Raw genomic sequence first — 72,089 nt, forward strand, 5'->3', positions numbered from 1 at the left:
GCTCCAACACTGGCAGTTTTAAAGAAGAGATTGGATAACAATTTGTGTAGGTTTAGGGTCTTCTAAGGGGCACGATGGCTCAGGGGCTAAGACGCTGAGCTTGTCGATCGAAAGGTCGGCAGTTCAGCGGTTCGAATCCCTAGTGCCGCATAATGGGACGAGCTCCTGTTACTTGTTATTTTATTTTTTTTAATTTGATTTATATGCCGCCCTTCTCCGGAGACTCAGGGCGGCTTACAATGCGTTAAGCAATAGCCTTCATACTTTTGTATATTTATACAAAGTCAGCTTATTGTCCCCACAAACTGGGTCCTCATTTTACTTACCTTAGAAAGGATGGAAGGCTGAGTCAACCTTGAGCCTAGTGAGATTCGAACTTACACTAATTGCAGACAGCTGGTGTTAATTTGTCTCAGCTTCTGCCAACCTAGCAGTTCGAAAGCACGTAAAAAATGCAAGTAGAAAAATAGGGACCACCTTTGGTGGGAAGGTAACAGTGTTCCATGCACCTTTGGCGTTTAGTCATACTGGCCACATGACCACGGAGACGTCTTCAGACAGCGCTGGCTCTTCGGCTTTGAAACAGAGATGAGCACTGCCCCATAGAGTCGGGAACGACTAGCACATATGTGCGAGGGGAACCTTTACCTTTAGGGTCTTCTGCTTGGGTGTGTCTGTGGGGGGAGGCTTGGACTACAAGACCTACAAGGTCCCTTCCAACTCTTGTTATTCTATTAATATTGACTTTCTGCACTTATTTGCCAATAAGAACAATAGATACAGGAATAAAGGCAGAGTAAAGTCACCTTTATTCATCATGTCTGTATCAGAGGTGGGTTCTACTTACCTTTACTATCGGTTTGCATCGGGAGTGCACGCACTTCTACATATGCACAGAAGCTTTTGCGCATGCGCAGATCACCTTTGATGACATCCTGGTCAGTGGGCAGAACTTCCCGCTCTTTTACTACCAGTTCTTGCGAACCGGTCTGAACCGGGGGCAACCCACCCCTGGTCTGTATGTAATATATGTCCTGTTGATTAAATGGGTCTTCTCAGAGCTATCTTCATATCCATTTTCTCCTTCCTATATCCTGAGCTCATCCATAGGGCCTCCTTTCACTAGGTGGGAGATGGCGTACTTTCTATTTGTTGAGCCAATTTCCACACGCAAGTGAAATTTTGGTGTCAGCTCATTATGGTGGCAAACTGAAGTGGTGTGTGCTTCATCGCAAGGTGGAACAACATCCCTTAGGTAGTCATCTGTGTCTTGGGAAGGAGTGCTTGAATGGCGAGTGACCTGCTGTCCTTCAAATGGCTTAGTATAAGAATGCTGCCTCCTCCTCCTCCTATCTGGAGGTGGAGCACTGTGCCTCCATGGCTAATGTGTGGTCTGTCAAAAACAGCTGAGCCTTGTGGGTGAAGCTTGTTCCTTTTCAAACTTTTGTGGTTTGGTAATGAGAATACTGATCTTGTGGATTTCCTTCCTTCCTTCCTTCCTTCCTTCCTTCCTTCCTTCCTTCCTTCCTTCCTTCCTTCCTTCCTTTCTTCCTTCCTTCCTTTCTTCCTTCCTTCCTTCTTTCCTTCCTTCCTTCCTTCCTCACCCATCTTCCTTCCTTCCCATTGCCTACCCCTCCTTTCCATTCATTTTTTCTTTCCTCCCTCCCTCCCTCCCTTCCTCTTCATCCATCTTCTTCCTTCCCATTGCCTACCCTTCCTTTCCACTAATTTCCTTCCTTCCTTCCTTCCTTCCTTCCTCCCTCCCTCCCTCCCTCATTCACTCACTCACTCACTCACTCACTTTTCTTCTTTCCAATATTTTTATATTTTCACAACATAGGCAACCAGTCACAAATTACTATGGTATTTCATCTTGAATAAAAGCAATGCAACTAGGAATAAGGCATAAAATGCTAAATGTACTAAATGTTGGCCAGGCAGGAGCAATGTGCCCCAACAGGAATGTATCAATGACCCCCCCCCTCTTTCTCTCTCTTTCTCTACCACCAATAATGGAATTTGAACAGTGACGACTCTAAACGAGGTAACTTAGACTTTACTTCTGAATAAGGATTATACTTTGTTATTTTTTCACGCAACTGAATTTCAAAGTTTACTCAATCAATATAATTCCAATAACTATATTGCTTCTCCCAACGTGCAGTCTTTCTGCTTTGCAAAGCTACCTATTTGAACATTAACCCTAATAACAATGGCAACAGGGAAATGCCATTTTAGTGCCTAAATTTGTCACTGAGCTTGTTGAAGGACCACAATATAGTAACAGAAGGCAAAAAACCAGCTTTCGATGTCTCTGGGTGGATGGTGTAGAAGCTTTTAAATAAAAAACCAGAGAAACAGATCGGGGTGAAATGCTTTGAAGTCTGCTACCGGTTCGCTTCCCTACCAGTTTGCTTTGTGCGCGCATGTGCGGAGCTCACCAAACGCACACTTCACGCACATGCACACCGCAGGCGCTACCGTGCAGTGCTGAAAAAGGAGGATTAAGAAGCCTTTTCTGAGTCTTCAAAGGTAAGTAGAAGAGCAAGTGGGGGGAACAGCTGTGCCACGCAATTTAGGTTCGCTAGAAAGCAGGATTTCCTGCTTTCTAGCGAATATAAATCATGTGGCACAGCTGATCGTCAGAAATACCAGTTCGCCTGGACCAGTAGGATTTTTTTACTACCGGTTCACCTAAACCGGTAGCATTTATTACTACCGGTTTGGGCGAACCGTCTGAATAGATAGCATTTCACCCCTGAAATAGATGACCATTTAATCAGTCTCTATAAGGTCTCCATGTATCCAGAGCTAAACTTGCTTTGTTGACAAGTATTTTTGATCTATCAGACTGTATCACACATATAGGAATTCTAATTTTGAATCTAGTACATTCTGGAAGAAAGCTTTCAAGGGCCAGGGAAATCTGGCGATTCCAGGCAATTCAAATCACTATAAAGATTTATTGCAAGCTTAAGCTCTCTACAAGAATCTGAATTACTAACGGCCAAAGCAAACTGGAGATATATAAGAGTCAATAGAATTCAAGGTGGGCTGGACTTAGATTTCTTGTGGGCACGAAGGGGCTCGAGACTAATGACCCATTTGATCCCACCCTCGGGCTCAGCCTGGTCATCTCCTACAAAAACCGATCTTGCAAAAGAGACAACAAAGCCAGGGTGCTCTAAATCAGGGGTCTCCAACCTTGGCCACTTTAAGCCTGGTGGACTTCAACTCCCTGGCTGGGGAATTCTGGGAGTTGAAGTCCTCCAGGCTTAAAGTGGCCAAGGTTGGAGAGCCCTGCTCTAAATCATTTCCAGAATGAAACTGGTTGCTTTGAATAATTCTGAACATTTGTTCAGCTTTTCATAATACTTTCTTATAATAGTGCTAGCCTAGAAACCAGGAAACTGTGAATTCTAGTCCCTGTTTAGGCATGAAAGTCCGTTGGGTGACTTTGGGCCAATCATCAGGAGACTGTGAGTTCTAGTTCCACCTTAAGCACAAAAGCCAGCTGGGTGAATTTAAGCCAGTCACTCTTTTTTCAGTCCAACCCACCTCACAGGGTTGTTGTTTTGAGGAAAATAAGGCGAGGAAGGAGAATTAGGTAAGTTCACTGCTTTGAGTTATTTATAAAGCAATGAAGGCAGGATAAAAATCTACTATATAAATTAATTAATTAAATAAATAATCAGGAACTTTCTAGTTATGCTAAGACAATCACTTTCAGAATAACAGAACAGAATAACAGAATTGGAAGGGACCTTGGAGGTCTTGTAGTCCAACTCCCTGCTCTGGCAGAAAACCCTACACCATTTCCGACAAATGGTTATCCAATCTCTTCTTAAAAACTTCCAGTGTTGGAGCATTCACAACTTCTGGAGGCAAATTGTTCCCCTGATTAATTGTTCTTACAGTCAGGAAATTTCTCCTTAGTTCTAGGTTGCTTCTCTCCTTGATTGGCTTCCATTCATTGTTTCTTGTCTTGCCTTCTGATGCTTTGGAGAATATCTTGACTCCCTCTTCTTTGTGGCAGCCCCTTAAATTTTATTTATTTATTTATTTATTTATTTATTTATTTATTTATTTATTTATTTATTTATTTATTTATTTATTTATTTATTTATAATGCAATTTATATGCCGCCCTATCTCCAAGGACTCCGGGTGGCTCACAATGGTAAAATGCACAGTTCCTCATAAACGACAATATAAAATTAAAATTCCAATTTAAAACAATTTAAAATTCATTAAGAAACCCCCCATCAGTCCAGGCTGCAGAACAACCAGGTCTTCAAATCGCGGCGGAACGAGCGAAGGTCAGGGGCCATCCGGAGCTCTAAAGGAAGTTGGTTCCAGAGGGTGGGTGCGCCCTCTGGAAAGCTCTCCCCCTGGGGGACGCCAGCCGACACTGTCTGGCCGACGGCACCCTGAGGAGGCCCTGTCTGTGGGAACGCACCGGGCGATTGGGAATTGTCGCTGGCTGCAGGGGGTCCAACAAATATCCCGGGCCTAGGCCATGAAGGGCTTTATAGGTAATAACCAGCACCTTGAACCTCACCCGAAGGGCAACCGGTAACCAATGCAAGTCGCGCAGGAGGGGTGTAACATGGGAGTGTCGGGACTCATTGTTCCAACATTGGAACAATGCTATCAAATGGCTCTTAGTCCTTCTTTTGATTAAACTAGACATATCCAATTCCAACAACCATTCTTTATACGCTTTAGTTTCCAGTCCACTAATCATCTTTCTTGCACTTCTCTGCATTCTTTCTAGAGTCTCAACATCTTTTTTACATTGTGGTGACCAAAACTGGATACAATATTTCAAGTATGGTCTTACCAGGGCATTTTAATCCAAGTCAGCCTGATTGTGTAGCTGAGAAAGGCCAGGATATTGTATTGTATTGTATTATATTGTTTATATTTATATACCGCCCTTCTCCCGAAGGACTCGGGGCGGTGAACAGCCAACAGATAAAACACAAGAAATACAAAATTTAAAAACAGTATTAAAATCCAATTAAATTAATTTGGCCCACAATTAAAAACACCCCTGTATTAAGACCCATAATTAAACAATTTAAAAATTAAAACAATTTAAAAGAGTTAGGCCAGCCCGGCTTGCTGGAATAAAAACATCTTTAGGGTACGGCGAAAGGTGAGAAGATCTGGGATCCGCCGTATCTCCGGGGGCAGCTCATTCCAGAGGGTAGGTGCCCCCACAGAGAAGGCTCTCCCCCTGGGGGCTGCCAGTCAACATTGTTTGACCGATGGCACCCTGAGGAGCCCCTCTCTGTGGGAGCGTACTGGTCGGTGGGAGGCTATCGGTGGCAGAAGGTGGTCTCATAAATACCCGGGTCCTAAGCCATGGAGCGCTCTAAAGGTGGTAACCAATACCTTGAAGCGCACCTGGAAGACCACTGGGAGCCAGTGCAGCTCACGCAGGAGAGGTGTTACATGGGAGCGCCAAGTCGCCCCCATAACCACCCGCGCGGCCACATTCTGGACCAGTTGGAGCCTCTGGGTGCTCCTCAAGGGGAGCCCCATGTAGAGAGCATTACACTACTGATGATATTTTTGTATTCTTATGTACAGTATATATATAAAAAAAGCATTCTGCATACAGCATTTAAGATTTATTCCCCCCCTCTTCATTCTCTGAAGGTTTTAATTAACATCTTAAATACACTGCAATGGAGCACTTAAGCAAAAGGCAACTCTGTTTATGTTGTCAGTTGATATAACTGGATAGCAATCCAGCTCTATTCAAATAGTGGGGATTTTTATCCTTACTTCTGTATGCTTAATCTAGAGCATCACAATATTTCTGCCCTCCATTGCTGTCCGTGACACCTAAGTTGTCAAACCTGAGCAAAAACACACAACATAAGAAAATAGGAAACGATAATGATAATGTTGGGAGTACAGGTAGTTCTTTGACTTATGACTGCAATTGAGCTCATCATTTCTGTTGCTAAGTGAGACATTTCTCAAATGAGTTTTGCCCCATTTTACAACTTTTCCTGCCACAGTTGTTAGATGAATCACTGCAGTTGTTAAGTTAGTAACATGGTTGTTGAGGGAATCCGGCTTCCCTATTGACTTTGCCGCCCAGGAGGTCACAAAAGGGGATCACATGACCCCAGGAACATTTCAACCATCATACGTACGAGTCAGTTACCAAGCGTCTGAATTTTGGTCACATGACCATGGGATGCAGCAATGGCTGTCAGTGTGAAAAATGGGCATACTTGTAATCACTCCTTTCAGCGCCGTTGTAACTTTGATCAGTCACTAAATGAATTGTTGTTAGTCGAAGATTGCTGTAGGAACAGCAATATTTATTCTGACTTTCTCCTAGAGGGCACTCCAGCAGCTAACAATTAGAATAGAATAGAATAACAGAGTTGGAAGGGACCTTGGAGGTCTTCTAGTCCAACCCACTGCCCAGGCAGGAAACCCTACACCACTTCAGATAAATGGTTATCCAACATCTTCTTGAAAATTTCCAGTGTTGGAGCATTCACAACTTCTGCAGGCAAGTTGTTCCACTGATTAATTGTTCTCACTGTCAGGAAATTTCTCCTTAGTTTTAAAATGCTTCTCTTCTTGATTAGTTTCCACCCATTGCTTCTTGTTCTACCCTCAGGTGCTTTGGCGAATAGCTTGACTCCCTCTTCTTTGTGGCAGCCCCTGAGATATTGGAAGACTGCTATCATGTCTCCTCTAGTCCTTCTCTTCATTAAACTAGACATACCCAGTTCCCGCAACCGTTCTTCATATGTTTTAACCTCCAGTCCTCTAATCATCTTTGTTGCTCTTCTCTGCACTCTTTCTAGAGTCTCCACATCTTTTTTACATCGGGGCAACCAAAACTGAATGCAATATTCCAAGTGTGGCCTTACCAAGGCCTTATAAAGTGGTATTAACACTTCACGTGATCTTGATTCTAGCCCTCTGTTTAGGCAGCCCAGAACTGTGTTGGCTTTTTTGGCAGCTGCAGCACACTGCTGGCTCATATTTAAATGGTTGTCCACTAGGACTTCACAAGTTTAATTCCTGTTGAATTTACAAGTTTAATTCCTGCTTAGCCTTCTCTCAAGTACATATAGGCAGTTCACATGTTCTTTTGCTTGCTTAGAATGTTTGGAGATCGCAGTAAGATTTTCAGGTCATAATAAAGCAAAGCATGAATGATGGGAAGAGATGAGTCTGCAGAGGTGGTATTCAGCCGGTTCGGACCAGTTCACCTGAACCGGTAGTGGAAATCGCAGGTAGCAGAAATCGCGGGTGGGCCAACCCATCGCCTGCCTGCCCGCCCACCCACCTGCCTGCCCCAGCTCTATGCCATCCTATTTAGGCATGTTTTTGAGGCCGGGTGCATTTGCGGAAGGCACACGTGCCAGCAAAGAACATGCACAAAAGTCCGGGCACATGCGTGGACGGGGTCGTATAAGCGCACATTTGCGAACCGGTAGTGAAAGTAAGCGAATACCACCCCTGGTCTGCAGGTGCTGTCCTTCAACTGTGGGTGTTGATTTGATAGCTTGAAGGAAGCCGAGGAAGGCAGCCAAATTTGAGGAATTCAGAACACTGAAATTCTAACATGGTTTGCAGGTATCCGATTGTGGAAACATTTTTTTTCCCCCATGTTTTCAAGTTGTCATGAATAATTGCAGATGAGGAGCAATAATGTTAGTCAAGTCCAGCAGCCTTCCCAAGTTTGAATAAAATTCTTGGTTTTCCTACCAACTTCCCTTCAACTTGGAGAACAGGTGACTGGACCAAGGTAGTATGAAGAATTGGGTAGTGTGGTTAAACAAGTTAATTCAGCTTCAAAATGTCAGGGAAAAGAAGCCCATTGACTTAAAACTTTATGTATAAAAGGATGAATCTATCACAATCCTCGGATTGCTCTTTTAACTCACTGTATTTGGTATGCATCAGATTTTTTTTTTAAAAAAAATCAAATCAGAATAGATCTGAAAGGGACCTTAGAGATCTTCTAGTCCAGCCCTCTGCTCAAGCAGGGGAACCTATACCTTCTCAGACAAGTGACTGTCCAGTCTCTTCTTAAAAACCTCCAGTGATGGAGCATTCACAACTTCTGAAGGCAACTTCTGTTCCACTGGTTAATTGTCCTCACTGTTAGGAAGTTTCTCCTCAATTCCAGGTTGCTTCTCTCCTTCATTAATTTCCATCCATTGTTTCTTGTCTTGCCTTCAGGTGTTTTGGAAAATAAGTTGACCTCCTCTTCTTTCTTTCTTTCTTTCTTTCTTTCTTTCTTTCTTTCTTTCTTTCTTTCTTTCTTCCTTCCTTCCTTCCTTCCTTCCTTCCTTATTTATCTATCTATCTATCTATCTATCTATCTATCTATCTATTTATTTATTTATTTATTTATTTATTTATTTATTTATTATATCCTGCCTTTATTATTTTTACAAATAACTCAAGGCATCAACATATCCAAAACACTTTCCTCCTCCTAATTTCCCCACAACAACAACCCTTTGAGAGAGAGAGAGAGAGAGAGAGAGAGAGAGTGACTGGACCAAAGTCTCCCAGCCAGCTTTTATGCCTAAAATGGAACTAGAACTCTCAGTCTCCCAGCTTTCCAGCCTGTCACCTAAACCACTAGGCCAAACTACAGTAGTTATAATGATTTAGGAAACCAATCAACTGCCTTCATAAAGTAATTAGGGAGCAATGTGAGGACGGAAGGATTAACGCTCTGGAAATACGCTGGACAGGTTGGTAGCAAAGAAAGAAGGACAGTCAGAACATGGTTTCTGATCGGTAGACAATTTTCGAAGCTTTCTGGAACATCTTTCATTGTTATCCTATGAAAGCAAGCTTGGCTGATGAGTGTTACGAGGTCTTCCCATCCCCTTTGACTCCTACTCTCCCCCTAAACTCTTAGCAACTCCACCCCTGCGTTCCGATGCACTGAAGTCAGCCTCCGAAATGAGTTTGCCCAGATTAGAGAGGTGCTATTCACCCCCTTTTCCACTTCAGAGAGCTGAGCTTTGGACATGCTGAAAAAGCACCATTTAGAATTAATTAAAGCGGAGCAGTTTTCATTGGTTTTGCCACTGCTGACCATTGCGTATTTTTTTAATGAGGTGAGCTGAGAGCAGAGGGTCCTTTGTTGACATTTTTAACATGGGAGCAATGCATATTATGTCATATTAATGAAACAGGAAACTTAAGGGGAATTCGTTAGGGGGTAAAATGGAGAATTCAGATGAATATAAATCATGCTTCAGTGATGCCTTTGGTATCTTTTAAAAGAAGTACCAGAATACTCTAGTCTTGGCTAACTTACATCAAATGATAACATCTATTCATATATTTTAACATGCAGATTTTTTAAAAAATAGTAGTAATTGTGAGATTTTTGCTCAACCTGTCACTTGACATATGGCTTAAAACTGTCCCGTGTAAGAGCTTTAAAACAGTTTGATGGAGTTTTAATTAAAAACCTATCCGTATGTAATTTATGAATAATTCTCTGCTGACATTTATAGGTAGAGCAAGTATGAAGCAATGATTTAACCAAATATTTGGGAAGTTGATTACACAATACGAGGGGAAAAAAACCGGTTTCAAAATATCAGGTGAGCAACAGAAAGCACTGAAACTCTCAGTTTTATTCATTTTCTTATTTTCCCATTGTAAAGTTGTTTCCTTGTGTTCCTGTGCTATTTTTTTTTGTAAAAAATTTTAAAAAATTCTATCTATGCTTATGTACATTTCCTTCATGCATGACAATTTTGTTTGTATTTTTGCTAATTTATATAGCTTTTTTGGGGGAAATCGTTTTATATCATGCATATGATATATTATTTTCTTAAATCTATACATTTTCCTATTTTTATTTTTGATTGGCAACCTGCATGGCAAAATTGAGACCACTGTTTTGGTGCGTGCGCTGTTTCAAAATTTTCATTAAGTTGGCATTCAGATTAAAACTAAATAAATTTCTCCTTGAACTCTTGTGAGTGAGGTGATTTTAAAATGGCCACTGTCCACTCCAAAGCTCTTAGCCAGAGCTAATGGAAAGAACTGTTATTCCATTGCTTTTATTGCTTCTTCTAATGTTTTAATAAACGTTAGAAAGAACACCCCCGCCCACACTGCAATTGAAACTCTGGTAGAGAAAAGAAATTACAGCTAGTTTTCAATTTACGACCGAAATTGAGCCCAAAATTTCCACTGTTAAGCAAGAAAGTTAAGTGAGTTTTTTTGACTTTCCTTGCCACAGCTGTTAATTGAATCCTTGCAGTTGTTAAGTTAGCAACACGGTTGTTAAGTGAATCTGGTTCAGGGGTGGGTTCTAAATTTTTTTACTACCGGTTCTGTGGGCATGGCTTATTTTGTGGACGTGGTTTGATGGTCATGTGACAATTCTTTAGGATTTAGCAGAGGTCTACCAGGCTTTTAACTGCTTGCAGAGCTGTACCGGTCTACCCATCTATTCTTGGAGCGTTCCGGTCTACCCATTTGTTTTTGGAGTGCACCGGTCTACCACCACGCTGCTTTTTAACACTGATCAGCTGTGGGGTGGCCCTTTGAAGCCCCGCGGCAAGAGTTTAAACAGTTTTTTTCCTTCTAGCCGATCAGCTGGGACTTGGGAGGCAGCGAATAGATTGGGGGCGGGGCCAAATAAAAGGTAAGAATAATGTGGGGGGTGGGAGGGGGTGGGAGGGGGTGGGAGGGGGTGGGAGGGGGAGGGCCCTCCCATCCCCCGAACAAAGAGAACTGGTTCGGTGACATCATATTGTCACTTACCGGCTTGGCTGAACCGGGCTGAACCAGGAGGAACCCACCACTGATTTGGCTTCCTCATTGACTTTGCTTGTCAGAAGGTCGCAAAAGGGGATCACGTGACCCCCCCCCCCAGGACAATCCAACCGTCATAAATAGGAGTCATTTGCCAAGCATCTGAATTTTGTTCATGTATCCATGGGGAAGAATCAACCTATTTTCCAAAGCACCGAAGCATTGATTGATTGGACCCTGAGGTTGTCATAAATGTCATAAGTCACTTTTTCCAGTGCCGTTGGAACTTTGAACAGTCACTAAATGAATGGTTGTAAATCAAGGATTACCTGTATGCAATTATTAAAGTGGAAAACTTTATCAGGTGGCACAGCTTTACAGTGAAATAGGCAGTAGTGAAGGCATCGGATTAAGCTAGGAGACTACCAGTTTTGTCCTGCCTTAAACACAAATTTGGGTGGGTAACCTTGGACCAGTCACTCTTTCTCAGCCCTAGGAAAGAAGCAAGGTCTCTCTCTCTCTCTTTCTTTCTCTGATACATAAATAAATAATAAAGATTTTATCACAAATGATGATGGTTCTTGAGGACTACAATGTTGCAATGCGATAAAAGGTTTTTTTTTAAAAAAAAAACCAGAGGAAATATTGCTTACTCCAACTTCATATTTAGAATAAAATGGAATAACAGAGTTGGAAGGGACCTTGGAGGTCTTCTAGTCCAACCCACTGCTTAGGAAGTGGAAAACCCTACATCACTTCAGACAAATAGTTATCCAACCTCTTCTTAAAAGCTTCCAGTGTTGGAGCATTCACAACTTCTGGAGGCAAGTTGTTCCACTGATTAATTGTTCTCACTGTCAGGAAATTCCCCCTTAGTTCTAGGTTGCTTCTCTCCTTGATTAGTTTCCACCCATTGCTTCTTGTCCTGCCCCCAGGTGCTTTGGAGAATAGCTTGACTCCCTCTTCTTTGTGGCAGCCCCTCAAACACTGGAAGACTGTTATCTCATCCCTAGTCCTTCTTTCCATCAAACTAGACATACCCAGTTCCTGCAACCGTTCTTCATATCTTTTTAGAGGTTATATTTTTTCCTATGGATGGTTGGTAAGTCACATCCCTTAGAGTCTGGCATTACAGTTTTTCAGGATCATGAAATGTAGCTAAAAGTCAATAGGCTTGACCATCTAATGACATTCTAAATATGCTGGAAAATTTAAATCCCCACAATAGTTATTGAGATTTATTCAGACAAACAAAGGTAACAAAAGTCTTTTGTGCATTTGTCACTCATTTTCAGTGCTCTGTTGTTGCAGTGTCAAATAATGCCAGTGATTTCAGGACAATTACTGTAATTTTAAACTCTCAACAAATTAAATGATAAAGACTAAATCGTCCAAAGAGGACACTGTCCCATTTCCCCCTCCCTACTTTACAAGTAAATTTTAATTGGTGGAGGATGAATTTCAAATCCTGACTGATTAGAAAATTGACCCGTTTCACCACTAACAAATTTGATTTCTTACAAATAAAAGCTGCTCCTTGTAAGTATATTTTTTTTAATTAGGTTTCCTGCCACCTCAGATTGCAATGAAGATGTAAAGATACATAAGGATTGCTTTTCCTGCTTGCTTGTTTGTTTGTTTTATATTGACTGCAGATGGCTTAAGCAACAAACTTAATTCCTAACGCTAAATTAATGATAAGGGAAAAATTATCCCAATCTGGTACCTTTCACCAATCTTAGTACAAGGAATGAAAATAAACATGGGTAGAGAGATGGCCCCAGGACAAAGAGGCATCCGTGTCAATAAAACAAATTCTGGTTATTCAGATCCCTTTATTCTGATGATCATCAACTTAGCAGCAAGTAAATTACACCACACTGTAACTTCTCAAAGCTCAGTTAGTGTGGCCCTTCTTCAGTGGTGGGTTCCACTTACCTTTGCTACCGGTTCGCAACTGTGACCACCTGCGTGCGCATGTGTGCTTTGTGTGCGCCCAGCGCTTCTGCGCATGCACAGACCGTCCATGATGACGTCTGTGGGTGGGTGGGCAGAGCCTCCCACTGCCGCCGCTACCAGTTTGTGGGAACTGGGGTGAACCGGTAGTGTTGTGGCCCGTCAGCAGCCTGTGCAGATTGTAGCTGATTCCAACAATGAGGAGGCTGGTGTGGTGCTGCGCCAGCAGCCTGTGCAGCTGGTGCTCGAGTCAGACAGTGAGGAGGCTGGAGAAGATGTGGTGCCAGAGGCAGGGATTCAGCCAGGGCCTTCAGAACCTCCAGAAGCTCCTTTAAATGAAGAGGACGAAGAGGAGGAGCCTCTTCTCAATGCACGGGCGTGCAGAGCTGTCAAAAGGCAGGAGTGGCTCCTCAGGAGGAGGTCTCCTTGAGAGGAAGGCTTGGGGCTTATTGGCCACTCCCTTAGCCTATTTAAGGAGGAACACCACTTGCAGCAAGCTGTAGGGAACAACTTTAGTTCAATCTCCTTCGCATCTGGATTCTCTGCAAAATTGTTTCTGGGCTTTCTGCCAACTCTAGTAAGACTGTGATTACCTTATTTTAGAATTCTGGTAGGCTGTTAAGACAGTTTATTAACAGCTTTTGGTTGATAAGACTAAGTTATTTAAGTAAAATAAGCTTTGTATTGAGTGCTGTGTTCTTTGGGGTCCGTAACTGGGGCAGAACAGGTAGAAACTCACCACTGCCCTTCTTCCTTGTTGAGTATAGCACTTAACACTTAGACTTATATACCACTCCACAGTGCTTCACAGCCCTCCCTGAGTGGTTTACAAATATCAGCATACTGCCCCCAACAATCTGGGTCTTCATTTTACCAACTTTGGAAGGATGGAAGGCTGAGTCAACCTTGGGTCGGTCAGGATCACACTCCTGACTGTGGGCAGAGTTAGCCTCGTTACTGCACTCTAACCAACCAAGAAACACAGACAATCATGTAAGAGGCAAGATAGAATGATGGCGTAGATAAATACCTAGAAGGATGTCTAGAAAGTTATATAAATGTAGTTGATATTTTCATAAAAAAGAAACCTTGGATATGTATAAATGTCTAAATAAGTAAACATTTAAAATAGATATGTATAGATAAAAATAGACGAAATAGAAAACAACCACCGATGCAACAGCTTTCAGAAGTCAGTCAGTGGACTGAGTTAGTGTTGGTCTGTTTTTTCTTTTGTATTGTCTTAATGTATCCATGTCTGTATGTATTTTTGTTTTGTGTTTTTGTTTAATTTATAAAACCTTAATAAAAAAAATAATAAAAAAGTTTGTTCAAGAGAAAAAAAAGGGAATGCTGGGAGATGTAGTTAAGAATTCCGTTTGGAGAAGCCTTAAGGTAGTTGGAGGTTAGCAAACTCATATTGTAATTTCTTCTGCACCGTAATGGAACCACCAGCAGCAATCTCAAAATGTAGAATAAAGCAGAGAATCTATTCCAAGGGATGATGAACTTTCAACTACAGGTAGTCCTCGACTTATGACCACAACTGAGCCCCAAATTTATGTTGCTAAGTAAGACATTTGTGAAGTGAGCTTTGCCCCCTTTTACGACCTTTCTTGCCAGAGTTGTTAAGTGAATTGCTGCAGTTGTTAAGTCAGTAACACATCTATTAAGCGAATTTGGCTTGCCCATTGACTTTGCTGATCAGAAGGTCACAAAAGATGATCACATGACCCCAGGACACTGCAACCGTCATAGATATGAGTCAGTTGCCAAGTGTCTGAATTTTGATTATGTGAGTATGGGGAAGAAGAGAGGGGCCAACTTATTTTCCAAAGCACCAGAAGGCAAAACAAGAAACAATGGGTGGAAACTAATTAAGGAGAGAAGCAACCTGGAAAAACTTCCTAACAGTGAGGACCAGAGGTGGGATTCAGCCAATTCTGTCCGGTTTAGGCGAACCGGCATAGGTGAGTTTGGGAGGCTCTGTCCACCCGCCCATACATAACGTGCGAGCAAAGAGCATGCACGGAAGGCCATGCACATTCACAGAGGAGGCATGTACAAGCTAGATGCATGCACATACACTCACATTTGCGAACTGGTTAGGAAGGTAAGTGAATCCCATCTCTGGTGAGGACAATTAACCAATGGAACAGCTTGCAACGGTCTTAAGTGTGAAAAATGGTCATAAGTCGTGTTTTTTTTTCCCAGTGCCATTGTAACTTTGAACCAGGGGTGAAATGCTCCCGGATCTGACCGGACCGCCCAATCCGGTAGCGATTTTTCCCTGTGGTTCGGCAATCCGGTAGCGATCGCCACCCGGGAGTCATTACTTCCTGGTTTTAAGCAGGAAGTAATGTTTTTTTACCTTCTGCGCACGCACAAAAGGTTTTGCGCATGCACAGAAGGTGTGCGCGTGCGCGCTTCCGAACCAGTAAGGAAGATAAGTAGATTTCACCCCTGCTTTGAATGGTCACTAAACAAACTGTTGTAAATTGAGGCCTACCTGTAGTTTCCCTATTTTTCTGAGCTCAAAAGACCTCACTGAATTCTCTCCTGGGAGAAATAGAGTGCCCCCCTTCAATGACTCATTTGCGGCCCTGATTTAAGACAAATGTGTTGATTCAGGAATTTGCAAGATAAATATTAGTTCAGAACCAATATCTTAACAAACCAAACTCTACAGTGTCCATAAATGTTTTTGGTGTTGATAGAATGTTTTCAATCACTGCATGTAATAATGTTATACTGTAATGATTCCATTGTACATATGTTTTATCATTATTATTCTGTCCACTGCTCTAATTTCTTTTAAGTAGAATGTGGTTACCATCATACTTATCCTTATCCCCATCTTCTGTAGCAAACTAGCTTAGAAATGGCTAGGAAATGGGGGACAAATTTATTTAATTTTCATTTATTGGCAAATGTATTTAACCGCTCATTTTCACACAGCCCAAAAATTAGTTGTTCACCTTTCTCCAAATTTTGCAATCCGGTGTACCAATATTGCCATTATTGTTTTTTTCCATACAAATATGCACGCATTCATGAAAACAGTCTGTAAAATATATTCCGTATAGGGACATTCCTTGTAAAATCTACATTAGAAAAAAAAATCTGCAAAACAAAAGAATGCAATTGTTTGGAGAAAAAAAATAAGCATTGCAATGTGGGCTGTTTAATTAAAAAGAACCTGAAATAATTACAAATTGGACATGAGGTATTTGCCAGAAATAGAAAATTGTAAAATAAATACCCAAAAAACCTAATATGGAAAAATGTGTCCATCTTCTCTGTAGACAGATATGATCCCTTGGTGTGAGTGATGATATAAATGGAAGTGATATACAGGTAGTCCTTGACTTACAAAACAGAGGTGATATTCAGCAGGTTTGGACCAGTAACGGAAATCGCGGGTGGGCCCTGCCACCTGCCCACCCACCCCGGCTCTATGGCGTCCTATTTAGATGCATTTTTGAGGCTAGGTGCATGCACAGAAGGCATACGTGTGATGCACGGAAGGCCGGATAGATGCGCAGAAGGCAGGCGTGCGGTGAACCGGTAGTAACAAAATGTGAAACCCACTGCTTTTTGGACTGTTGCCTTCTGGCAGAAGATACAGAACAATTAAAACTCGGACCACACGTTTTCTGAATAGTTTTTATCTCAGAGCTATAATTGCACTCAACAATGAACTAAAGGGCCACCATCAGTGAGCTGTTAGACAACTTTACTTGTTCTGTTGTGTGGATGTTTGGGTGGTTTAGGAGTGGGGAATTTGTGGTGGGTGCGTGGGTGTTTGGGGATTGTTATGTTTGTTGGACCTGGTTTTTGGTGTTAAGTGAATTTCGTTGTATGGGTATACTGTGTACAATGACAATAAAGTTATTATTATTGGTTAATCTTTAGTGAGATTCACAGCCTTTGAGGCTGGTTAATAGCTCAGCAGCTCGAGTCCTAACCAAGGACCTAGGACCTGTTAAGGTATCGTCGGAGAATGTAAGCTGTTCCGAGTAAGGTAGTTTTTTGTAGAGTCAAAATGTTCAAGTCCGGCAAATTTAGAACTTCTAAATAGCGGGGTAGCCCTTTGGGTATTGCTCCAAGGGCTCCAATTATAATTGGGACAACACATGATTTCTTTTTCCACAGTCGCTCAACTTCAATTTGCAAGTCCTGGTACTTTGTGATTTTTTCTTGCTGCTTATCTTCAATCCGTGCATCACCAGGTTTTTTGTTTTTGTTTTTTAATTTGATTTATATGCCGCCCTTCTCCGGAGACTCAGGGCGGCTTACAATGCGTTAATCAATAGCCTTCATACTTTTGTATATTTATACAAAGTCAGCTTATTGCCCCCACAAACTGGGTCCTCAATTTACTTACCTTAGAAAGGATGGAAGGCTGAGTCAACCTTGAGCTTGGGGAGATTCGAACTTGCAGTAATTGCAGGCAGCTGAATGTTAATAACAGGCTAGTAGCCAGCTGCGCCACCAGGCCCCAGGTATTGCAATGTCAATGAACCATACTTTTTTCTTTTCAACTATTGTTATGTCAGGTGTGTTGTGGACCAAGTGCCTGTCAGTCTGAATCCTAAAGTCCCACAAGATCTTGAGTTTCTCATTCTCTAAAACTTTCTCAACCTGATGTTCCCAGTGGTTTTTGCTGTACTCAAATCCAAATTTCTGGCACAATGTCCAGTGAATGATCTTAGCAACACGGTCATGGCGTTGTAGGTAGTCAGTTTGTGAAATTTTGCTGCACCCACTGATCAGGTGGTCGACTGTCTCATCTTTCTCATTGCAGAGGCGGCATTTGCTGTTGGTGGTAACATGTTGAATTTTTGCCTTCATGCAGTTTGTGGCTAGGGCTTGCTCTTGAGCTGCCAAAATAAAGCTTTCTGTTTCTTTTTTCAGTACTCCTGATCTTAACCAGTTCCAAGTTAGTTGTTGTTGTTGTTGTTGTTGTTGTTGTTGTTGTTGTTATTATTATTATTATTATTATTATTATTATTATTATTTATTGGTTAATCTTTAGTGAGATTCACAGCCTTTGAGGCTGGTTAATAGCTCAGCAGCTCGAGTCCTAACCAAGGACCTAGGAACTGTTAAGGTATCGTCGGAGGATGTAAGCTGTTCCGAGTAAGGTGGTTTTTTGTAGAGTCAAAATGTTCAAGTCCGGCAAATTTAGAATTTCTAAATAGCGGGGTAGCCCTTTGGGTATTGCTCCGAGGGCTCCAATTCCAATCGGGACAACACACGATTATTAATTATTATTATTATTAATTATTATTATTATTATAATATTATAATTATTATAATATAATAATAATAATAATTATTATTATTAATTATTATTATCATTATCATCATCATCATTATGTCATTTCTATAAAGATCTATCAATCGAATCTGTAAAACCCAAAGACAGAGTTTCATTCTTTTCCACCTCAAGCCCGAAGTTCAGAAGCGGTTTCATTTTGTTTCCATGTGGAAACAAAAGTACTTATGTTCTTTTCTTTAAATCAAAGTAGTCAGTTTTGCTATTTCAGCCAACTCCACCAACTTCTGCAACCATTCTTCCGTGGCAGGAATCGAAGTGTCCTTCTATTTTTACACATATAATAGTCTTGTATGTCAACATAAATAAAAAATATACATTTCTCCAGTTCTCTTTCCATTAGACCCCACCCAACACATTTTTTGTTAGACTTCCTTGAAAAATCCTAACATGATGTTGGTTTTTTTTCCTCCTGAAAAACCCTCTAATAGTCCTAATATGCTGTGTTTTAGACAGTTTAAAAGAAAATGGGGGTGGGGGGAGAAACCCACAACCAATGCTGTTGCTCGTAGGAAGAGTGGAATCAAGATGAAGTTTATAACTTTATTTGTTTGGGGTCCACATGAAAGCTCTAAATATTGACTCTAAAGTAAGTTTGCCATTTTGCCATGAAATTTCATTATGTCACAACCAAGTACTCTTTAATGGAATTAAATTTCACCCTTTCTAATTATCTTTTAGAGCAGACAATCTTTACAGAATCATTAGTAACAGAAGTACACAATGGATTATTGTCTTTACGACGACAAAAGAAATCCTAGAAGAAGCTCTAAATCTTAAGAAAAGATCACAGAAAATACACCCTATCTTTCGCTTTGCTTCCTCTGTATGATGTAGGATTTGACAGAGTCAATGCAATTTAAACACAATGGCTGTAATTTAACTGCTCTAAATGGCCAACTTTTAAGTTTCTTTTAGAGAACAATATCTACAGTTCTCTCCTAATTAATCAAGTCTATAGATAAACAGTCTTTTCGTCTTCAGTTTAACTCCTCACATTTCAAAATCTATAGCAAAATGGTCTGTTACAAAAGATTGTTTTTATCTAACTTTCCCTGCTCGGATAGTACTATTTTATTACATCTTATTTTACCTCCAACAGACAAAGGCATATAACTGAATAATGTTTCCCCCTCCGTGAGTTGTTAAAACTGGATTAATAAATTCTATGCTCTTTGCACTATTGAAGCTTAATTAAGGTGTGTGAGGCGATGATTTCAGTCATATAATCTATTTCAGTTATGTGGTGGTGATAGTGGTGTCTATCATGGCTTTGATTTTCTACATCACGCTAAAATTTGGAAGTGTGTCTGTTCGTATGAAATTCGAAACTTGATCCCCATATGAGGAACAGAACAAACAAACCTTTGCACATAAAATTTTTGCTTAATTCTTTCTGTTACCCTGACAAATATGATTTGTTGTTTTTTAAAAAATTCCAATCAGGTGGAAGTTACATGAAGGAAGAATCAAAATACAATCTTATTTCCAATGCTTAATTCTAGCACCACAGTTTGAAGGTGTTTACGTATTTTACTTTGCTAGGGAAAATCCACTAAAAGTATCCTTTATCTCTTTCTAAATCGTCATATCGTCACCGCTACCAGCTCGGTGGAACCGGGAGGAACCCACCACTGATTTATTCCATATTCTGTAATAGTCTGTCTCTTCTTTTTCTTTAATTTCTTTTGTTAATCTGTCCACCTCAGTACATTCTAAAATCTTATCTATCAGTTCTTCCTCATTTGGAGTTCTTTCCTGTTTCCAATTTTTTGCATATGCTATTCGTGCTGCTGTTAAGATGTGTAGCATCAAATATTTTATTTCTTTGGAATACGGTCTTGTAAAAATTCCTAACAAAAATGTTTCTGCTTTCCTTTCTATTTGTTGGTCTGTTATTTGTTCTATTCATTTCTTGATGTTCGCCCAAATTTTTTTTGCTGCCAGCATGTCCACTGCTCATCTCACTTTTATATAACTGTGTGTAAATTATTATTTTGTACTTAAATTATATTGATGATTTCTACATTTGCCTCTCTACTGACCTTCAGATTTTGTACAAATCTCTGTCCTATCTGGATCTTCACATTTTTGTGAGAAATGTTGTTGTTGTTTTGTCCAAATGAGAACTTCTCTGTCATGTGATGAATGCAAAGTGCAAGTGAGTAAAGACTGGATTGGGTCTCTCAAAAATAACAGTATAAAGGGACCTTGGAGGTCCTCAAATCCAACCCTCTGCTCAAGCAGGAGATACCATAACTGACCAATCTCTTCTTAAAAACCTCCGATGTTGGAGCACCCACAACTTCTGGAGGCAAGCTGTTCCACTGATTAAGTGTTCTGTCATTTCTCCTTAGTTCTAGGTTGGTTCTCTTCTTGATTAGTTTCCATCTATTGCTTCTTGTCCTGCCCTCAGGTGCTTTGGAGAATAGGTTATGGCAGCCCCTTAGATGTTGGAAGGATTGCTTAATCCTTCTTATCATTAGACCAGTTCCTGCAACTGTTCTTCATGTTTTAGCCTCCAGTCCCCTAATTATCTTTGTTGCTGTTCTCTGTACTATTTCTAGAGATTCAACATCTTTCTTATATCGTGGTGACCAAAACTGGATGCAATATTCCAAGTGTGGTCTTACCGAGTCCATTTTCTCTTTGACTTGTGAACCAGTGAATACCATGTGAAGTTGTAACTTAATTCAGGACACAATTTGTGTCTGTTTTATGATGTCCAATTGCAAACCAGAAACCATTCAAGGTTCAGTCAGACATAAGAGCATTCCTTATTTGAGTGTGCTTATATAGTATAAAACTTGTCCCTGCATGTTATCACATAAGGATCTTAAGTATATATATTTCTATTTTTATGTTATTTTTAAGGCATGTCCTTACACATTATTTTTCTGTTATTGCATAAAATCTATTAAAGACTAAGGGGAGGATATACCCCATTAATAACATGGTAAGCTTGATCGGGATTCTTTTTCTAAATAATAATTTTATTAGAGATCACAATAGAAAAAATAGAAACTAATAGAAATTACAAGAAATATAAGAATAAAAATAGAAAGTGGAGAAAAGAAAAAATGAGAAAAAACTTTGGTAACAAGTAATATTTTAATGATTCTCTTAAAATACAATAAATGTTCTCTTCTTCTCCCATTCCCAACTCTTCATTCAAAACAAAACGCAAAACCTCATCATTCATTCCTTATCAGCAATCCATTAAGGTTTACTAGAAATAATTAATATCTGCTTTAACCTTGATCAAATAAGTCTACTCCATATTCCTTCCCTTACTATTAGCAATCCTGGTTTTTAATCCCTTCAAATTGTGTCCTAAAACTTGCTTTCTTTTCATTTTTTTCTTTATTCCTTATCTGAAAATTCTTAAAACTTTAACAGATCTCTTTTGTACAACCAGTTAAAAAAGATTATCCAAATCACTCTTTTAGTTTGGTATTTGTCTGTCCTATTTAGTTATTTAGACGTCATCTGATTTCATTTGTATGTCCGTTGTATCATCTTTTTCTATATCATTCTTGTAATTTCTCATATTTAAATCCCTAATCAAATAATTTTAATCTTATCTGGCATAGTTTGTTCTTCTTCTGTGATATCATTAGCATATCATCTATCTATGTTATCAGGTATTCTTAAAATTGATTCCTTGTTCAAAAATATTCTTTGGAACAGCCACTGTTAAAGTATTATTCTCTATTCTTTGTTAACAAGTGGAATCTAAGTATTCTTCTTTAATTGTAATCTTTAATTTATTTTAGTTCCCTCTAGGGGCCAACCTTCAAAGTCCCATACTATCAATTTGCTTTTTTCCAAAGAACCCAAACAAGAATAGTTTCCCATGGGAAGGATATATTTAATTATTTCTAAATCTTTATTTCAAATCCATCTAGATTCCTAATTTAATTTCCTATTTTAAGTGTCTAAAATCATCCTCTAAACAAACTTTTGCTACTTATTAAAAAATAACATTTTTTCCCCTTAGTCCTTAAAATTGTATTTAAAATGCCTTTAGGAAAAGGTTTCACTAAACCAGGGGTCAGCAACCTGCAGCTCTGGAGCTGCATGTGGCTCTTTCACCCCTCTGCTGCGGCTCCCTGTCACTCAAAATATGCGTCACAATTGCCAATGTGCAACACCCACCAGCATGCGATTTACTGAGCTTTTCAACCCCCAGTAGGCCAACCATGGATAAATCCAAGGAAATAAAAGTTTCAGAAGAAAACAGAACATTTAATTTCAACTACATATGCTAGTTTTGTGGCCGCCCAAGAAATAGTCAGGCACGGGAAGGGTTTTGTGGCTCCCGGTGTTTTCTTTTCTGTGGGAAATGGGTCCAAATGGCTCTTTGAGTGTTTAAGGTTGCAGACCCTTGCACTAAGCAGAAGAATCACTGTAGGAGATGACCAGGCTGGGTCCAAAGGAGGGGTCAAGCACACCATCAGTTCTGAGTCGCTTTGTGCCCACAAGAGATCTAAATCCAACCCACCTTGAATTCCATTGATCCTTATCTATTGTCAATCTGCTTTTACCATTAGTAGTTCAGATTCTTGTAGAGAATGTTAACATGCAATAAATCTGACACTCACCCAGTGAATATGATAAAAACTTGCCAAACTGAAGGGCTTTAATATTTCACAGGCAGTAAAAAAAAAAAAAGTTCAATTGTGATTAGAAAATGAGACTCAGTTGGGCTTTTTGTCCACAAAGGCGGCTATCAGACCTGGAAGCCATCTTTTTCATTGGATCTTCAGGGCTGCCACATTTACCACTGTGGGAAACTGGGAGGGGGGATTATATGGAGCCAAGGTGATATATAGTCATAATAACATTCTTTTCTCAGAAAGTCAAGGACATCTTGCCCTGCACCTGGACGGCTGGAACTGGGAGGCATCTCCAGTTGGGACGTTGCTTTGATTGGACCATCTGATGGACATGTGGATGTTGGGCAGGGTGTTGAACTTTCCTTTGGGTGGGGAAAACCTGGAAGCTTTCAGATTCGGGTTTTCCCAGATGTGCCAATATGACATCTCTAATAAAATGGAACTTTGAGGAAACTGAAGCCTTGGAGTTTTCTTTCATAGGGAATGTTATTTGGAACTTTCCATTCTGCAAATAATGATGGAAAATAACTTTGCAAAGACTTCTGGGTTCTCGCACCATCCCATTTGCTGTCTGTTTACCTTGTTTTGTTTTATTTAGTACTGTAGTGAGTTGGTTGGTTTTTGGGGGGCTATTTTATTTTACGCTGTTTTTATTTAATGCTAAGGGACACGGTGGCTCAGCGGCTACGATGCTGAGCTTGTCGATCGAAAGGTCGGCAGTTCAGCGGTTCGAATCCCTAGTGCCACATAATGGGGTGAGCTCCCGTTACTTGTCCCAGCTTCTGCCAATCTAGCAGTTCGAAAGCACAAAAAAAAAAAAAATGTAAGTAGAAAAATAGGGACCACCTTTGGTGGGAAGGTAACAGCGTTCAATGCGCCTTTGGCGTTTAGTCATGCTGGCCACATGACCATGGAGACGTCTTTGGACAGCGCTGGCTCTTCGGCTTTGAAACGGAGATGAGCACCGTGGAACGACTAGCACATATGTGTGAGGGGAACCTTTACCTTTACCTTTATTTAATGCTAATGAATCATTTTGGCTGGAAGGAGAAGCACTTATTCTCTCGGTTAGCCTGAATTGTTTTATTTATCGCATCATCCTCTTGCTATCAAGCTTTGATCTTCTGCCTTTTTTTTTTTTTAAATCCCCGACCAATTTACCTACATATTTTCATTGTCTAATCAGACTTAAGCCCATAAAACATGCGTTGCCTCGCTTAATGCATTTCGTTAGCAAGTCAGACAGCATCACATGGATTCCCGCACGGCCCCCCACCCCGGTGTTTTCTTCCCCGAGAGCTGTTTGGAAGCCTTGTTCATGTCATTGTTCCAAAGGAGAAAGACGTTGTTGGCAGCACAGTCAGTTCCCAACACCGCTCTTGGCTTTACCCAGCAAAGGTTTGTCAAATGACTCAGAGGTGAATCACAGGTTTCTGCAGGTGTACGCTGGGGAGGGCTGGCCTGCTTCCACGTCTCGGCGATGGCAAATGTTTACTTCATTAGTTCATGGGGTTACCCAGCAGTTCCAGCCAGCTCTATTTCTCAATATTAATGGATGCTTAGGAAAACAGAATAAGACCAGGGAGCCTAGGGAACCGTTGCCATTCAAGGCGATACCACAGCGTTGGAAATGTCATTTGAGAGGAGAATTTTATCTGCACTTCAGCAAGGGAATTAGAAGAGTTTTCACATCTCCCTCTCTCCCTTTTGCCTTCCTGAGCTCCGAGTTTTCTGTTTCTTCAGCCAAACCATATAAAGTCCCATTATACCATAGTGGAACTATCAGTTTATCTTTCCCAGCATTATCAGTGATGAAATCCAAATTTTCTTACTACTGGTTCTGTGGGTGTGGCTTGGTGGGTGTGGCTTGGTGGGCATGGCAGGGGAAGGATACTGCAAGATCTCCATTCCCACCGCACTCCAGCGGAAGGATACTGCAAAATCCCTATATCCTTCCCACTCCTGGGGGAAGGATATTGCAAAATCTCCATTCCCACCCCACTCTGGGGCCAGCCAGAGGTAGTATTTTTTTTAAATTCCTGACCAATTTACCTACATATTTTTATTGTCTAATCAGACTTAAGCCCATAAAACATGCGTTGCCTTGCTTAATGCATTTCATTAGCAAGTCAGACAGCATCACATGGATTCCCGCACGGCCGGGAACCACTCAAAATTTCCGCTACCGGTTCTCCAGAACCTGTCAGAACCTGCTGGATTTCACCCCTGAGCATTATGTACAGTGGGGAAAAAAAAACTTGTCATGGTTTCAAAGACGTGTTAAGTTTATGTTTTACCAAGAAAGAAATAAATTTATGTCAGGAAAACATGAATTTAGCACAAAAATAGTTTGCCATGAAAGGAACTGCCTGTGAAGACTCCTGGATTGGGGCTGAAAGACGAGAACAGAAGCAGTATGTTCCATCCATAATTGGGTAGACCAGGTTGCCCTGACAAACAACAACAACAATAACACTTGGTCTCAAAGATGGATTTTTTTTTCAATTTCCCCCATATAAAATTCTCTAATATGAACAATAGGGACAGGCTCAGTGGCATAATGTGGTCATTCTTAGACCCAAAGAATCAGGACCGGGGGTGAAATCCAGCAGGTTCTGACAGGTTCTGGAGAACCAGTAGGGGAAATTTTGGGTAGTTCGGAGAACCGGCAAATATCACCTCTGGCTGGCCCCAGAGTGGGGTGGGAATGGAGATTTTGCAGTATCCTTTCCCTGCCACGCCCACCAAGCCACACCCACAGAACCGGTAGTAAAAAAATTTGGATTTCACCACTGATCAGGACCACAAGACAAGTTCCAGTTAAGCTGATTTATTGCTAAAAAAACCTAGTGCTGACACAAGAATCTAGTCAGCACTAAATTGGTGCTAGATTGAGTCCATGGAATTCAATTCCAGAAGGATTGGACTTGAATCACTTGTGGGAACGTAACGACTCCAGGTTGATTCCTCTCTTGACTCCACCTGCTGTCTCTGCCTGTCCTACTACTACTGTCACTGGATCAGTACAAAGAATAGACAGGCGAAAAAAATGATTGATTTAATTATATTTCATGCAATTCATCGAGTTGACGTCTGAACATCTTAAAGTTGCCAAGGTTAAGAAACACTGCTGCACATTATTCTGCTATGGGTTTTTCTTGGTATTTTTAAGCGTATTTCTCTGAACAAACACCTGGAACATCTCAATTTGCTTCTATAGAAATGCAAGGCCAAAGTTGCTGTTAATGTTAATTCTTTGGAACTTTGCCATTGTTATAAGTCTTTCAGTAGGCCACTTATCACATAATAATACATGTCGAAGATTCATGCCATTTTATCTCAAAATGAGCCTTTTTTTAAAAAAATGTAAGTGGATGGCATCCACATGACATACAATAAAATACCCCAACAAATGTCCTTCAAATATACCCTTTGTTTCACTCATAAGAGCCAGTTTGGTCCAGGGGTTAAGGCATCAGGCTAGAAATCCAGAGATCATGAGTTCAAGTCCTGCTTTAGGCATGAAAGCCAGCTACTCTCTCTCAGCCCAACCCACTTCATAGGGTTGTTGTTATAAGGAAAATAGGAAGAGGGGAAGGTGTGTTGGATATGTTCGCCACCTTGAGTTAATTGTAAAAATAATGAAGTTGGCAAAATAAAAGAAATGAATAAATCTTGGATATTTCTTTTTCACAACCAGCCATTGAATTACAATTCCCAGCATCCCTTATCATTAGAAATGCTGCCTGTGAATGCTGCAAGCTGTAGTTTAGCAACATCTGTAGCAGTGGTGAAATCCAATTTTTTTTTACTACTGGTTCTGTGGGCATGGCTTGGTGGGCTTGGCTTGGCTTGGTGGGTTTGGCAGGGAAAGGATACTGCAAAATCTCCATTCCCACCCCACTTCAGGGGAAGGATACTGCACAAGGGCCTGGTGGCTCAGCAGACTGATAGCATTGTGATTAACACCAGCTGTCTGCAATTACTGTAAGTTCGAATCTCACCAGGCTCAAGGTTGACTCAGCCTTCCATCCTTCCGAGGTGGGTAAAATGAGGACCCAGATTGTTGGGGGCAATAAGCTGACTTTGTATAAATATACAAAAGTATGAAGGCTATTGCTTAACGCATTGTAAGCCGCCCTGAGTCTCCGGAGAAGGGCGGCATATAAATCAAATTAAAAAAAAAAAATCCCCATTCCCTCCTCACTCCTGGGAGAAGGATATTGCAAAATCTCCGTTCCCTCCCCATTCTGGGGTCAGCCAGAAGTGGTATTTGCTGGTCTCCGAACTGCTCAAAATTTCCGCTACCGGTTCTCTGAACTGCTCAAAATTTCCGCTACCGGTTCTCCAGAACCTATCAGAACCTCTGGATTTCACCCCTGATCTGAAGGGCCATAGATTACCTATGTTACCTACAACAGCTGCATTGGTTCTAAGAGGATGGACCCACCCAGAATTTCATGGGGCTTAGTTATACCAAGATGAAATTACAGAAACAACCTTGAAAGTGCTTTAAAAAAAATTTCTAGAAATTTACTAGCTGGAAATATTGGATGCCGTCAATGCAATTGGAGACTATCACACTAGAGAAACTTCTTTAACTAGTTAAGGATAGGACCACTACAACTATGACTAAAGTTCTAGTCTAATTCCCTGCTCAAGTGGAAGACCCTGTGTCATTTCAGACAAATAGCTGTCCAGTCTCTTCTTAAAAGCTTACAGTAATGGAGCTCCCACAGCCTCTGAGGGCAAGCCATTCTGATTAATTGTTCTCACTGTCAGGACATTTCTCCTTAGTTCTAGGTTGGTTCTCTCCTTGATTAGTTTCCATCTATTACTTCTTGTCCTGCCTTCAGGTGCTTTGGAGAATAGCTTGACTCCCTCTTCTTTGCGACAACTCCTTAGATATCGGAAGACTGCTTCCAATAACACCCTGAGTCCTTCTCTCCATTTGACTAGACATATCCAGTTGTTGCAACCGTTCTTCATATGTTTTAGACTCCAATCCCCTTGTTTTGACCCAGCTCCCCAAACACGGCAGCCCTGACTCTGAAATGAACTCAAAGATTTCTTTAATTAGGAATGCCGGCAGCCCTGGCAAAAAGTTTCTCTCTCACTGCAGGCTAACAAGTCTGTCCGGACGGAAGATGAATAGTTGTCTGCCACATCTATTCATCTCCGCCCCCCTGCCTTTTATCCCCAGAGCTAGGGTGGGGCTTCGCTAGCAGCGGTGGCTCTTCCTTCCCAAGGATCAGCCCATAGATTTCCACTGCTCTCCTCTCCTCTGCCTTCTGAGCATCTGCGGGTCAGGCACTGGACCCAGCTGTTCCTCCTCTTCCTCATCAGCCACCTCCAGACCTGGGGCTGTTGACTCTGCATTGGAGGGCTGAAGGACAGCCCAGTTCCACTTCTGTCTCTCTCTCTCTGCCAGATCCACTCCCTCTTCCCCCATAGAGTTCTCAGGTTGCCTTGATGCTGGCCTCAACTCCTACGCCTTGATTCGGCTGCTGGAAGGGCTGGTGGCTGACAGGACACAACACCCCTAATCATCTTTGTTGCTCTTCTCTGCACCTTTTCTAGGCTCTCGACATCTTTTTTGTAATGTGGTGACCAAAACAGGATGGAGTATTCCAAGTGTGGTCTTAGCAAGGTGTTATAAAGTGGTAGTGCACTTCATTTAACAATCAAGGGTGTTCCTTTAACGACCGCTGTGTTCACTTAACAACCGCCACAAAAACAAGTCATAAAATTGCTTTGGTCAAATGACTCACCTGTTTTATGACCATCATGAGTTATGACTGAAATAAGCAGGCTCCATAATGGATGTAATTCAAGGGCTATCTGTATGGGCAATGAGAAAGGCTTCATGCAATGGAGATATGAGTAACAGAAAATACGATCACCTATAATATCCTCCACATCTGTACAGCTTGTTTGATCTTAGACGTTATCATCCCCACTTTCTTGTAGAAGAAAAAAGCTTCTTTCTGGAAAAGCTTTCACTGCTACAGATGTAGCCTATAGCTGGCCTTCATCTTAAATATTTTTACTTTGGCTAAAAGAAGGCTCACCTGGATAGAAAATTCATCATCCAATATATATAAGTCGAGGATTCCCTGTATTACATTGGGGCAGAAACATTTATATCTATCTATCTATCTATCTATCTATCTATCTATCTATCTATCTATCTATCTATCTATCTATCTATCTATCATACATTGTCATCTATCTATCTATCTATCTATCTATCTATCTATCTATCTATCTATCTATCTATCTATCTATCTATCTATCTATCATACATTGTCATCTATCTATCTATCTATCTATCTATCTATCTATCTATCTATCTATCTATCTATTATATATTGTCATCTATCTATCTATCTATCTATCTATCTATCTATCTATCTATCTATCTATCTATCTATCTATCTTTCATCTGTCATCTATCTATCATCTATCTATCTATCTATCTATCTATCTATCTATCTATCTATCTATCTATCTATCTCAGGGTGGGTTCTACTTACTTTACTACCAGTTCGCAGAGGGGCCACGCATGCGCAGAAGCATTTTGATGATGTTGGAGTTGGTGGGCGGAGCCTCCCACCGGTTTTACTACAGGTTCTATAGAACCAGTGTGAACTGGGGGCAACCCACCACTAATCAATCTATCTATCTATCTATCTATCTATCTATCTATCTATCTATCTATCTATCATCTATCTGTCTATCTATCTATCTGTCTATCTATCTATCTATCTATCTATCTATCTATCTATCATCTATCTGTCTATCTGTCTATCTACCTACCTATCATCTATCTATCTATCTATCTATCTATCTATCTATCTATCTATCTATCTATCTATCTGCTGTAATGTAATACAGGGAATTCTTGACAACTGAGCCCAAAATTTATGTTGCTAAGTGAGTTTTGCCCCCATTTTACAACCTTTCTTGCCACTGTGGTTAAGTGAATCCCTGCAGTTGTTAAGTTAGCAACACAGTTGTAAAGTGAACCTGGCTTCCCCATTGACTTTGCTCGTCAGAAGGTCACAAAAGGGGATCACATGACCCCAGGACACTGGAGCTGTCATAAACCCATGCCAGTTGCCAAGCGTCCAAATTCTGATCAGGTGTACCATGAGGAGACCACAGCAGTAGTGTGAAAAATAGTCATAAGTCACTTTTTTAAGGGCCGTTGTAACATTGAACAGTCACTAAATGAACTGTTGTAAGTTGAGGACTATCTGTAATTTCTTTAATATATTCACTGGTTTTCTTCTCTGTCTTTTCATGAAAAGAAGATGCTTCACCTCACAAAGGAAAAAAAAACCTGTTGTTCAAGGTATTGTACTAGAGCAGAGGTGTCAAACTCAATTTCAATGAGGGCCGCATCAGGATTGTGTTTTACCTTGGGAGGCGGGGTGGGCATGGCCAGGGTGGGTGTGGCCAGAGTGGGTGTGGCCAGCTCTACATCACTCGTATTGGGGGCGCCTGTGCTGGTTGGAACACTCTGCCAGCAAAATGGGCTCCTGAGCTCCGTTTTTGGCTGCGATGGCCTCCTGCAACCCTCTGCTAGGAAAAACGGAGTTCGGGAGGGCGCTCCTGAGTTCCATTTTAGCTGGCAGAGGCACCACAGGCCAATCTTTCACTGTTTCCAGAGCGGCCCTGTGGGCCAGAACTGAGCACCCCGTGGGCCGGATCTGACCCACAGGCCTTGAGTTTCACACCCCTGTACTGGAGGAACCACATCCTATCCTTTTTTTTTTTTTTTAGTAGATGTATATGGCCTCCAGTATATAGATTTTGTTGAAGTCCACAAATTGGAGGGTAGCTAGGTTAGGAAGGAAACAATAATGACAAGAGAGATTTCCCAGCACTGTAAAATACCCTAAATTGGGTTGAACAATTTTTTATTGTTCTTGGACTTCACATACCACTTATGATTGCTTCTGATATTGCACCTTGGGATTCTAAAGTTCAAAGGCCTATAGTCTTCAAATCTAACATATGAACATCATAGATCCCACCCAGTGTTGAAATCCATTTTTTTTTATTACCGGTTCTGTGGGCGTGGCTTGGTGGGCGTGGTGTGGCGTGGTGGGCGTGGCAGGGGAAAGATACTGCAAAATCTCCATTCCCACTCCACTCCAGGGGAAGGATATTGCAAAATCTCCATTCCCACCCCACTCTTGGACGAGTCACAGGTGGTATTTGCCAGTTCTCCGAACGGCTCAAAATTTCCGCTACCGGTTCTCTGAACTGCTCAAAATTTCCGCTACCGGTTCTCTGAACTACTCAAAATTTCTGCTACCGGTTCTCCAGAACCTGTCAGAACCTACTGGATTTTACCCCTGATCCCACCCCACCCCAACACAGAGTAGGGATATTCATAGAAAATACCAGGGGTGGGCTGCTGGGGGTTTGCGGGGGTTCGGGACAACCTCTAGCTAAGATTCTGTGCAGTTCAGAGAACCCCCAAATCCCACTCCTGGCTGGCTCTGCCCACCCCTCCCCTCCCAGGAGTCCCCACAGAGCCTGTTTTGGATGCAGGTAATTGCAGAGCATTCACAGAATCTTGGGGAAGGCCCAAAACGGGCCTACCAGAAGTTCGGAAAGGCTGGAAATGGGGCCGTCCGGCCTCCAGAGGTCCTCCGGAGCCTGGGGAGGCCCTTTTCACCTTCCCAGAGGCTCAAGGAAAACCTCTGGGGCCTGGAGAGAGCAAAAACACCCCTCCCGCCATGGTGCAGGAGGCCGACTAGGCCATGCCCACCATGGCCACGCCCATCCAGCAACCAGACAGAGAACTCCTTGCTAACATTTTTGAAGCCCACTCCTGAAAAATACCGTTCATGTTCCATACAAGGAACAATCTAGGAAAATGTTTTTCTATAGAAAAATGCAGACTGTCCTTAGTAGTATTATACTTGTTAATATGTTAAAATGAAGTTAGTTTTACTTGTCTCCAATGTGTTATTATATGCACATACATATGTATATACATTACTTCTATATATATATATGTTGCTTATTCAAAGGTGTTCAGATTCTAAAGATGTTACTTTTTTCACTTATTATTGTGGTTGTGATTATTATTATTTTTTTTAAAAAAAGAATGGTTAATTTTTAAAAAACTGGATAAAGTTCTAAAATGCTGTTAATTTTAGGCTCATATACAAGCTAAAAACTAGACAATAGACGTATTCAAGCTGAAAACATTCTCTTTTTCTCTCGGATTTCCTCCCTATTGTTCAGAGCTTGAACTTTTGCATCAGCAATTGTTCAGATAGCTTACTTTTCTTGTATAAACATGTGCAGGATAACCCCAGTAAGCAAAACCCCATTGAACTCAATGGAACCTACTTCTGAATAGGCATTTTCAGTTCTCCGCTCTCAACTAAGCCAATAAATAGGTCTTTGGCCCAGAAGATTCAAAATTCGGACACTTAGTTCTTCTGTCCCAAGAACCCTGCCCCTCACTAGCCCTTGGTGAAGTTCTTTGGGTTATATCCGATGTCACTGATGCTAGTCAGCAGATTATTATTTCTATGGTGTTGTTAATGGAATGCTGTTTTTTTAATTAACGCCTTCATTATTTTTTTATAAATAATTCAAGAAAGTGAATATACCCAATACTCCTTCCTTCCTCCTATTTTCCTCACATCAACAACCTTGTGAGGTGGGTTGGATTGAGACAGAGTGACTGGCCCCAAGTCATCCAGTAGGCTTTCATGCTTATAGGGGAACTAGAACTCACAATCTCCTGGTGACTGGCCCAAAGTCACTCAAGTTGGTTTTTGTGCGTAAGGTGGGACTAGAACTCACCGTCTCCTGGTGATTGGCACAAAGATACTTCAGTCAGCTTTCATGCCTAAAGCAAGATTATAATTCACAGTCTCCTGGTGATTGGCCCAAAGTCACCCAGCTGGCTTTCATGATTATAGGGGAACTAGAACTCACAGTCTCCTGGTGATTGGCCCAAAGTCACTCAGCTTGTTTTTGTGCCCAAGGTAGGACTAGAACTCACCATATCCTGGTGATTGGCACAAAGATTCTTCAGCCAGCTTTCATGCCTAAAACAAGATTATAATTCATAAATCTGATGGTGATTGGCCCAAAGTCACCCAGCCGGCTTTCAGCCTAAGACAGGACTAGAACTCACAGTCTCCTGGTTTGCTAGCCTGGTGCCATAACCACCATGCCAAACTGGCAAACCTTCCCCTTAAGCTACAGAAATGTCCTTCACCTATCTACCCGTTCCACCTACATAGATGCCAAAGGGTTGTCTAGGAAATTACTGCAAATTCCTGTGCCTTCATGAAATAAATTATTTGCCTGGGAAAGGAAGAAGGCTCGCTTGTTTTGGATAGGCAGTTCTCCCTCCAAAATTGCTTAATCAAAATTTCTTTAAAATCCCCAAATCCGTGCTAAGCAGGCTGTCAGCTCTTAAAACACAACCAAGGCAACACCTTAGAGGCACGTCATAACATGAGGAGGATGCTATTTCAGGCTGATGTCAATGCATGTCCTTGTCCTGGAATCCTGACAGTGTGCAAACAAATGTTTAGAGCTGCTTTACCTTGGAAAGAAAAAGAGAAAAAAAAAAGACAAGAAAAGAAAAGAAAGAGAACCTTCTTCGTTTATATATTTGATGTTTATTAAAATAAACTAGCTGAATGGCAATGGAAACCAATATCGGCTGAATTTAGTGACAGGTGGGCCTTCCTTTAGGCCAGAGGTCTTCAAACATGGCAGCTTTAAGACTTGTGGACTTCAACTCCCAGAATTCTCTGGCTGGAGAATTCTGGGAGTTGAAGTCCACAAGTCTTAAAGCTGCCATGTTTGAAGACCCCTGCTTTAGGCTAAAAGAGCAATGAATCTTAATTTGATAAATATCCTGGTTTAATATTCTACAGTAGGGCCCAGGTAGGCGTTCTCACCTGGCAGTTAATAAGAGAAAGGTATGTCAGTTTTTACAAACCCACACACCTCCTACTGCTTGGCGGCTGTAGGCCAACAATCTCAACCACAGCCCTTTGCCAAAACTTGACTCTGCTCCCGTCAGATTAACTGTCTCTATTAAACAAACTGGCGTTTCTTCTGAAGATTCTGATTGAAAAGATAATCTTGATTGACACTTGTCTTAAACGGATGAGCCTTCTCCGAGGGCTGTGATTAGGCAATCAGAGCTGCAGTCAGTTGCCGAAGTTTCTGCTGAATGCTGACTGACCTATCAACTCTCTCTGGAGAAACCGCTTGCCATGCGTGAAACTCTTTAATTTCCCGTGGCTTGTTGAATTTGTTACTAGCGCTGGACTCATACAACGTGTTCCATGAAAACCAAATCTAGATCAGTGACTCATGAGCTATTCAGTACATGAGTCAGATGATATAGCTGGGATAGCAATAGCAATAGCACTTAGACTTATATACTACTTCACAGTGCTTTACAGCCCTCTCTAAGCAGTTTACAGAGTCAACATTTCTCACCCAACAATCTGACTCCACATTTTACTGACCTCGGAAGGATGGAAGGTTGAGTCAACCTTGAGCCGGTTAGGATCGAACTCCTGGAGTGAGCAGTGAGTTAATCTGCAGTACTGCATTCTAACCACTGCGCCCCCACAGCTCTTGGAATGATCACCAAAGAGTTCTTATTTCTCCAGAATGAGTTCAGAACAGGATTCAGGGCATGAATTAATGGCAGAGAGAATGATTGTGAAAGGACATCTGTTGGCCTGGTTCTCACAACAAAATCAATTGGATTTTGATTTTGGTGTGGATCAACCATATCTATAGCATGGATGATGATGATTATAGAATAGAATAGAATCGAAAACAGAGTTGGAAGGGACCTTGGAGGTCTTCTAGTCCAACCCTACTTGGATCAGGAGGCTCTCCTCACAGTCACTCATGCCCTTGTCACCTCACGGTTAGATTATTGCAACACGCTCTACATGGGGCTACCCTTGAAAAGTGTTCGGAGACTACAGTTGGTCCAGAACGCAGCCGCACGAGCTGTCGTGGGTGCACCTACGTACACCCACATTACACCAATTCTCCGCAAGCTGCACTGGCTCCCTATTGGTCTCCGGTCACAATTCAAGGTGTTGGTTATTACCTTTAAAGCCCTACATGGCTCAGGGCCAGGTTATCTTCGAAACCGCCTTCTGCCGCATAGCTCCCAGCGACCGGTAAGATCCCAGAGAGTTGGTCTCCTCTGGGTCCTGTCAGCTAAACAATGCCGGCTGGCGGGCCTGCAGTGGAGGGCCTTCTCTGTGGCGGCCCCAGCTTTCTGGAACCAGTTACCTCCTGAGGTCCAGACCATCCCCACCCTATTGGCCTTCTGAAAAGCGGTGAAGACCTGGCTTTTCCGGCAGGCCTGGGGCCGTTGATCTCGCTCTTGTGATCTGGCGAGATCCGGCCATGAATGGCGTGAATGAGTTTTTAATGTTTTTAATGTTTTTAATTTTTAAATGTTTTTTATAATGATTTTTTAAAATGTATTGTGAGCTGCCCTGAGTCTTCGGAGAGGGGCGGCATATAAATTGAATTAATTAAATGATATTAAATTAAATTAAATTAAACCGGTTTACCGGTTGAGTTTGTAATCTATTGTGTGTTCATGTATTATTGCAGTTGAAGCTGAAGTAGTCATTGACAGGTAGGACATTGTAGTGGATAATTTTATTCTATTATAATAATTTTATTCTAATATAATATAATAATATTCTCAACTATCCTCTACCTTGTCTTCGTTTGGAGATATGATCCCGGTATATACTTCTAAATAAAATGTGGAGGCTCATTCGCACAGGGAGTGAAGGGCCTGATGACATCAAGGAATAGGTTTATGGCTGCCATTGTGTGAGAACTAGACCATTAAGTTCTTCATGGTGAAATAAGCTCTAAGTTTAGGATACACACACACACACATACATATATAAAATTTATATTTCGCTGATAAAGAAATAAAAGGAGACTAGTATAGATCTATTTCAAGCTATTTAGCTCTCATCAGCTAGCCATACCCTTACTCGGATAAGAACTTAGGCCGCCTGCATGTTAGGCAGTTGTATTAACCTCTGAGCCACAAGTTCTCCTTCCTTCATCAGCTTGAGCCAGGGGAGAGATTAAGTGTTTTCCTATCGAGACACCTGGGCTACCCCAGCATGTGGGCGTACTGCATCCCTTTCACCTTTCAGCTCCAATCCAGGAGCCCACAAGCAGTCGCATTCACGACAAACCATTTTATACCAAATTTATATTTCGCTGATAAAGAAATAATAAAGAAATAAAGGGAGACTAGTATAGATCTATTTCAAGCTATTTATTTATGGCTAGCTGATGAGAGCTAAATAGCTTGCTCCGCGCTGCTGCCTCCTACTCCACTCTCCACTCCACTCGACAAAATGGGGAGCCCCTCAACAGTCCCAATTTCTTGTGTGGCCCCTTGGGAAAATTAACTGCCCACCTTATCATCTAACAATCTGTATGTCTCATCATCAGCACAGTATTGGTTTAAAGCTTCTTGAGTGGAGTCATACAATACGCTGTATTTTAAAGTCAGATTAGCCAAATCTTGAATTTCAATTTCTTGAGTGAACCCAGTCATAGATTAAAACACAGTGGGATGCTACTTAGCTTACGGTAGAATGTTGTGGGAATTCAGCCATTATATCATCACGCTCTTTAACCAGAACATAGTATTAAGTGGTTTTTTTTCTTTGACCATAGAACATTACGTACAAGTAGCTCTCAACCTGCAACCACTATGGGGGCCACAATTTCCATCGCTAAGTGAGACAGTTAATAAGTGAGCCACACCCAATTTTATGACCTCTTTTGCTATGTTTGTTGCCATATTTTTCTGAGTATAAGACACACCTTAGTTTTTGGGGAGGAAAATAAGAAAAAAGCTGATTGGTGGGTGGATCAGCCTCCCAGAATACCCCCAATCAGCTGTTTCCAGAGGTGAATTTTAGCAACAGTTTCGATGGTTGTGAGCTCTGTGCCTTGCTTTGTTTTCTGCCTCTGAAACTTTTGAAACTCTGTTTCAGGAAAATTTTTTGTTTCCTGCCTCTGAAAGCCTCCGAAACAGAGCTTCAGAAAAAAAGGCTTTTTTTCTGAAGCTTCTTTTAGAGGCTTTTTTTCTGAAGCTTCTTTTAGAGGCTTTTTTTCTGAAGTGTCTTTCAGAGGCTTTTATTCTGAAGGACTCTCTGTACTCTGTTCAATCTCCTTTCTTTGGTATTGGTATGTAGATTAACCTCTTCCGATCTGTTGGTTATTGTGTCATTCTCCAGATTTGTTAGCATAGTTTGGTTAGAATCTTTACTGATTCTTCTTTTGTTGTTTGCCATATTATTTTAGATAAAAGCCTTTCAAAGGCTTTTTTTTTCTTCTGAAGCTTCTTTTAGAGGCTTCTTTCAGCCTCTGAAATCTCCATTTGTGAGGCTGGGCAGGGCTACATTCGGAGTATAAGACGCACCCAGATTTTCATCCTCTTTTTTGGAGGGGGAAAGGTGTGTCTTATACTCCGAAAAATATGGTAAGTGAATCATGCAGTCGTTAATTTAATTTAATTTAATTTATTTCCAATTTATATACCGCCCTTCTCCCTGAGGACTCAGGGCGGCGTACAGCCAAAATAAGAACATAGAATACAAATATTAAAAACAGTTAAATATATATATAAATTTGGCCCAGAATTTAAGAAATCACAAACCGATTAAAAGAATTTAAAAGAATTCGCCCCCATTGGCTTTGTTTCTTGGAAGTGAGCTGGGAATCACACAACTCCATGTAACCATTGAAAATACACACCGGTTACCAAGCATCCAAATTTTGATCACATGACTGTAGTGTAAGGTGACTAGACGTCCCGCTTTTGGCGGGACAGTCCCGATTTTTAACAATTTGTCCCACGTCCCGTGGCGTTTTAAAAAAGTCCCGATTTTTGGAATGAATGCACGACAAGCTAAGGAACGGCGGGAGAACGGGAAGGGAATATACGGTTTTCACTCACCCTCACCCTCTGCCTCTGTTGGATCGCTGGTCCCCATTTGCTTACCCCGCCCACTCCCAATCTATTGCTGAGTCCCAGCTGATGGCTAGAGGGAAACAAACTGTTTAAATTCTTGCCGCGGGACTTCAAAGGGCTCTTTACCAATGTTAAAATCTGGTCACCTTACTGTAGTGTGATCATAAGTACAAGAATCCCAACTCATAAATCATTATTTTCAGTGCCTTAGTAACTTCAAACAGTTGCTAAAAATGATTATAAGGCAAGAACTGCCTGTACATACCACAGTTGTGGTTATGCTAAACCTTACATCTGATTCTGTAAATTGGTTTAGCATGTTATATTTATTCTTTGTAATTTATTAGCTGGAGAATTTGGGATGGACTTTTAATTTTCATCCTGTTGTTGTTGCTGTTGTGGTTGTTGTAATCTTATCAATTACTTATCTTAAAAATTCATTTGTAGAATTTAGTTGATAAGCATTTCAAGGTGTTCTACCAGGAGTGAAATTCAGCAGGTTCTGACAGGTTCTGGAGAACCGGTAGTGGAAATTTTGAGTAGTTCAGAGAATCAGCAAATATCACCTCTGCCTGGCCCCAGAGTGGGATGGGAATGGAGATTTTGCAATATCCTTCCCCTGGAGTGGGGTAGGAATGGAGATTTTGCAGTATCCTTCCCCTGCCACACCCACCAAGCCATGCCCACAGAACCAGTAGTAAAAAAAATTGAATTCCACCACTGTGTTCTACCAACTTTGCTCCTCCTCCTCCTCATTTGCATAGCTCCTCCTTCCTTCAATTCTCCTTCTACCTTAAATTAGTGTCCTGGAGAAAAGAATTATCAAAGTGAGGCTTGACTTTATAAATGATTCTATAAGACTGAAACTTTTATGCAATCGAAAATATCTTTTTTTACAATTTCAAATTATTTCCCTTATGAAACTTAAGGTGGATTATTTTGATGAAGAAAAAAAAAAATAAGCCTTTGGTCGAATGAATAATGACTTGCAATAATAACAAACAGGCTAGGTTACCATAAGGAATGCTGTGCAAACATAGGTCTAATTGGTCTGTTGTTACCTTTTGTTCACCCTTCAGAAAGGGATACTGAAACAGCCAAAAACAGTCCAAATCCTTTTCTTTTCTAAATTGGATTAATTAAAATTATCACAGAAGCAGAGGAACCAAACTAGCTAGTGGCATTAATCATACCATGAGTAATTAGTGCCATAAAATGGAAGATATATATGTGTGTGTATGTGTTTGTATCAGAGGTGGGTTTCAAAATTTTTTACTACCGGTTCTGTGAGTGTGGCTTGGTGGGTGTGATATGGGAAGGTTACTGCAAAATCCCCATTTCCTCCTGATCAGCTGGGACTCAGGAGGCAGAGAATAGATGGGGGTGAGGCCAGTCACAATTTTTACTACCAGTTCTCTGAACTACTCAAAATTTCTGCTACTGGTTCTCCAGAACTGGTCAGAACCTGCTGAAACCCACCTCTGATTGGTATGTATATGTACATGTACATGTATATCTATATACACACATATCTAAAGGCTTGGCAACTGGTATGTTATTTATGACAGTTACAGTGTCCCGGGCTGACATGATCATCTTTTATGACTATCTAACAAGCCAAGTCCATGAGGAAGCCATGTTCTCTGAGCAACTGTGTTCCTAACTTAACAACTGCAGTGATTCACTAAAGAACAGTGGCAAGTCAATTTCTGCCAAAGATAAAGTTTTGCCTTGCCTTTCTTCTTTTCATATTTAACTCTTGGCACCTTGATCCCTCATCTCATTTGCCCACCCCCACTCCCCGACTCAAGAGTGTGTTAATAATATGAGACAGTCTGAGTGGGAAGATTAAGGACCCTGGGTGATGAATTTGGCTGATGAATTAAATTCCACTGGAAGGACTAGAAATTGGACTGAGTAATTCCTTGCCACGGGCAAAAAACTAGAGAATTTTTTTAAAAAAAAATTCTACAAAGATTTCTTTTTTTAACAAAATTTGGAAATTAAGCACCGTCAGCCTTGTTTGTAATTAGATGGAGAACTGGCTAGTGGGGGTTCGGACCAATTCAGGCGAACTGGTAGTGGCAACCTGCGGATGGGTCTGGGCGCTATGCCGTCCTATTGAGCCACATTTTCTAAGCCGTGTGCATGCGTGCAAGCCACGTGTTGTGTGGTCCGCCAGCAGCCTCCGGAGCTGGCAGCGGAGTCGGACAGCGATGAGGCTGAGGAAGAACATGGGCCAGTCCTAGAGGCTGGGGAAGGCCCGGATGAGGGCTCTGCGTCGGAGGCAGAGATGGGGCCAGGGCCATCGGGGAGTGATGCGCGGACTTCGGAGCCTCCAGAGGCTGACAGTAGAGAGGCAGAGGAACAGGAGGAGCCTGTTCCTAGTGCACATATGAGAAGAGCAGCCAGAAGACAAGAGCAGCTAAAGCAGAGAGGATGACTCAGGAGTAAGGCCAAGAGATGATTGGCCCCTCCCATAAGGCTTAAAAGACCAGCAACGGCTCTTGGCCTCTTTGCAGGGAAACAACCATTGAGAGATTTGCTTCGTGTTTGGATGTATTTCTTTCTTGTCAGCGTCTTCTGTTCCTGAACTGTTGCCAAGAAAACCTTTGGCACTTTGCCTAATTATCCCAAGGTCAGAGATAAACTGAAGAATGGTGTTTTGAGAACTTCGCTTTCATTTAATTTGGAATAAACTGAGAATGAGTTAATTCTCAGCTGTTTTAATAAAATCTGTTTGTTTTTTGGAACTGTTTTGCATTTAATATTAACTACGTGGGCCTGGGTCACAACACACCACGTACAGGAGCAAAGTGCATGTGTGGATGGCCGCACGCATGTGCGGAAGGCATGCTCACATTTTTGGTGTGCAGTGAACCGGTGGTAAAATTATGTGAAACCCACCTCTGGCTCGAACATTATGGGATGTAGAATAGTTTGGGAAGTTAAAAAAAAAAGTTCCAAAGGCAACAATGAATAAGGGAGACCTTGGTGCTCTCTGAGCTTGGTTGTTTACTTTCAGATGTTTCATTACTCAACCTGATCATAACTCTCTTCTTCCCTTCCCTTCCCTTCCCTTCCCTTCCCTTCCCTTCCCTTCCCTTCCCTTCCCTTCCCTTCTCTTCCCTTCCCTTCCCTTCCCTTCTCTTCCCTTCCCTTCCCTTCCTTTCCCTTCCCTTCCCTTCCCTTCCCTTCCCTTCTCTTCCCTTCCCTTCCTTTCCCTTCCCTTCCCTTCTCTTCTCTTCCCTTCCCTTCCCTTCCCTTCCTTTCCCTTCCCTTCCCTTCTCTTCCCTTCCCTTCCCTTCTCTTCCCTTCCCTTCCCTTCCTTTCCCTTCCCTTCCCTTCCCTTCCCTTCCCTTCCTTTCCCTTCCCTTCCCTTCCCTTCTCTTCCCTTCCCTTCCTTTCCCTTCCCTTCCCTTCCCTTCCCTTCCCTTCCCTTCCCTTCCTTTCCCTTCCCTTCCCTTCTCTTCCCTTCCCTTCCTTTCCCTTCCCTTCCCTTCCCTTCCTTTCTCTTCCCTTCCCTTCCCTTCCCTTCCCTTCCCTTCCCTTCTCTTCCCTTCCCTTCCCTTCCTTTCCCTTCCCTTCCCTTCTCTTCTCTTCCCTTCCCTTCCCTTCCCTTCCCTTCCCTTCCCTTCCCTTCCTTTCCCTTCCCTTCCCTTCCCTTCCCTTCTCTTCCCTTCCCTTCCAGGGGTGAAATGCTCCCGGTTTGGACCAGATCGCCCGATCCGGTAGCGATGGCGGTGGGTGGTTCGGAGAACCGGTAGCAAAAATCCCTGCGCCCCCCCACCACCATGCCCAGCTGAGCCGCAGGATCATCAGAAGCTTTTTTTTTTACTTTTAAAAGCATTTTTTCTATAACCTCTCCCGACGAAAAAATGCTTTTAAAAGTAAAAAAAAAAAGCCTCTGATGATCGCGCGGCTCAGCTGCGATAGTCAGAGGCTTTTCAAAGCATTTTTTTCTGCAACCTCTTGGCTGAAGAGGTGGTAAAAAAAATGCTTTGAAAAGTCTCTGACGATCCCAGCTGAGTTTCCTGATTGGCAGAGAGATATTTTTTTAAATGCCTCTCTGAAATCCCAGCTGAGTTTCATGATCTGCAGAGGCTTTTCAAAGCATTAGAAAAAATGCTTTGAAAAGTAAAAGTAAAAAAAAAAAAAAGTTGGCCACGCCCACCCAGTCACATTACCTCCCACCACTGCCAAGCCACGCCCACAGAACCGGTAGTAACAAATTTTACATTTCACCCCTGTTCCCTTCCTTTCCCTCCCCTCTAAATTGGAAACCATCCTGGAAGTAGGCAGTGACAAACCAGTTTGGTATTTTTATCAAAACTCAACCTCAATCATGTCCACACAATGTCCAGATTATGTGCTCAACTCAAGGAAGATTTAATGTTTATAGACTCCTTGCTTTCCCACTGTTTTTATTTTGTGGTTAGGAAAGACACTGGGGGGAATAGAAAGGAGGTTCTGGAACGGTGTGGGTGCCTGCTCTTGCTACAAATGATATTTGCCAAACTGGGTATTTTTTTGGTTTGTTTGTTCGTTCATGCATGGAATTAAAAAAAAAAAAGCTGCAAAGACATGCCAATGTTACTATTAGCTGATGACTGGTGTTTTATGGAATAGTTGTTATACATAACCCCATGGGTTGAAAACACCAGTTTGAAATTCAACAGCCATAGCAACAGCTTTGAGGAGGAAGCAGTTAGACAAGCTGTTCAGTGACTTAATATCAATTACGGAGTTTAATTAACTAGATCAAGTGAAGAAACATTGGCTCCGTTTAGAGTAAATATGCTGTTCAAGCACATTGGGTGGGAGAAATCCAGGGAAAGTAGCCAACGGATATTTTCAGATGTGACTTCCCAACTCAACAATTCTTCCTGACAAAGATGCCAATCAATAGATTGGTCACATTAGCCTTAGAAGGCTCAATGATCACTGCCCAAAACCCTGAGCCAATTGAGCTGACAGTCAACGCAACAGAAAAATCAATGTGGGAGACAATTGCTTCTTTCCACACTTCCTTTTCTACATGTCAAGTATTAGGAAGGAGAAATGTTGGAACATGTTTTTCCAAAACTTCACTAACATTCTCCCATCTCTGTTCGCCAGATGTTGCTACAACCTTCAGGTCTACAATACCATCTTACTCTTAGAAAAGTTCATGCCAGTTATAAATCAAGTTACCTACTGCTGGCAGTTAAATGGAGGAGAGATAACAGGCAGAGATGATATACGGCAGGAGTCAGCAACCTGTGGCTCTGGAGCTGCATGTGGCTCTTTCACCTCTCTGCTGCGGCTCCCTGTCACTCAAAATATGCGTCACAACTGTCAATGTGCAACACCCTCTGATTTATTGAGCTTTTCAACTCCCATGGAAGGCCAACCATGGATAAATCCAAGAAAATAAAAGTTTCGGAAGAAAACAGAACATTTAATTCAACGACATATGCTAGTTTTGTGGCCGCTCAAGAAATACTCAGGCACGGGAAAGGTTTTGTGGCTCCCGGTGTTTTCTTTTCTGTGGGAAATGGGTCCAAATGGCTCTTTGAGTGTTTAAGGTTGCAGACCCCTGATATAGGGGAAGGAGATAAAGACAAACAGAGGTGGGTTTCAGCAGGTTCTGACCAGTTCTGGAGAACCGGTAGCAGAAATTTTGAGTAGTTCGGAGAACTGGTAAATACCACCTCTCACTGGCCCCGCCCCCATCTATTATCTGCCTCCCAAGTCCCAGCTGATCGGGAAGAAATGGGGATTTTGCAGTATCCTTCCGCTGGAGTGGGGTGGGAATGGAGATTTTACAGTAGCCTTCCCCTGCCACGCCCACCAAGCCATGCCATGCCATGCCATGCTCACCAAGCCACGCCACAGAACCGGTATTAAAAATTTTGAATCCCACCACTGAAGACAAACCTTTTTTTAACAAATATTGTAGGCTGTGTTGGGATTATCCTAAAGATATTTAGGAGTCCTTGAAACACCAGGCTCAGTCAGGCCATCATTAAAACATGGTGGTTGAGCACATGCTTAATCAGGACAATTAAAGACTTAATCAATGTATTCACCTAATAGGTTTAGTTTGGTTAGAAGTAACCATGCACGTCTGCAGACGTGTTTCGTGTGTTGCTCTGATTCCATTTAGCTGTTTTATGGTTCAGTGTACCATGTGAACTCAGAAAATGAATGAGGTCAGTCAGCAGACTAAACACATTGTGTAAGAAACGTCTGCTTTCTAGCTAGCGTGGAACTATTCTGAGTAGGATGAATGCAAATTACTTGGAATTTACTCAGGGAAAACCATTCAAACAATAAGAATTGATTGAGCAAGACCTTTTTTTAAAAAATAATAATAATAAAGCTAACATGTAATCCCTTTCTCATTTTGCCACTCCACTGATGTGGCAAATAATATTTTGCGTTCTGATTCTCTGTGTGTTTTCTAGAAAATTGAAATCAGGGAATATAGGATGAGTTGTAGTTCTAGTTCCCATAACAAGAGATAGGGGATACTTGAATTGCGATGCTATGTAATAACATAATGCCGTTTTTACAAATTTGTGTCTAAGTGGGGTTTTTTTTTTTTGTTTAGACATAGTAGTAAATATTGTGTCTGAACAAAAATCATTTGATAAATAATAAGTGAATGTTGGCATGTGGGGAAAGTGGGGGCACACACCAGGGGTGAAATGCTCCCGGTTTGGACCAGATCGCCTGATCCAGTAGTGATGGCGGCGGGTGGTTCGGAGAACCGGTAGCAAAAATCCCTACGCCCCCTCCCCCCCCAATGCCCAGCTGAGCCACACGATCATCAGAGGCTTTTTTTTCCTTTTAAAAGCATTTTTTCTACAACTTCTTCGGCCGAAGAAGTTGTAGAAAAAATGCTTTTAAAAGTAAAAAAAAAAAGCCTCTGATGATTGCGCAGCTCATCTAGGACCGTTAGAGGCTTTTAAAAGCGTTTTTTTTACAATGTCTTCTGTTGAAGAGGTTGTAGAAAAAATGCTTTTAAAAGTTTTTTTAAAAAAAGTTTGCCATGCTACCCAGTCACATTACCCCCACCCCCCCAAGCCATGCCCACAAAATGGTAGTAACAAATTTTACGTTTCACCACTGGTACACACTCTATTAGAGAGAAGTTCCCTGAGGATGGGCTCCAGCACGAGTCTGAAAGCTCAGAAGACAAAACATCTGGTCCAGGTGACCGATCCAGATTGGATCCTGCAATCATCCCTAATAACTTTATAATACCTTGGTAAGGCCACACTTGGAATACTGCATCCAGTTTTGGTTGCCACGATGTAAAAAAGATGTTGAGACTCTAGAAAGAATGCAGAGAAGAGCAACAAGGATGATTAGGGGATTGGCGGCTAAAACATATAAAGAATATGTTGCTGGAATTGGGTATCTCTAGTTTAATGAAAAGAAGGACCAGGGGAGACATGATAGCAGTGTTCCAACATCTCAGGGGCTGCCACAAAGAAGAGGGAGTCAACCTATTCTCCAAAGCACCTGAAGGCAGGAGAAGAAGCAATGGGTGGAAACTAATCAAGGAGAGAAGCAACTTAGAACTAAGGAGAAATTTCCTGACAGAACAATTAATCAATGGAACAACTTGCCTCCAGAAGTTGTGGATGCTCCAACACTGTAAGTTTTTAAAAAGAGATTGGATAACCATTTGTCTGAAGTGGTGCAGGGTTTCCTGCCTAAGCAGGGAGTTGGACTAGAAGACCTCCAAGGTCCCTTCCAACTCTGTTATTCTATTCTATTCTATTGTCTTTCCCCTGCAACTCAACTCAACAGCCACTAGCAAAATACATAAGTACTTTATAGTAACCACCAGAACACTGAAGTGAGCCAGGGTCCAACGTGGGAATAAATCCGAATGACTTGATTCAACAGATGCTGAGTATAATTTGTCAGTGCAAGTTAATTTCTGAATAACACCTGATCTACAGGTCCTCTCGTTCTTGCCACCAATAAGTTTCTGAATTCAGTTCAAAGTTCTGTGATCAACAAAGCCCTTCTTAACCGAACTTGTTTTTACCTTCAGAACTGAATCAAATCTGCACCTGGTGCAGATTTCCTGGATCAGATCCTTAGACAGACAGATTAACAGAGTTGGAAGGGACCTTATAGGTCATCTAGTCCAACCCCCAACTCAAGCAGGAGACTCTACATAATTTCTGACAAATGGCAGTCCAATCTTTTCTTGAAAGTCTCAAGTGATGAAGTTCCCACAACTTCCGAAGGCGACTTCTGTTCATTGGTTGATTGTTCTCACTGTCAGAAAGTTCTTCCTCATTTCTAGGCTGAATCTCTCCTTGGTCAGTTTCCATCCATTATTCCTTGTCTGGCCTTCAGGTGCTTTGGAAAACAGCTTGACGGAGAAGCTGGAGAAGATGTGGTGCCAGAGGCAGGGATTCAGCCAGGGCATTCAGAACCTCCAGAAGCTCCCATAAGTGAAGAGGAGGAAGAGGAGGAGCCTCTTCTCGATGCATGGGTGTGCAGAGCTGCCAAAAGGAGGAGGAGCCAGGAGGAGGTCTCCTCAAGAATAAGGCTTGGGGCTAATTGGCCACTCCCTTAGCCTATTTAAGGAGGAATGCCGACTGAAGCAATTTGCAGGGAACAACTTCGTTCACATACCTTTGTGTCTTGTCTTGCTTATTTTATCTGCTTCCTGCAAATTGCTTTTGGGCATTCTGCCAACCACAGTAAGCTTTCAGTATTATTCTTTGAATTCTTGGCAGCTGTTAATGCAGTTAATTAACAGCCATTGCTGTAAAAAATAAACTTAGTATATTTAGTAAACTAAGGTTTGAACGGACTTTGTGTGTGCTGGAGCAGAACACACCTTCTCGGTCAGATCCAATTTGAACTGAGCCAGCTGTTTTGCCAACTCTTTCTCATAGTGGCTGCTTAGCTCCAGCAACTGCTTCTTGTTGGGGCCCTAAAGAGCCCGGGCGGGCAGGCGAGGAGTAGCGAGTAGAGGCTGGCAAGGTGCCCCTCGATGTGAGTGACATTGAGTTGGCCATGCCCACCCAGTCACATGACCAACTTGCCACGCCCACCCAGCCAGTCATTAAGCAGATCAAATTAGTGTTCCGCGGGATTTAAAATTATGAATTTAGTGGTCCCTGAAGTCTGAAAGGTTGGTGACCCCTGCACTAGATGACCTCTAACGTCCCTATCAAACAATATTGTACTGTTAGAACCACAACATGTTAAAAATATAATGCTAAAACTGAAACAAGCGGCACTGATACAAATAGCCAACCTCACAGAAACACATCAGAGACCTCATAAAATTTTTGGCGTGTTTTCATTTATGAGCTAATTGGGCTTCGTTGATTTTTGTGAGAACTCAGGATTTTTTAAAAACTTATTTTATTGGACGGGCTTTGGGATACTTCTTAGACTGCCCGGAGTGCTTCTGAAATGCGATTCCTTGCAACATCAGCCACTAAAACAGAGGTCTGAGGGATTTTGTAATTTGTAAATTAAAGGAAGGTTTTTGCCTTCATCTGCCAGGCTCTTTAACTAAAGAGATTTCTCACTGGAGTATCATAACCGATCCTTTTGATAACCGATCCTTCACTTTGATAACAGGCCACTCTGCCAAAAGGGGCTCACCTATTATCTCCAATTGCTGGCAATTCGAGCTTTAAGCGAGCCTGTCTTTATCAACCACTGTTTTAACAGCTGATTAATTATGGGATGCAGGGAATCCAGTGGAGAGTTTTTATCTGAAGAGCAGTTCAACCATTAGCAGAAAAAACTTCCTTGTACACTCCTAGCTCAGATAACCGAGCCAGATAATAGTCTGCAATCCCTTTCTAGCTAATTCAAACAAAGGCACTCCCTCTTAAGCCAACATGGAGGAAGTTAAATAAACCCCCAGCATAATATATCATTACAGTCTGGCATTCTGTGATGCAAGTAAATATAAGTGGGAAAAGACACCTGAATGTTTTCAAATTCATGGGAGCCGCACAGAAGCGAAATATACTGCTTGGCATTGAATAACAGTAAAGTACGCTGACCAGCACATAAACACCTGCTCGTACATTCGCTGGGGACATTAAACAGGAATCTTGCATGTGCTAGGCCCTATCACATGACCAGCTGTTGACTGCATCTTGTTGGGTTTCAATATTTTGGGAACAGAGTTCTTTTCCCACACCCCCCTTCCTTAACCACAAATATGGTGTAGATTAGTCTAGGACAGTAATGGCAGACTGTGGAGCTCACTGTGTTAAAAATTCAACAAATGCCTACCTTGGCTCTGAGGGCATGTTATCTTCACCCCACTCCACAGACTGCATCCAGTTTTGGTCACCACACTATAAAAAAGATGTTGAGACTCTAGAAAAAGTGCAGAGAAGAGCAACCAAAATGATTAGGGGACTGGAGACTAAAACATATGAAGAATGGTTACAGGAACTGGTCCTGGCTAGTCTAGTGAAGAGAAGGACCAGGGGAGACACGATAGCAATCTTCCAATATTTGAGGGGCTGCCACAGAGAGGAAGGGGTCAAGCTTTTTTCCAAGGCAACTGAAGACCAGAAAAGGAACAATGGATGAAAACTGATCAAGGAGAGATTCAACCTAGAAATAAGGAGAACAACAGTGACAGTGAGAACAATCAACCAATGAATGGAACAGTTTGGCTTCAGAAGTTTTGGGAGTTTCATCTCTGGAGGCTTTCAAGAAGAGATTGGACTGCCATTTGTCAGAAATGGTGTAGGGTCTCCTGCTTGGCCGGGGTGGGTGGGTGGATCTCTTTTTAACGATGTCCCACCTGTTAATTCTTGTCCTGCCTTCAGGTGCTTTGGAGAATTGGTCAACCGTTTTTCTCTGTGACAAATCAAGTATTGGAAAATTGCTATCGTATCACCCCTGGTTCTTCTCTCCCTTAGACTAGACGTACCTAGTTCCCTCAATTGTTTATCATATGATTTAGCCTCCAGATCCTTTATAGTGGTTTATTTTATTTTATTTTTTTATTTAAAACAAAAACCAAACATAAAATCACCATCATTCAAATACAATTACAAACAGTATGTTGATCGGTTAGAATTCTTTTGTGCTCAATCCCTTATCCCTAAATACCAATTATTTAATTTCTCTTACTTAACAATTTTATACGTTATACTCATTTAGCCATTGTCTAACAAAAGAAAACATTTCATATATTTTACCATTACATTAATTTCATCTTTCATCTTTCATCTCCATACTTTATTATCTAGCCATTGATAAAACAAGTCCCAAATCAAATAGTATTGTTTATCTTCCTGTTCTCTAATTTCAAATGTCAATTTACTCATTTCAGCACACTCCATAATTTTTTTAATAACTTCCTCCTCAGTAGGTATCTTCTCACCTTTCCAATTTTTAGCAAATACAATTCTAGCCGCTGTTAAAACATTCACAATTAAATATCTCAGTTCTTTGTTATATATTTCTGGTAAAATCCCTAATAAAAATATCTCTGGTTTAAAGTCAATGTATTTCTTTGTCATTTTTTCCAACCATGTGTGGATTTTAGTCCAGTATCTTTTAGCTTTTGCGCATGTCCACCACATATGGTAATATGATCCTGGAGTCTGATGACATTTCCAACATTTCTCCGATTTATTCTTGAACATTCTGGCTATTCTCGTCGGGGGTAAGTGTCACCTGTAAAACATCTTATACAAATTCTCCTTAATTGCTGTAGACATTGTCATTTTATAATTTTGCAACCACAATTTTTGCCATTTTTCTAAATCAATCCCATGACCAAAGTTTTCCCCCCATGCTATCATTGTCTTGTTCTTCTTCCAATTTTACCTCTAAAAGATAGCTGTACAATTTTTTAATTACATACTCATCAGTAGATCCTTTATAGTTTTTATTGCTCTTCTCTACATTCTTTCTAGGGTCTCAGCATTTTTTTGTGTGTGTGTGTATCTTAGTGACCAGAATTGGATAGTATTTCAAATGTGATCTCATCAGTCACCATAAAGTGGCACTAGCACTTCACTTGGTCTTGATCCTTCTTGTTGATGCAACCTGGACTGCATTAGCTTTTTGGGCCACTGTAACACACCACAGGCTCACACTTAAGTGTGAACTGTTCAACTGGGTCCTACTCAGGGGTGGGTTCTAAATTTTTTTACTACCGGTTCTGTGGGCGTGGCTTATTTGTGGGCATGGTTTGATGATCATGTGACAATTATTTAGGATTTAGTAGAGGTACTGGTCTACCAGGCTTTTAACTGCTTGCAGAACTGTACCAGTCTACCCATTTGTTTTTGGAATGTCCTGGTCTACTCATTAGTTTTTGGAGGCACTGGTTTACCACCACACTGCCTTTTAACACTGATCAGCTGTAGGGCGGCCCTTTGAAGCCCCGAGGCAAGAGTTTAAACAGTTTTTTTCCTTCTAGCCGATCAGCTGGGACTCGGGAGGCAGCGAATAGATTGGGGGTGGGGCCAAATAAAAAGTAAGCATAAAGTGGGGGGGGGAGGGCCCAGTTCCTGAACAAAGAGAACCGGTTCGGTGACGTCATATCGTCACTGCTACTGGCTCGGCGGAACTGGGCAGAACTGGGAGGAACCCACCACTGGTCCTACTGCAAGACCTTATCCATTGACAATTTTCCCTAAGTACAGAGCGTTCCCCCCTATTCCTTTCCAAATAAAATACAATATTTCTGGGTGACCTTTCCTTCAATACACCTACACATTTTTGAATTAGGAGCTTCATCACTCAAGAAAAGTGCAAATTTCAGGGTGTTCAGTTTCCCGGCAGTATTTGGGAAAGGGCACACCGAGTTCACGTCAAACCACCCACTTGAACTAATTTCTCACTTTTCCCTGTTGCCAACAGCGCGAGTAAATAAAAAAAAGATGTGCACACAATGTATTTTTTTTTCTCTCTCTCTCCTGTACCGCTGATAATATTCTACATTAATGCAAGGAAGTTCTTTAGAGGAGCAAAGATCTTGTAATGAAAATTATATTTTGAATTAATATTACCCATGAAAGCCTTTCGTGTGGGGCTCATTGATATTAAATGGGCTTTTTCTTCTACATTTCAAGGAAAGGAGAAGGAGGGGTAGCTATCTGTATGCTCTATAATTAAGCATTTCTCAGGCTCCCGTTCCCCCGATATCTTCCGTGAAATGACTGACATATGGTATCACTCTTAGATCTGCAAATCACAAAGAGAGGAAGAGGGGCCCTTTTATTCTACCATAATAACACGCTTGGAATATTCCAACAGCTATAATGAAATGTGATAAGTATGACAGCCACAATCTGCTCCCAGAAATGTCTTGAGCCGTTGGCTGAATTGCCACACTTCAGAAAATATGTCATGTCAGAACTAAATGCAAAATTCACAGAGGTTTCGAAAGGAGGGGGGCAGAAGAAGGGAGGGGGGAGCCTTAATTTTCACATTTTGCTGTGTAGCGCAATTTTCAAATGACGGGTTGTCTAGAAACGATACTCATTTTTAGTTGTTTTCAATGGAGATTGCTACCCCCTGATCACCTCGGGATAGGGAACACCGGAAAACGTTTTCAAAGGGCTAACTTCCCTGAATGTACAAAATGCCCAAGTTGGTTATCAGAAGAATCTGAAAAAAAAAATATTCATTTGAAACCTGGACTTTCTGGAGGTAAGATCCTAATCAATGCACTTGAAAGGGCACGGAAAGTTTTCAAGCACGTTCAGAGGATAAAAATGCATTATCAGCAAGTCAAGAAAGAGTTGTGAGTGGCATCCCAAAATGATAAAGCTACGTTAGCAGAATCAGTAAGGAAAACTAGAGTTTGGGGTTTAACCTGGTGAGCTGGAATACAACCAGATCTTTCCTTGATAATTTTACTAAGACTGTATTACTATTATTCTTCTCTTCCTTACTAGTATCTATCTCTTCCCACTTATTACTATAACCATGTTGCTTGTATCTTTTAATTTATATTGTTTTTGTTTCTTAGTACCATTTGATAGCTTCTTAGTAACCTTGACTATCACTAAGTGTTATATCTTTTTATTCTTGAGGAATGTATTTTATTCTCCTTATGTACACTGAAAGCATATACACCAAATTCCTTGTGTGTCCAATCATACTTGGCCAATAAAGAATTCTATTCTATTCCTATTCCTATTCCTATTCCTATTCCTATTCCTATTCCTATCCCTATCCCTATCCCTATCCCTATCCCTATCCCTATCCCTATCCCTATCCCTATCCCTATCCCTGTCCTGTCCTGTCCTGTCCTGTCCTGTCCTGTCCTGTCCTGTCCTATCCTATCCTATCCTATCCTATCCTATCCTATCCTATCCTATCCTATCCTATATACCAGTGACAATTTTATTATGGTGAGTAATTTCTGAGCAAAAAGTTATTGCTAAATAAGTTTAGCAATAGCACTTAGACTTATATACTGCTCTACAGTAATTTACAGCCCTCTCTAAGCAGTTTACAGAGTCAGCATATTTACCCCTGACAATCTGGGTCCTCATTTTACTGACCTCAGAAGGATGGAAGGCTGAGGCAACCTTGAGCCAATGAGACTCGAATTGCTGAATTGCTGGCAGTCAGCAGAAGTAGCTTGTAGTACTGCATTCTAACCACTGTGCCACCACGGCTCTTCCTGCTTAAAGTTTGTCCAAAGTACTATCAGAAGTAGAGTCAAGGGTAGCTTGACTCCAAAACCAGAATGGAAATGTTGATCCTGTAAAAGATCTTAAAAGTGACCAGGAGCTCTGCTCAACAGGTGTCCAGGTATGATTGTCTCCATGTGAAGTTGGGACATGTTAGGGGTATATGTACCATTTGATTGACTTTGATACTGACAAATGTCTATTTTTAAACTCCTAGACCTCATTGAATTTGGAGACTACCTGATCTGTACTCTGAGGTTTCCATCTCCATGCCCAAAGGGTGGGAACGGGGTCCAGCTTTGCTGTGGTTGGATCAGTTTCTCATCAACATGAAACTTCATGACAGCCTTGGATGCTCTAGCCAAGGTGCCTTAGTGTAATGGTATGTGGGAATGACCTTGGGAGACAAAGGAAGAGATTAGGAAATGATCAGATAAGAGGAGGGAGGAGCCCTGAGCTGCCTAACGGGCAGAGAAAGAAACCAAAACCTCCCTAACTTATGAGGCTATAAAAAGAGATGGTGGGAGGTTTAAATTTTTAGACTAGCATTATTCTGTTAACATGATCTTACAATAAAGTAAAATTAGGTGACTTGCTTGTATTTCCTGTCTGATCAATCTGGGAAGACTGACATTAATCTTCCAATTGTCTGAAAGTAGAACTTATTTGCAACCTGATAAATGACAAAGGATTCTTTCTGAGTTTCTTTCTCTGCCTGTAATATAGTTGTGAATTTTCTTTCCCCACCTCTTCTTTGATTATTCCCTAGATACCATATTTTTTGGAGTATATGACGTACTCCTCCCCCCCAAAAGTGGATGAGGATTTTGGTGCGTCTTATAGACCGAATATGGGTATTTTTGGCCTCCTGAACCCCCACCACACCTGTGCGTCCCGTTTTCGGCCAAAAACAGACTCGTTTTTGGCGAAACGGGATGTGTGAAGGGTTTTGGAGGCCTGCAGAATGCTCCTGGGAGCTGGGGAGGATGCTTGGGGGGTTTGGGAGGCCAAAAATGGGCCCATATTCTGCAAAAATGGGACACAAAGAGGGTTTGGGAGGCCTGCAGAGTGCTCCTGGGTGCCGGGGAGGGCAAAAACCGGACACGTGGAGGCCAAAAACTTTTTTTTTCCTTGTTTTTCTCTTTGAAATTTAGGTGCATCTTATACTGTGGTGCACCTTATAGTCCGAAAAATTTGGTAGATTCTCTTATCCCCCCTCCCTGTCTCCCAAGTTTATTTCCACATGCCATTACTCTTAGCGATTCATAGTTTCCTGCTTATGGATTTTCCCATCTGGTAGAGCTTTGGGAAGTAGTACTCTTTTTCATTGGTGCACAATGGACATTTGTTGGGGACACTGTAGCAGTAGATTCCTTCACCGAGCAGGGGATTGGATTAGATCAGGGGTGTCAAATTCACAGTCCGCAGGCCAAATGCGTCACATGCTGCCCCCCCCCCGGTTTAGCGAAAGGGAAAAAAGTTGCGATACGTCACGTGTCGACAACGTGTCATCGCGGGTTTGACGCCCCTGGATTAGATGATCTCCAGGACTCCTTCTCATTCAGACATTCTGTGATTCTATGAATCTAATTGACTGCCATTAAGGGAAACTATACATCGGGCAGGTTTAAGAAGGACTCCAGCAATGCAACCACCATGAAATGACTCAGTGAAGAAGCATCTTACTCTTTAAGGCCAGGTGTCATGCATCGCAGAACTTTGGCAACAGAGTGTGAAGGCAAAGGATTTGAAATTTTCCCATATCCTGTTCAGAAATGATTGTGTAACCCAGGTAAACAGGCAAAAATAAAAAATAAAAAATAATTATAGGTAGTCCTTGACTTACAACCATTCGTTTAGCAATCATTCAAAGTGACAATGAAAACACTGACTTAGGTCCAGTACTCGCACTATTGGAATGTCCTCACAGTCACATGACCAAAATTCAACCAACCTGTATTTGCAACCTCCCAGAGTCACGCCATTTGCAACCTTCCCAGTTGGCTTTTGACTAGCAAAGTCAATGGGGGAAGCTGGATTTGCTTAATGGTCACATGATTCACTTAATGTGAATCATGTGGCAGAACAACCATGTCAAAAAAAAAGATCTTAAAAATCATCCATGATTCAACTTAATGACCATCCTTTCTACCAATGGAAGTTCTGGGCCCAATAATAGTTGTAATTTGAAGACTATCTGTAATAACAAAATCAGGTAATTGATCTTGGCCAGTGGTGGGATTCAGCCAGTTCGCACCACTTCGGGAGAACCGGTTGTTAACTTTCTGAGCAGTTTGGCAAACTGGTTGTTGGAAGAAATCATTAGGGTAGAGAACCGGTTGTTAAATTACTTGAATTTCACAACTGACCTTGGCTGATCCCAAAAGACTAAATAGAATTGGACCTACTTAGTACTTGGGAAGGTCGACATTAATTATTTATTTAATTATTACGCTAAATAAATAGTACGCTATTTATTTAGCGTACGTGACATTACATTATCAGGTGACTACAGTGCTGATATAGAGTAGTAGTTTGGTTGCCTAAGACTGTTAGCTCATTCGGTTCACACTTGCGTGCTTTCCAAGGTGCACAGAGCCTATGGAAAATAAAAATCCCTATTTGATCCAAAATGTGTGTTATTTTTACCTTCAGGGAAAACCTTCAATTAATGGATTAGTTCATCACCACGCATACTGTTAATCAGAGAAGATTCCTTTAATCAAGCCCTCGATAATTGCTCATAGCTGAAATTCCACCCACCATAAAATATATCACTACAATAACCAAGTCAATTTGGGCACTGTTTGTTTCCCGTGCCTTTAAAACCACCTGCACTGAGTGAAATCCAACTCACTGTCTCAACGTTACAGATTTAAATCTTTATTTTCTGAGAATGTAGCACGACACCGTATAAACGTTGAGTGAGCTGGCAAACAGCCCAATGGCTACACCCTTACATGGCTTGTTGTTGAGTAAGCCAGAATGGCCTGCTTTGCAAATCACACTAAGCCACAATAACAGAGTTGGAAGGGACCTTGGAGGTTTTCTAGTCCAACCCCTGCTGAAGCAATCGACCCTATACTATTTCAGACAAATGGTTGTCCAATCTCTTTTTAAAAAACTTTCAGAGCATTCACAACTTCTGGAGGCAAGTTGTTGTGCTGATTACTTGTTCTGTCAGGAAATTTCTTCTTAGTTCTAGGTTGCTTCTCTCCTTGATTAGTTTCCACCCATTGCTTCTTGTCCTGCCCCCAGGTGCTTTGGAGAATAGCTTGACTCCCTCTTCTTTGTGGTGACCCCTTAGATATTGGGAAATTGTGATCATGTCACCCCTAGTCCTTTTTTCATCAGACTAGACTTATTATGGCTTAGTGTGATATGTAAACCCATCTTCACACCCATTTCAGAAGGCAACTGAGGAAATCTAGAACTTTAGCCTTCGCTTTCGTTGCTCAAAATGTTTGTCTTGTTTCAGTAAATTCAATCCAACGATTCTTTTAATAGTGATCCATCAGCTGAGTGTGGTTGGAGAGAGAAGAAGCAATGGCTTACATACAGTAAGATTTCTATTAAGTCCTCTGGCATGACAGTAATATTCTCCTTATCCTGGATGCTCCAGGTTAGGGGTCTCCAATCTTGGCAACTTTAAGACTTGTGAACTTCCACTCCCAGAATTCTGGGAGTGGAAGTTCCCAAGTCTTAAATTCCAAAGCTGGCTGAGGAATTCTGGGAGTGGAAGTTCACAAGTCTTAAAGTTGCCAAGATTGGAGACCCCTGCTCCAAGTAGTCCTTAAACCTGCTGCAGAGCATCCCCAAATTCCTGGACCATATTTCTGGGGTTGGTGGAAGGAAGCTCTAATAGAGAATGTCCACAATGCTAATCTGATACAACTTTCTTTCTTTACCTTAAATTGAAGACTGATCCTGAATGCTTAAGCCTTAAGATGGTCTACTTGCTTCCTACAGGAAGCACAGAAAACACCTCTTGCTTCTTCTTTGTCCTGTCATGAAGACAGAAAACTCAGAGATGCAGACTTTCTCTACATCTTAATAAATTTCACTTGCCCTTTTGGACCTTAAACATATGTCTCTAGAGATTCTTAAGGTGTTGTTCTTGCTAAACATTGGGGGACTCCAAACTTGGCATTTTTTTAAAGACTTGTGGACTTCAACTCCAGAATTCTGGCTGGAGGAAGTCCACAAGTCTTAAAGTTGGAGACTTGTGCTAAACAAAAACCCCAGTGAATGAACCAATGTTAACCTTAGTCTTTCTCCTACACAGTCCATCAAGGGGAAGGCTGTTTTTTATATACAACATGCTCCTTGGACTTTAACATGCCAGTTCTGAGTTAGGAGGAATGAAAGTTCTGCAAATCAGTCAATCAATCGATCGATCAATGTCTCCAAAACTTTGCTTTTTAAAAAAATCTCATAGGATCTACTGATGTAGGGGAAATAAGTCCTGCCTTTAACATCTCTTATGCAATTGTGGAACATACATTTGCTCACATGTGTGAAAGAATTTTACGTGTGTGGTTTTTGAACACATGATGAACTCTGATCCAGCTCCTATTACATGCCCAAATAGGTGAAAACATGGTGTAATGAAAGCACTTGAAAATAAACAACTGTATGACTAACTGATCTAACAGAATAAATGCTTTGATCTGTCATCATCCATTACATTTCCTTCAAAATTAATGCAAAGATATACTCAAGTTAATCTTAATTTTCTTTTAGCTGTTTTTACAGCGGGGAGAGATTATTCTCTCTGGCACTGCAATTTAGTTTGTCTTCTTGCATTTTTGTTTTGCATGTTTGTTTGGGTTTGTTTGTTTGTTTCATTTTTATTGATTGGGATCCAACATTTTCAATCAGAATAGAGCTGGAAGGGACCTTGGAGGTCTTCTAGTTCAACCCTGCTCAAGCAGGAGACCTTATACCATTTCAGTCAAGTGACTGTCCAGTCTCTTCTTAAAAACCTCCAGTGATGAAGCAGCCACAACTTCTGGAGGCAACTTCTGTTCCACTGGTTAATTGTCCTCACTGTTAGGAAGTTTCTCCTTAATACCAGGTTGCTTCTCTCCTTGATGAATTTCCATCCATTGTTTCTTGTCCTGCCTTTGGGTGCTTTGGAGAATAGCTTGACTCCCTCTTCTTTGTGGCAGCCTCTCAAATACCGGAACACTGCTATCATGTCACCCCTGGTCCTTCTTTTCTCTAGATTGCAATACCCAATTCCTGCAACTGTTCCTCATATGTTTTATTCTCCAGGCCTTTAATCATCTTAGTGTGGTGACTAAAACTGGATGCAGTATTTCAGGTGGGGTCTTATTAAGGTTTTATAAAGCAGTAATAATACTTCACGGGATTTTGATTCTATGCCTCTGTTTATTCAACCAAGGATTGTATTAGCTTTTTTGGCTGCTTCCACACACTCCTGCCTCATATTTCATCGATCGTCCACTATGACTCCAAGGTCCCCCCTCACAGCTACTGTTTTTGAGCCAGGTTTCGCCTAATCTGTACTTTTCCTGCCTAAGTGGCAAGAGAAAACCTTGCTTTTCTCCACATTAAATTTCATTTTGTTCAAGTCTGTCAAGATCTTTTTTTGGGGATCTTTTTCTGGGTGAAAAGACCCTTCTGCAAATTCCCTTGCAAATTCCCCTGCTAACGTGGTTGTGCATTGGAATTGATCAACTCTAATTGGGCCTACTTGGAAATATTGTGCAGATCTATCCCAGCAAATCTAGGCTTTTCCAAAGTGAATCAGAACTGAATGTTAACTTGGCTTTCTGAGCAGCTCTAAGATTTAAAATAACATAGAGACCATGATGAAGTGCTTGCAAAAACAGATACATTTTGCGTCACATTCGCAAAATGTTGTGATGGGAACTGTAGAGAAGGATATGATTTTGGGATTGATGGTTTAAAACCTTCTTGAGGGCTCAATTAAACAGTGAGGCTGCCTGAGGTCAGTTGCTATGTTTTTTTTCCCTTAATGTTTTTTCTGCAGCTGTAATTATATACCATAACCATCAACCTAGAATACATAATAAATCAAATAACGATATCCCTCCCCCAAGTGTTTATTTGCTTCTAAGCTGAGATGCCAGTGGCCAAGTGCTACAGTTTATGGAAGTACACGACAGAAATAAATCTTAGGTAAAACTTCCTTTATCTATTCAATCTTTATAGGCTTCTGTTTTTCTAAGACTAAATGTCTAACCTAAAATGACTTTGATATTTGATAGCCAAATAATATTTGCATTTCATTGCCTAGTGGTGAAGATGCTCACCTCCCATTCAGAAAGTTGAGAGTTCAGTCCTAGGTAGTGGCAGATGTTTCTCTCCTAGAGCACAAAGAGAAAATATCTGCTGCAAACTCTGCATAGGTGTCAGGAAGGGCATTCGGCCAGTAAACGCTCAGCTCTATCCAGTCGCCCTACCCCGAATTAAGGGATTACAGGGTCGTAAAGGGAGGGGGGGTATTATAAATTTAGACTTGAGGTAACTTTAGAAAAGGGAACAAATATTTTTAGCAGCTGGTATAAATTACCTCAAAAGGTAATTTTTAATTACCCAAGCCAAACCCAAAAAGGGAGAAAAAAACATTTTAAACTTCTTTAATTAAGTAATATATGATTTATCAGTTCATGGTTTTGTTTAAATATGAGGGGGAAATGACTTTTTCAAATATACATGAAATTGGCCTGATATTATTATGCTTTTTATTTCTCTTATTCTACGTCTCTGCTATAACAACCAGTTTAGGTGAGGCCGTTGTCCAACAGGGCATTTTTCAGAAGATGCCATTAAAAATGTTCTGCTATGCATTTCTGTTGCAGTTGCCAAGAATTAAACAAATGGCCATTGCTGTCAACACTTTTGTCTGTTTACCACTGTTTAATTTTTTTTTTTTTCATTCTCTGTCAAAGATTTCAATAGACAGTCACCGGACCGTCCCAAGAGAAGGAAGTTGGAAATAAAGAATAAGAAACTTGGTGACCTCAGTTTCTAGGTTTTTAATAAGTTTTCTCCAACTGTGTCTTCTTCCGTTGTATCTCAACAAAGAGCTGTGTGCCTTTGCCAAATTCTGTTAGGACGCTATGACTAAACGGAACCTTCTGGCTTAATGTGTGTTTGATTAGTGGGCATTCTGAAGTTTGAAATTTTTATTCCCTTCTAGGCAGTGGTGAAATGTAAAATTTGTTGCTACTGGTTCTGTGGGCGTGGCTTGGTGGGCATGGCTTGGTGGGGGGTGTCATGTGACTGGGTGGGCGTGGCCAACTTTTTTTCCTACTTTTTAAAGCATTTTTTACTACCTATTCTCTGGAACCGGTAGTAAAAAAATGCTTTAAAAAAGTAAAAAATAAAAGAGGTTCGACGATCACAGTTGTGCCACGTGATCTTCAGAAACTTTTTTAAAAACTTTTTTAAAGCATTTTTTTACTACTGGTTCCAGAGAATAGGTAGTAAAAAAATGCTTTAAAAAAGTAAAAAAAAAAGGTTCTGACAATCACAGCTTTGCTGTGCGATCATCAAAACCTTTTTAAAAAACTTTTTAAAGCATTTTTTTACTACCGGTTTGTGCGAATAGGTAATGTGGTTTGAGCAAGGACTACATGAAACTATTGGGGACCTGTCAGTAGCCAGAAGAGAAGACAAGAATATGTATTTGGTTTTTTGAAAGGATCTCAGAAAAAAAATGGGTATTTTTGGCTTATATTTGCTTTGCAATCCTTTAAATGTAGTTTTAGGAAATATGTGTTGTACATCAAGCAATGTAATAGGCTTTGTGTCATACAAGATATAAGATAAATTCACTTTTCTATTGCCATCTAGATATACCTGACTCTGGATGTTCAGCTTTGGAAATTGAGAGAATGGCTGCAGAGTGATATGGTGTTGTGACCCAGGCCCAAGTAAGTAGTAGGAAAATCAGTCAGTGAAAAAACAAACTTTATTCGAACAGCTGAGAATTACTTCATTCCCAGCATCGTTCAACTAAATTAAAGCAAATTCCTCCCAACACAAATTCCTCAGTCCTATCGCAAACCTTGGTCCAATTAGGCAAACTGCCAAAGGCCTTTCTTGCAAACGTTCAGAAGTCACAGATACAAAAATAAATATAAGACATAAACAAGGAAGACGAAGCTACCAACGTTGTTTTCCGGCAAAGCCCAAACGCCATTGCTGATCTGTTTTAAGCCTTATGGGAGGGGCCAATCATCTCTTGGCCCTACTCCCAAGTTGTCCTCTTTGCTTGAGCTGCTCTTGCCTTCTGTCAGCTCTTCTCATGCGTGTATTAGGAACAGGCTCCTCCTGTTCCTCTGCTTCACTCCTATCAGTCTCTGGAGGCTCTGGAGTCCGCACCTCACTCCCCGATGGCCCTGGCCCCATCTCTGCCTCTGATGCAGAGCCCTCATCTGGGCCTTCCCCAGCCTCCAGGTCTGGCCCATGTTCTTCCTCAGCCTCACCGCTGTCCGACTCCGCTGCCAGCTCCGCAGGCTGCTGATGGACCACAACATATGGAGTGGCCCAGAGGTGGTATTCAGCCGGTTTGGACCGGTTTGGGTGAACCGGTAGCAGAGATCATGGGTGGGCCCACCTAACCGCCCTGGCTCTATGCCATTCTATTTAGGCATGTTTTTGAGTCTGGGTGCATGCGTGGAAGGCTGGGCGCATGTGCTGAAGGTGCGCGAGCGAAGCAAGCGTGCACACGCACGGCAAACCAGTGGTAACAAAATGTGGAACCCACCGTTGGAGTGGTCCTTCATTTGTCAGAAGTCATAAGGTGCTACCAAGTATATTTACGACACTGACACCTTTCCTAACACTCTGACTCTGGACTAGCTGTCATCTAACTGTGTTGGTGCCGTGGTTTGAATGCGGTATACCACAGGCTAACTCACTGCTCACTCCAGCAGTTCAATTCTGAGTGGCTCAGGGTTGACTCAGCCTTCCATCCTTTCAAGGTTGGTAAAATGAGGACCCAGATTGTTGGAAGCAATATGCTGAGTCTGTAAAACTGCTAGGAGAGGGCTTTAAAACCCCGTGAAGTGGTATATAAGTCCAAGTGCTATTGGTATTGCTATCTGTGGAATTTTTCAAGCCTTGGTAACTAAAGATAGTCCTCAATTTTTCACGGTCTCTTATCAGGAGTGAGCTTGTAAAGAGGAATTATATCTTAGACAATATTCACTGGCACCTCTACCTTCTACACCAACTACCGTAGGAGGACGACTTGAATATTGGATGTTTTGTTTGTTGTTATAATAACCAGCATCACTCTGGTTGCTAGCCACCTTTCTATGCTGCACCTTGGGCTTAACCTTGATCAACAAAGTTCTCAAATAACTAAATGCCCCGTGACCATTTCACAATGTCATATACCCTTTACATTTTTCACACTCAAATGACTGTTCTTAGATGATATGATGGACACCTTAGTTATGGTATTGCTTAAACTGGCTTCAAGCCCAGCGTGCGTCTGAGCGATCCGATGTGAAAAGAATTGCTCGGATTGTTCCTGATGGAGTTCAGATGGAAGGTGGATACTAGCCAGAGTGACAACTATGCTATGGACAACTGGCTGAGTTACCCAAAAGAGTTTCCTTCCACAATTTTTCTCAGATGTGCTCTTCATATGGTGATCTTTGAACTCACTTCACAGGATGGTAGAATGCAACAGGTGATGAAAAGCAGCTCCTGAAAGTCCCGGGATGAAATAACATATGGTTTTCTGGTTACCTTGTGACCTCAATTCAAACTGACAACAGCATTTAAAGCCTTACCTGTCTTAGGGACTTAACTAGTTCCAATCCACCACTCTCTTTTAAATCATCAAGGAGGGTAGCTTTTCTAAGATCTGTCAGAAACCCTTTGTCAATTCTGCCTTCTCTGCGGTGGAGTTTGGCTTGCAGAACAAATTGCCACTAGAACTAAAGCCAGCCCACTCCATCTTATAATTCAGAAGCAAGTTCAAAATATGTAGCTTACCAAGGCTTTGATTTGACCATTTTAATTTCCACAAAAGTTTATTACTTTTGCTTTGCTGATCTGAGCTATTTTTAGTAGCACCTATGTTGTTTTAACTAAGGCAGTTTTAAGTTCACTAAAAAATCCCAATGAATCATAAACCCTGATAGTCTACAGGCCAGGAGAAAATACTAACCCTTGAGCCAGGGGTGAAATCCAGCAGGTTCTGACAGGTTCTGGAGAACCGGTAGTGGAAATTTTGAGCAGTTCAGAGAACCGGTAGCAGAAATTTTGTGTAGAAATTTGGAGAACCAGCAAATACCACCTCTGGCTGGCGCCAGAGTGGGGTGGGAATGGGGATTTTGCAGTATCCTTGCCCTGGAGTGGGTGGGAATGGGGCCAAGTTATGTCGGCTGGCGACACCCAGGGGGAGGGCCTTCTCTGTGGGAGCCCCAGCCCTGTGGAATGAACTGCCCCCGGAAATATGTAAGATCTCCAACCTCCGGGTGTTTCGCTGCGCACTGAAGACCCTGTTGTTCCGCCAGGCCGGGCTATCAACATAATAATTTTAAATTGGAGTATTTTAAATTTCTGGGATTTTAATTTGAGCCTAATCTATTTAATGATTTTAAATTTTAATCGTTGTTTTGTTTTGTGTTTTTAAATAGGCTGTACACCGCCTTGAGTCCTTCAGGAGAAGGGCGGTATAGAAATAAAATTATTATTATTATTATTATTATTATTATTATTATTATTATTATTATTATTATTTTGCAGTATCCTTCCCTGCCACGCCCACCAAGCCACGCCCACAGAACCGGTAGTAAAAAAAAATGGACTTCACCACTATCTTGAGCTGGCCAATATTAAACTAACGTTTGGAGTTTTGATGGAGAGGCAACAAGGGACTTAGAATCTAGCAGACCCTCAGACTTGCCCTGACGTATTTTTCTGACTTTGGAAAGAAGCAGAATTAGAGGCTGGTAGAGAAACAGGGGTAGGGAATTAGATTTCCCCCTCCGAGTGTGGGGAATTCCCTTGAATTTCAAATGCGTGTTTGACACCCCTGGTCTATACCAATATAAGGAGAGAGAACTATCTTGCAATTTATCTTGAAAAAAAAAATCAAAACAGTATCTGATTTGGTTATATGTGTATAAAAGCCTACCAAGAAATTCCAGAGTTGTAAAACAGAATGGAAAGTTTAAAAAAAAAAATTCCAGGAGAAGTTAATGACAAGTAGCTCCTATATTGTGTTGTGAAAACTACATAGACATATCCACTTGGTCATCAGGAGTGAACATGATCAGTGATATCTGCCCTCTTGCCAATAATTATTATATGTTTTCATGAAAATATTAGAAACTTACTCAAATAATGGAATAACCTGGTCAATTTGTCTGAAATGCTATAGGTTCTCCTCCTTGAGGAGGGGCTGGACTAGAAGACCTCCAAGGTTCCTACCTTCTATTCTATTCTATTCTATTCTATTCTATTCTATTCTATTCTATTCTATTCTATTCTATTCTATTCTAAATTCCCATATGTGGTACTAATAAAGGAGAATATTTGTAGCTCCGGATTGAAATGAGGAATCCTTGGTACAGACATTTCATTACATACTTGATAGTCACTTAATAGTGAAATGGACAACACGTAAATTTATTAGTTCAATTTATTTATTATTTTATTAGTTCAATTTATATGCCACCTTTCTCCAGAGACTCAGGGTGGCTTACAATGCATTTAAAAAAAAAACATTATAAAAAACATTTAAAAATTAAAATATTAAAACCCATTCACACCATTCATGGCCAGATCTCACAAGATCGCAAGAGCGAGATCAACAGCCCCAGGCCTGCCGGAAAAGCCAGGTCTTCACCGCTTTTCGGAAGGCCAATAGGGTGGGGATGGTCCGGACCTCAGGAGGTAACTGGTTCCAGAGAGCTGGGACAGCCACAGAGAAGGCCCTCCCCCGCGGGCCTGCCAGCCGGCATTGTTTAGCTGACGGGACCCGGAGGAGACCAACTCTGTGGGATCTTACCGGTCGCTGGGAGCTATGTGGTAGAAGGCGGTCTCGAAGATAACCTGAGTTTGTTTGTTTGTTTGTTAATAAACAAACAAACAAACAAACAAAGGAGTTTTAGACCTACAGGTAGTCTTTGACTTACGACCACAACATAGCTTAAAATTTCCATTGCTAAGCAAGACAATTGTTAAGTACATTTTACCTCATTTTATGACCTTTCTTGCCACAGCTGCTAAGTGAATCACTGCAATTGTTAAGTTAGGGACACGGTTGTTACCTGAATCGGCTTCCCCATTGACTTTGCTTGTCAGAAGGCCTCAAAAGGGGATCGCATGACACCGCAGCCATCATAAATATGAGTCAGTTGCCAAGCATTCGAATGTTGATCACGAAACCGCAGAGATGCTGTAACGATTGTAAGTGTGAAAAACGGCCCTAAATCACTTTTTCAGTGCCAGTGTAACTTTGAACAGTCGCTCAATGAATGGTTGTAAGTCAAGGACTACTTTTATGGCTTTGGTTTCCTTACAAAGTGGTGAAATTCTTACAGCAGTGGTGAAATTCAAATTTTTTTACTACTGGTTCTGTGGGCGTGGCTTGGTGGGCATGGTGTGGTGTGGTGTGGCTTGGTGGGTGTGGTTTGGTGTGCGTGGTGAGGAAAGGGTACTGCAAAATCTCCATTCCCACCCCACTCTGGGGCCAGCCAGAGGTGGCATTTGCCAGTTCTCCAAACTACTCAAAATTTCCATTACCAGTTCTCCAGCTACCTATCAGAACCTGCTGGATTTCACCCCTGCCTTAGAAGGCTGACAACACTTCAGTTTGTAAAGCATCATAAGGTCACCTTAAGGAATGTGAGATTGGTGTCTTATTTATTTATTTATTTATTTATTTATTTATTTATTTATTTATTTATTTATTTATTTATTTATTTATTTATTTATTTATTTATTTAGAATTTATATACCGCACCTTCTCCTGAGGGACTCAGGGCAGTGTACAGCCAGATAAAAACATACAATACAAACATTAAAAACAATTAAAAAGTTATATATTAATTTGGCCCCAATTTAAAATAACAAACCAATTTAAAATATTTAAAAAATATATTAAGCCAGCCCGGCTTGCTGAAAAAAGAAAGTTTTAAGGGCACGGCGGAAGGCACCGAGGTCTTGGATTCTCTTTATCTCTGGGGGCAGCTGATTCCAGAGGGTAGGTGCCCCCACAGAGAAGGCCCTTCCCCTGGGGGTCACCAGCCTACAGTGTTTGGCTGATGGCATCCCGAGGAGGCCCTCTCTGTGGGAGCGCACAGAGAGGGCCTCCTTGTGAGATTTTAGCATGAGATAAATGAGTGTTGTGTGCATATGAGACACCTCATGGAATACCTAACATAGGTGTGGTGTAAGCGCTTTAATTTAGAGTTCTGATTCGGAAGTTGGGGACTGGTTTTACTATAGATAACTTTTGAGCTCACAAAGAGAGAATGTGTTCTGAACCAGCTCCCCAAACACGACAAACCCTCTGTAGTTGAAGCAATGATTCCTTTATTAGGAGCCCCAGCAGCCCCAGCAAAAAGTTTGTCTCTCACAGCAAGCTAACAAGTCTGTCCAGCAGGGAGATGAATAGTTGTCTGCCATATCTATTCATCTCCACCCGCTGCCTTTTATCCCCAGAGCTAGGGTGGGGCTTCGCTAGCAGCAGTGGCTCTTCTGTTCCAAGGACCGGCCCATAGATTTCCACTGCTCTCCTCTCCTCTGCTTTTTGCGCATCCGCATGTCAGGCACTGGACCCAGCTGTTCCTCCTCTTCCTCATCAGCCACCTCCAGACCTGGGGGCTATTGACTCTCCATCTGAAGGCTGACGGACAGCCCAGGCTCCGCCTCTCTCTCTCTCTCCCTCCCCCCCCCTCTCTCTCTGCCAGCTCCATTCCCTCTTCCCCACCTTGGACCTCTCAGGTTGCTGATCCTGACTCCCATGCCTCCTCCTCATCTGATTCGGCTGCTGGAGGGGCTGGCAACCGACAGGCCACAACAGGATGGTTAACATGACCTTAGAAGAAATGTTGCTAATAGAGGATGCTTGCTCATCATTCCATTCCATTCCGATACCATTGAATTATTTGGAATCTATAAAGATATCCAAAGAAAAGGGAGAGCTGTTACACAGGTTTGGATCTGATGGGATTTTCATGGAAGATCAATTAGGAAACAACCCCCCACCCCCCGGGAGTAGGCTAGACTGAGAAGTCAAAATTTCCTGGAAGAAGACAATGGCAACCCACATCTACGTTTTTATGCCAGGAAAATGACATGGCCATGAAGTCATCAGGAGCTGAACTGAACTGAAAGACGACTTCATGTTTCCTTTGTATGAATTTGTCAATTCTTGGATGCATGTAGTTTTCTCTTCTTTTGGGGGTGAGGGTTAGTTTGAGGCTATCTCTGGAGTCACATAATAAATGAACTAATAAATTAACGTCATCCGGTTCTCAAAATCTGTTGAGGCCCCAAAATAAGATTTTTTTTAAAAAAAAACTCATCCATTTTAGCATATGATATGAACACAACTGCTGGGTCTTTTATTCTACTGACTTTGCGATTTCCAAGGACGTATAGATCATTATCTCCACATTCCAAACTTAAAATAACTTTTTTTCCCCCTTGCCAACCAAGAAATCTGGGTTTATAGAAAGAACATTCCAAAATTCTACTCTTGATTGACTGGTTGGCTGGTTGATTTCGCAAGCCAAGGAAGTTCTCCATTCAAATAAAAAGAGACTAACGTGTTTCATCAAGTGTATTCTGTAATCCCTTCCCACATTTCATTTTCATCCAGAGGTGGGTTTCACTTACCTTCCCTACCGGTTCGCAAATGTTAGCTTGCGTCATGTGCGCTCATTTCGCTCGCGCACACTATCTTCCATGCATGCTCGGCAGTGGTGGGTTGCCCCCAGTTCGTACCGGTTCTACAGAACCAGTAATAAAACTGGCGGGAGGCCTCGCCCACTGACCCCGATGTCATCAAAATGCTTTTGCGCATGCGCAGAAACTTCTGCGCTTGCGTAGAAGAGTGCGCATGGATGCATGCGCAGCCCCGTTGCAAACCGGTAGTAAAGGTAAGTAGAACCCACCTCTGATGCTCAGCCTTCCACTCATGCTCTTTGCTTGCACATGCGCATTCCGCACATCCGCACAGCCTCCAAAACGTGACGAAATAGGACGGCATTACGTCCGGGCAGATGGGCGGAGCCTACCACAGTCGCCCCTACCGGTTCGCCCAAACCAGACAGAACTAGCTGAATCCCACCACTGATTATATCCTAACTAAAGGCATCTTTCCTCCCTCCCCATTTTTGTCCTTCTACTTTTGTTTATCGTCTTATCTAGTGAAGCATATTGTGACATTTGCAAACCCAGACACTGTTTTGGGACCTTTTGATCAGTCCAGTTAATATTGCAAAACAGGTAGTCTGCAACTTACAACGGTTTATTTAATGACCATTCGAAGGGATCTTTGGTTAAAATTTAATAATAGATGAATAAAACGAACACATTACAGATAGTCCTCAACTTACGACAGTTCATTTGGTGATCATTCAAAGTTACAACGGCACTGGAAAAAGTGACATATGGCCATTTTTCACACTTAACAACCATTGCAGCATCCCCATGGTCATGTGATCAAAATTCAGCTGCTCGGCAACTGACTCGTATTTACGACGGTTGCAATGTCCCAGGGTCACGTGATCCCCTTTTGCGAACTTCTGACAAGCAAAGTCAATGGGGAAGCCAGATTCACTTAACAACCGTGTTCCTAACTTAACAACTGCAGTGATTCGCTTAAGAACTGCGGTAAGAAAGGTCGTAAAATGAGGCAAAATTCACGTAAGAATTGTTTCACTTAGCAACAGAAATGTTGGGCTCAATTGTGGTCGTAAAATGAGGGCTATCTGTAATATTAAATTTCGCCCACATATATTGCCATCCTGGCTACTTTGTTTGTTTTTTATGGGTCCTTTTGGATTTTTCTCAGGTGAAATAGGGGTTTGATTATTTATTGTATTTCTATTGCCAGTCAACTCATTAAAGGACATTTCCAAGGTGGCAGAAAAAAAGAAAAGAGAAAAAAGAAATGCAAGGATCAAAGTTAAAGAAAGAAAAAGGACAAATGACAGAAGAAATATTTTTTTATATATGCAGACATGCACTCACACTTTCGTATTTTATACCACTTTTTTAAAAAAAATTGTCTGGGTTTAAACATAGTGATTTCCTATATGTGATGGAAGACTTCCCTGCTCTCATCACTATGATTATAGCTGAACTATTTAATGTTCAAGGGGAAAAAAAAGAGGTACAACATTTTGGCTGTTTGACAGGGAGTTTAACCTTCTCTGAAACCTTTCTCCGTATTTAATATGAGTTCCTTCTGAATCCCATGGCGGGGCTCAGTATTAAAAGGCAGGCATGTGACTTTTCTAGGAACTGAAGATGGATCATTGATGCCGGCCAATGAAATTATGTTTGGTAATCCCTCTTGATGTTTTGTAAATGGTGGGGGGGAGTATGAAGGAGGGAGGGAGGGAGGGAGGGAGGGAGAGAGAGAAAGAAAGAAGAAAGAAAGAAAGAAAGAAAGAAAGAAAGAAAGAAAGAAAGAAAGAAAGAAAGAAAGGAGGGAGGGAGAGAAAGAGAGAGAGAAAGAAAGAAAGGGAGGGAGAGAGAGAGGGAAAGAGAAAGAAAGAAAGAAAGAAAAAGAAAGAGAGGGAAAGAGGGAAAGAGAAAAAGAAAGAGACAGAGAGGAAGTTACTCACATAATTTGAACTTTGAGGACTAGAATAAAAACATCAAAGAACCTTGCTATGAGAAAGAAAGAAAGAAAGAAAGAAAGAAAGAAAGAAAGAAAGAAGAAAGAAAGAAGGGAGGGAGGGAGGGAGGGAGGGAAAGAGAGAGAGAAAGAAAGGAAGGGAGGGAGGGAGGAAGAGAGAGAGGGAAAGAGAAAGAAAGAGAAAGTAAGAAAGAAAGAGAAAGAAAGAAAGAAAGAAAGAAAGAAAGAAAGAGGGAAAGAGAGAGACAGAAAAAGAAAGAGACAGAGAGGAAGTTACTCACATAATTTGAACTTTGAGGACTAGAATAAAAACATCAAAGAACCTTGCTATGAGAAAAAGAAAGAAAGAAAAGAAAAAAGAAAGAAAGAAGGGAGGGAGGGAGGGAAAGGAAAAATTGCAGAGAGGGGAACAGGAGAATTGGGGGAGCGAGGGATGGAGGGAGGGAAGGAGGAAGGAAGGAAGGAAGGAAGGAAGGAAGGAAGGAAGGAAGGAAGGAAGGAAGGAAGGAAGGAAGGGCCTCAACCCATACAAAAATGAAATTGCCAGAGTTTAGGTCATTTGCATCTGTAGGTCAACCCCAAACAAAATCCATTATCCCTTCCTTGCAAAGAAGACACATCATAGCTGTCATTTTGCAGTAGCCCTCTTCTTTTAAGGAGCATCTTTTCTTCGAAGAAAAAAGAGAAAAGGAAAAAAAAAAACCACTAAAAGAGAAGGGAGAAAGGGGGTGGGGGTGGGGGGGGAAGAGAAAGCCCTCGATCCATTGTTATGTCCTATTCAGCCTCCTTTCAGAGTCATTCACTATGCATTAATTACTGCTTTCTTCCATTCCCCAGGAAGCACCCGCAGCTATCCCTCTGTTTTCAAAAAAGGCACACTTCCTGAGAGCCTCTCCTTTTTACATGGAGAACCTGATGAATTCCCCCCCCCTTTCCCATTTCATCCCATTCCTCTCATTTTTGCATACTGTAAGTGTTTCTTCCTAAAAGGGAAAAGAAAAGACGAAGCAGAGGGAGGGTTTAGTGGTGGAACATAAAAAAAAAACCCAATTTCATGCTTTGGGCCGTGTTGTTTGCATATCTTTCATTTTCTCTTCCAGCTGTGACTGGCAGAAGAACATTCTTTACCGGTTGCCCTCTCTGCTATCCCTATGGTAATTTTTAAAAAACTTTCTTCATCTTATTTTATTCTTCCACATTGCCTAGTATCTTTGTGCCACCTTCCTGGCTCCAATCACCAGCATTTTTTTTTTCTGCTAGATTCCTTCCTTCCTTCCTTCCTCCTCTGTTCTCACCATCATTTTGTTCTTCTTCGGAAAGGAAACATCCCTATTGTGTCTCTCTAGTCCTTGTGGCAACCAAATTAAAAGGAAAATCAAAGGAACGGCTGATTCATTTACAGAAGCGGGAGGGAGTTTGTGCTCCATTTCGCTCCGTTTCTTAACTTGATGTCCAATCGCTGCCATTGCAGTTCTACCATATTTATGTCAGTGCCAAGCAAGCTCCAGTTCAAATATGGATCAGTTCCGCATACGGATAGCTTTAAAAATATTATAACAAGGGAGATAGTAAAGATGTCAAACTAGAAACCAGGAGACTGTGAATTCTAGTCTCACCTCAGGCATGAAAGCTGGCCGGGTGACTTTGAGCCAATCACCAGGAGGCTGTGAGTTCTAGACTGAGTGGACCCTTCCTGAGCCTCTTATACCTAACATTTCTTCTTCCTCCTGTTTTCCCCACAACAACAATCCTGTAAAATGGATTGAGATGAGAGAGACAGACAGACTGGCTCGAAGATAACCACCCGGCTCTCATGCCTAAGGCAGGACCAGAACTCAGTTCCCTAACTCTCAAAAAGTTTGTGGTCCACCTTACACTTCTTGCTACTAATTCCAGTTTCTTCAAATCTTTCTTGTGATGCCCAGAACTGAATGGAATATTTGCTACAACGATGCAGAAATATATTGAAGAAAATCTTGGTTTCCTTTGATCTGAAAATGAAAAAAATTGTCTTTTTTGCAGCATTTCAGGTTGCTGATTCATATTCAGCTGATGAACATGGTTAAGATTCATTTCATGTCTATTGTTTATTTTTCCTGCATGAAGAACTTTGTATTCGGCCACTAAAGCCCTTTTCTCTAACTTATCAAGATAATTTAATACCTACTTTCTAGCTACCCTACCTAGTTTAGTTCTGTCTTCATAATCAAAGTTATGAATGTGAATGTTGAGCATCCAAAGATGGTCTCCGTTCTGTCTCAGTTCATTCATTCAGCTTTTCATCTAGTGAAATCAATTGTCAAGGGAAGTTATCTGTAGTGAATCTAATTAGTCACAAAATTGCCCAAGGCAATTGCTCAAGGCAATTTTGTGGATAACCTGTCTCCCACTGTAAGATCTTCCCTTAAGGATCTGAATCAGGGGTGAAATCCAGCAGGTTCTGACAGGTTCTGGAGAACCGGTAGCGGAATTTTTGAGCAGTTTGGAGAACTGGTAATGGAAATTTTGAATAGCTTGGAGAACCGGCAAATACCACCTCTGGCTGGCCCCAGAGTGGGGTAGGAATGGAGATTTTGCAATATCCTTCCCCCTGGAGTGGGGAGGGAATGGGGATTTTGCAGTATCCTTCCCCTGCCACGCCCACCAAGCCACGCCCACAGAACTGGTAGTAAAAAAAATTGGATTTCACCACTGACCTGACTCCTGTTGACTTTCCAACTTGTCAGTCAAACTCTAGGGAAGAGTTCATGAGGAAAATTCTTCTATTTTTTTTTTAAGCAGTACAATTATCATAGGATGGGCCAACTTGCCATGGCCAACTCATGTGGGACAACTCGCTA

General features: G+C 41.5%; 1 long non-coding RNA gene across 2 annotated transcripts; it reads left to right on the top strand.

Moving 5' to 3' along the window:
• Positions 1-9,018: 9,018 nt before the first annotated feature.
• LOC117678149 (uncharacterized) lies at positions 9,019-60,498 on the top strand. 2 transcript variants are annotated; one of them, XR_004594913.3, is made up of 3 exons: positions 9,019-9,124; positions 9,530-9,619; positions 60,261-60,498. It is a non-coding gene; the product is annotated as an uncharacterized LOC117678149 (long non-coding RNA). The 2 variants fall into 2 exon arrangements; XR_015728565.1 differs by lacking the exon at positions 60,261-60,498 and adding an exon at positions 22,940-23,077.
• The last annotated feature ends 11,591 nt before the right edge of the window (positions 60,499-72,089 follow it).

This window comes from Pantherophis guttatus, chromosome 6, assembly GCF_059756535.1.
Source record: "Pantherophis guttatus breed Tessera chromosome 6, ASM5975653v1, whole genome shotgun sequence".
Lineage (NCBI taxonomy): Eukaryota > Metazoa > Chordata > Lepidosauria > Squamata > Colubridae > Pantherophis > Pantherophis guttatus.